Genomic DNA, 72,089 nt, shown 5'->3' with positions numbered 1-72,089 from the left:
CATATTAAACTAAAATCAATGTTCATTTTGGATAGCTAGAAATATATATATATATATATATATATATATTTCTGAGTTAATGGAATTCAAGCGTTTGAACATGTGTATTTCAGCACTCAATTCCTTGAGAATGGCTTCTATGTCGTCAAAAGTAACATTTTGACCTTGTACAAGTACAGCATGATATTCTTATAAATTTTTTGTTTTTTTTTTTTTTTTAGGGGAATCTTATAGTAATAAGTTCATTCGATCCATTTTCCTTGTTTCATTATGTATTATTATTGAGAATATTTCTTAGGTTGTTTTTGTTTTTTTTTTCAATAATGTCTAGTATGTGCTAATTGCTTATCATTCTTGTGCAGTATGGCTACTGCAAATGCTAGACAGATTAACCATGAGCAGCCTAGCCCTATTGACACGTCAGTGTTAAAGTTGCAGGCCAACCATCGATCAGAAGTTATTTTGAATGGGCAGGTAAAACACAGCACTAAAGATTTAACGAACGTACACGCATTTAATTCATACAATATACATGCACTTGCTGTCATATGTTAATCCATTGTTATGTTTTGTGCAGGATCCAAGGTCCCTTACCTGCCATAACCGTAGTGAAGAGTTCTCCAATCGAGAACCAATGGTGGATGACCGAGTCGTTGACATCATTAAGGCACTTGGTTTGGAGGGACTCCTCAGGACTTTGGGTAGAGAGATTGATCATGGCCTGATAACGGCCTTAGTGGAGCGATGGCGGGCCGAGACTCACACCTTCCACATGCCACATGGTGAGGTTACCATCACATTGCAGGATGTGGAGGTTCTTCTTAGGCTTCCTGTTGATGGTGACGCTATAACAGGGAGCACGCAAAAAGAATGGGAGAATGTGTGCCATGAGTACCTTGGCTTTCGACCTACAAATCAAGACCATATGCAACTTACTGGCTAGAGGATTCTCATCAAACAGCTTTTGGAGCAAGTTGTCGATCCATTGCCGCCTAATGTTGAAGAGGATCAACTGCATAAGTACGCATGATGCTACATCCTAGCGCTATTGGGGGACACAATCTTCATGGACAAATCTAGTGATAGGGTGCGTCTAATGTGGGTGCAGCAATTGGAAAACCTTTGCAACCCACGAAGGTACAGTTGGGGAAGTGCTTGCCTTGCATGGTTGTACCGAGAGTTATGCAGGGCAAGCGATAAGAAAGCCAGTTAGATTGGTGGGTGCTTACTGTTGGTCCAGTATTGGGCGTGGGCCAGGTTCCCCTATTTGTGCCCGGCAGTTGAGCGTGGCCCACCAATGGGTGCTTATGGTCCTCCAGTGCATGGTCCACTGTCCCTTAAGTAAGTCTCTACCTTAGTAACTTCATATACATTATGTGATCATTACCTAAGCCCACAATCATGTAACTTGAAATATAAATTTTTATTTTTATTTTAAAGGCTTCTACGAATTATTTATGTCAACATTTAAAAATTTTAAACAGAGTTTCAATATATATGATTACGTTAATATACTCTAATTTTGTGATTGTCATATGGCTTGTATGTGCTCTTTTTTTATAAGGACTTTCTTATTCTAGTGATATTATTAATTGAGTAAATTTCTATAAGATTCTCTTAGTAGTTATATGTGATTACATTATAGTTTTAATCATAATATTATCTTAGTAGGAAAGTTGTAGATATTGATCCCCTGTTCTTGATTGTAGGTGGGTGTGGGTCCCAAACAAGAAAAACAGGCCCGCCCAGGTCTTCAGGGACAGGTATCGGGAGCAAATAGCTTTAATGTTGTCAAGCCAGGTATGAAAATGCTTTGTTCAACATGTTCAAGAACAAGATATACATTTGGTGAACTTTGAAATATAAATATAGTTGCCTAATGTGTTGCATACTTGTTTTTGGGCTGTTGTAGGTGGTGTGGCAGCCGTATAAAGCTGAATACGAGAACCTTTCGCCGTGGTGCGTTGCAGGGAGGACAGTGTGGACGGCAATGGTGCCGCTTGTATGTTTCCATCTAGTAGAGATACATACACCGGATCGTGTCGTTCGTCAATTTGGGATAATCCAAGAAATTCCCTGCGATGTTGACACTGACATAGTACTTCATGCCATTGATTTAAAGGGGAAGGTCGGTGTTGATTGGATGCAGAAACATGCTATGCATATCACGGAGTGGGGTAATCGCCTTCAACGACGTTGTCAAGCAGTGCTTGGTGATATGCCTCCACAGCACGAGTACTTCGGTTGGTTCAAAAGGGTAACTCGAAGGTTCATCGAAATCCCTGGTGCTAGATTGATTCTAATGGTAACTTCTCCATGTGTTCTACGTCTTACCGTACTTGTTACTTAGTTTACCACTGTTTAGAGAACTCTTCTTATGTGGTCCAATGTCTGCTTAGCATCAAACCTCCCTTTTAAATTGTTGTCTGCTTAAGATTCCTTATAGACAATTTTGTTGATTTACCTTATAGAGAACTTTGTTCATATACAAATCTAATTTGAGATGCTCTAAGGTCATATCTTCTATTTCAGCCTTTAGAGTTATAGTATACATTCTTCTTTCCATTTTTATTATTTTTAATTTGCATTTTTTAGAACATGATATCCGCTAGCTACATCTTTAATACAAAATATAATTTCAATTTAGTCCAATGTAACACTTGGTATCCCTATAATTTGCAATTATTAGTTGCCGTATCAATTTGGAACCAACCTTTATTTTAGTATTGATTGGCTTTGTTGATTTTGGTATTGCATTACTAATATACTTGGTTTTTCCATGTGCAGATTTAAGGATATCTTTGTATGTTGACGCGTCACCCAGTGGGCACAGAGGACTACAAGGACATTATTGATGTGCTGGAGGCAGTGCATGAGATTGGCCGTGTACAACCTCCGGAACCTGAGGCCCCGAACGAGGAGGCAGCTACTCCTGTGGCAACACCTACTCAGAGGCCAAGCACTACTGAGAGCCCAAGCACAAGCACAGCTCCTGCCGGACGTTGCTCTCGTCCACCTGTTGCTACCCCTCAGGTTTTCCCTACCCTCGATCCCTCTCCATCCTCCTCACATCCATCCCTTAGCCCTACCATCCCTTCACCCACCCCACATCCATCCCTTAGCCCTACTATCCCTTCACCTACCTCACATCCATCCCCTAGCCCCACCATCCCTTTATCCACTCCACATGAGTCCCCTAGCCCCACCATCCGTCCACCCACCCCACATCCCTATCCTGGGTCTGGCATTTGTCCACCCACCCCACGGTCATTTCCTAAGCTGTCACCTATTCCATCCTTTGACCTAGGTATTGATCAAACCCCTCTTGATTTGCAACAGGACCCACCCTCCCACAGTACGTCTACTGGCCCTTCTTCAGCCATCAACCCACCCCATGTTCAGGCTGAGCAGGCTGTTGGGTTACCTGCAGCGGCAGAAGGTCGGCCAAAATGCATATCTAAGGCACCTCCTTATGGGACAGGGGAGCACAAACATGGACAGAAAGCTGGGCCCAAGGCATTTGACAAATGACATGCAAGACCTCCTCCTCATTATACGAGAAAGCTTAAGGTTCAAAAAAGGTAACTCAAATGATACCTTATTCCTTTAACTGGACATTTCAATTTGGTGTTGAAAAGTTCATGAAATTATTTTTGTGGCCAAAATGGTTTTAATGTACATTATTGGAACTAGGTGAATGATACAGTTGGGACATTAGCTGGAGGTAGATATTCATGTGTTTGTGAATGATACAATTGTCGCTGCTGTTATCTTGGAGGTAGATATTCATGTGTTTGTGGTTATCTATGGTTCTTTTGTTATTAAGGAATACAAGTTTAATTCCCGCTTCCTTGCTTATGCATTACTACAGCCAAGTCCTTGTGGAAATCAGTTTCTGGGTTTTCCTCTTCAAAATTGCTGGAAGTGCCAACTGGGTTTTCTTTCTCAACATTTAAAAAAACATCTTTTATTTGCCATACCAGCAATTTCTAGCTTATCTAACCACTGGGGCTGCTACCTATTTTCTTTGAGCACCAGCTTGTGAAGAATAAAGGTTTTGATTCCTGAAAAAATGGGTGATTTTCAGTGTGAATGGTAAAGTTGAAATCTTTAAGTTCAAAATATTTTCTTTATGCTTGTTGGTAGAGAAGATTTCTATCTTCAGTTTCTGATATATTGTTGGCTGCAGATCTGGTGAGTGGGCAGACCATATTACCTTACAAGCAGCAGCTGATAAGGTCTGCTATTTTTTCCTAAAGCATCATAAGCTGTAATTTTTTTATTTTATTTTATTTTATTTGGTAGAAGATTTAGGTAGTATTACTATTTCATGGCTGCATCATAATTCATGCCTTTCGTGGGGGGTAGTCATATTTAGTATGGAACAAAGGTAAACGAACCCATTATGTGTCATTTGGGAGTGCCATATTGAAAAATTGTGTGACCTCTCAGAGGCTATTTCCATACTTTCATCAAAGTGTCCTTATAGATTATGGCATACACCTAGGACTGCCCTTGGTTTCATGTACTTCAACATCAGTAGGTAATAAACAGTTGCCTATTAACATGCACTTTGCAGGAAAGATATGCCTTTTGACATCATTCAGAGATACTTGTTTTACAACCACTCCTTTCTTGTCTGACATGACTGGCAAGGAGGTAGTTGCATTCAAGGAGTTTCAGAAAATAATTCAGTTTCCACAGTTGAAAGTTGTCAAGGTAATCTCTAATCCCTTCTTTTAGGCCATCTCCAAAATGTGGAGGATTTGTACTATCTATCAGCTGCATGCCATAAAATCTCTCTCTCTCTCTCTCTCTCTCTCTCTCTCTCTCTCTGTCTCTCTCTTATTAAATATATCTATGTTTTGTATTTTCTTTATATTTCAATGTAGACAACAAATACAGCAAATAATGATTGATTTGAAGGAGCTTAAAATGTTACTGGATGCTCTCTAAAGTGAAGCTATATAATATTAGGTTCATAAATTTGGTTTTTAGAGTATTCTATGATTTTTCACTGAAAAGTTCTATACTTACATGGGGCAGGATTATTATTATTTAATATAATTTATAAATTGATCTATGTATGACTCAAAACCTTGCAATAAAATTCAGACCCTACTAAATTCAGTACTAGCATTTTTAATAAAAGTATGACTATGCGTATGCTTGTCTGGTTGTCAATCAGAAGATTTGGTGCTAGTAATACTGCTTATTGTTTCTGTTTCTATCTAAAGAATCTTCATGTGTTAAATAAAGGTATATGCAGCTGATCCTCTATTGTTCTTGTATGTTTTCAAAACATTCTTATTTTTCCCTCTTCCTGGAAAGGCTCAGAATGCCAAGAGATTGAGGCATGTCACTGATGAAATTGGTGTAGAAGTCATAAGCCTCCAAATGAGGTACATTTTTATTTCACAACTTCTGCTCGATAAGACTTAACGCTACCTGCCAACTCTTTGTTGTTTTTTATATGTCTTTTTGTGTGTATAGGTGTGTGGCACATGGCATATGTTTGTATGACTATACTGCAATCATACAATTTTCAAGGTTGAGGCATGCTTATCTGTAAAAGCTGGAAAGGGAGAAAACTGTCCTTTAAAAGGGATAACAATAAATAAAAGAAGCAAGAAGATAATAGTGCCCAAGGATGGGAGTTTGAAAATTAATGACCTTATTGGAGTTTAGTAGCTCAAGAAAGCGGATATCTCTGATTGTAAGAAACATAAAGGTGCTGACAGCTTGTAAGCCAATTCTTATTTTTACTCTTTTATTTTGTAAGTGGGCTTGTCCCTGTTGTCTATTGAGAGTGTTCTCGGGCTAGCAGGCCTTATGAGCACATAGCCTTAGTCTAGGCCAAAATCTTATCAGCACTGTTTTTTAAGCATGTCCCAGTTCGTACGTCCTAAAATGTGAGCCTATGCGCCCCTGGCAGATGAGCTCTACTAAGCCACGCAGGCTGCCCATTGCATTATCTGGTCTAGTACCAATTGCATGCAGTTTTCTGTTCCATGATTTTTTCGCATTCTAGTAGGAGCAATTTTTAGATAATTGGAATTGCAGTTTAGTCATCAAACCTGAAATGAATAAATTATTAGACTCGAAATATCTCGTACATATATCAGTACTGCATAATAATGCTGGTTCTCGTAACCTGTGACCAATGTTCCTATTGGCCTTTTTGTTTCAGTTACAATTATTTTGCTTCTCCTTTACTTTGTTCTATCTTAACTGTCAATCTGGGATTTAGAGATAATGATGTCTCCCTCAGAAGTTTTAATTTTTTCATTTTACTTTCAGGTCCTTGTACATGCTGTGTAGGCTGTGTGCATGCATTAACGAGAGCTAACTATCTTGCTTCAAGTTCTGTTTCAGCAGCAGCTGTAAACTTGTTGCATCAATGATTCTTTGTTGACAAGATTCTTCTTGCTTCCTCAGGTCTTCCATTTCTTTATAGTTTCTCCATTTCCTGAGGCAAGTGACTATGTTTTGAGCTTTTTTGGTTATTGGCAGTGTATAGAGATTTTCAACTTGTGATGCTAATGGTTAGTGAACTTTGTGCAGGTATTGAAGAAGTTGCTCAAGGATGATGCCATATCCAAAGCAAGGATTAATACTGAGGTTGGTTACTTGATACAATTAAATTTGTAAATGGCTGGTGGGTGTGTTGTTTTCCATGGCATGACTTATTTCTAATAGGTTTCTAATCTTTTTTTACTGAAAAGGCTTTTCGTCAAAATGGGCTTAAAGCTTCAGGTCGTGGGTTCACGTCATAACCCACACTGCCAGAAAATCAATAATTGGGTTCTCAAAGTTACTCACAAGTTCATCTTTTGGAGGTTCATATGGAGACACGTTTTCAAGGTCTGCTTCAGCAGCAGCAAGATTAACTTAGCTTTAATGATTCTATGTTTCCAAGATTCTTCTTGCTTCCTCAGTTCTTCCATTTCTTTATATTTTTTCCTAGGGGGTACTAGAAAGAAATATAAAGAAGTGGAACACTTGAGGTTGCAAGAAGAATCTCGGCGACAAAGAATCATTTCAGCTAAACAGAATCTTGCTGCTGCTGAAGCAGAACTTGAAAACGTGCCTCCATATTAGATTATTCATTTTGGTATGTGTCAATTCTTGCACCTGATCAGAGTAAGCTGTCAAAACGGCATGGTGCAACTTCTGTGGGTCAGGTAATTAATCTTTATTGCTTGAATTTGTACTTCATGCAGAAGCTGGGGTATCAGTTGTTCTTCTGCTCTCCTTTTTGGTCATTAGCCTTTTCTTGTTAGCCTATAATTTCTATAAGGATAAACATTTCCAGCTTTACTACCATCTTACAGATCAGGGAGATGGGGTATCTACCCCAAGCAATGGTGAACTAGTTGGCACTTTTAGGTTGGGGAGATGGCACCGAAATTGAATTTTTCACCCTTGAGCAACTTGGTTAGTGATTTTGAATCCTCTATCTATCTATCTCTCTCTCTCTCTCTCTCTCTCTCTCTCTCTAGAACCATGCTGATAGGCTCATGAGGATAAAAAAAATACTAAAATTTTAGCGTGTATTTGGATGAGCTTATTTTGCTTTTTATAAAATAAACAGTATAAGGATGCAATCTTACCTGAAAAAATCGGAGGCTTTAAAAGGCTGTGCATAAACCCGAGGTCTTATCTTATTGCTTCCTAAGGTCCCATAATATTCCTAAGGTAGCATCTTGGGACCACCCCCAAGGGATTCATCCTTAGAGAATTAATGTCTCCTACTGAGGTAAATGAAAATGGCCCTGTTGACAATTATAGTTACTCTGAGCAACGGTTGCAGCATGTCTCTGAGTCTGAACACATTCTGGAGAACGATGCTGCAGAGTCAAATGGTTTACTTCAGAATACAGTGAATGCTGTACAAGACCACCTGCCTCCCAATGCTGAGGAACCTATTGGAGAGCCTCAAAAGCACACTTATGCTTCAATTGTATGTGGTAAATCTTGCAATTAGCCATATTTATGAGGAATCCTTTAAAACATGAGACTGATTTTGTTTGTTCGATTATTTTGGAAGTTACGGGTAGCTATAGGACAACCCACAGAAGCAGTAGCTTCACAGCCTTCTGCTAACAAAAACTTGCCTCTTACCTCAGAGTGGGATCATGCTTCACAGCCCACTACTCAACAATCACATTTTTCATAAAATACATATGAAAGGTTTGTGGCGGAGACGGCAGAGGAGGTTCCTATAATGGAAGATGAAGGTATTCTTTCTAGGTCTCCTAATATTTGTTTCCACTACGGTATTAAGACAATAGATTTTCTTAAGATTGCATAGGATTTTTTTTTTTTGGCGGAGGGGGGACTTATATGTTTTTTCTCTTAGGGAAGATTTCATTAATTCGCAATTACTTTTAAAAGTGTCGTTTATGTTTCAGCATGTGTTTGATTTTATGTATGGATACTCGTAGGTGAAATTAGGTCTGTTTATGTGAGAAATTTGCCACCTACTGTGTCTGCTTCTGAAATTGAGGAGGAATTCAAGAATTTCGGTACACTCAGTGATGAGGGCGTCGTCGTTAGAAGTCGTAAGGTTCATACCCTTGATATCTCTATTAACTGTATTAATGCATTTTAGCTTCAAATTTTATGAAGCAAAAAATTTCTTATTGTGCAGGATGTTGGTGTTTGCTATGCATTTGTTGAATTTGAAGATATGACTGGTGTTCAGAATGCAATCAAGGTGAATATGCTTTGTGAATCCTTGATATAAAAGATCTATTAGTTGCCTTAATCAACCCAAGTATTTTATTCAAGATTGAAAAAAAAAAAGGCTTTTAACGTATTTTCTGACATAAGCCTTCTCGCTAATACTTTCTCAACTCGGTTTACCTCATTCCAAATTTCCAGTTTATGTGTCCCTTTTCTGGTGGCATTAAGCTATTTTTCAGCTTTCTTAAATTTTATAAATTTGATATGGTTAACCTTAGATTAAAATTTCTTTTTTGGGGGGGAATTTCTTTGATTTTTTAATGAATCCTATTAATTATTGAGAGGAAAAGGGTTTTTATATTAAAAAATTTCTTTGATTATATTTCTGTAGGCGGGTTCTCTTCAGATTGCTGGACGACAAGTATACATTGAAGAGCGGAGACCAAACAGGAACATTCCATCTCGGGGAGCAAGTATGTATTTTTTCTCTTTCAATTTTATTGAATTTCATGAAATGCCATAAAATTCCTTACATTTGAAGAATTAGCGCATTGATCTATATTACATTCTTCTTCAACGGTGAACTATATTTATAATAGGACCTGAGGTGGCCTATTAGTGTCATTGGAAGGGGCTCTAAGAATCCCATATATATATATTGCCGTGTTCATTTCCCCTTTTGATTAGTTTATTATTTGAACTTTAAATTGTAATTTTTTTGAGCGATTCTGTGTGCTGCTGCTTGAGTGTATAGATTTCTTTTTATTTTTATAAATTTTTAACTACTTAGAAAAAAGATGTAAATAAACTGTTTCAGCTTATGTACTGATGGTCTTTCTGTGTGACATATAGCCACTAGACAAGGATTTTTGGTTTGGCTTTTCCCACTCCATTATGCAATTATGGTATCCATAGCTTGAATTTCTTGATGATGATATCTTGTTATTAAGCTTGTGATATGGTGAGAACTTAGAGAGCGTTTGGATTGCGCTGAAAACCAGCGCGTTTACGCTTTTTAGCTTTTTTTTTTTTTTTTTTTTTTTTTTTTTTTTTTTTCACGCGTTTTTTAGCTTTTTAAGTGCTGCAGTTACTGTTCATGTACTGTTCAATAAACAGTAACCACAAATTTTGACTTTTCCAATTTGTTTTAGCCAATCACAGCACATCGTGTACTGTTTACGGACCCACAAATTTCACTTTTCAGCAACTTTTTCATTAAAAATGGGTCCCACGATACTATTCACACATTTAAAAATTATTTTGCTACAGTGTTTTTCAGTTTTCAGTTTCAGTTTTCAGCTGTATCCAAACGGACCCCTAGTGTAGAAGAAGGGTCTAAAAGAAACTCTAATGACAGACAATATTAATGCCAGGAAAAAGATAATAGGATTGAAGTTGGAACAATCAAATATCAATTTCTAGATTTAAAGAGTTCAAGAAATATTCAAATATGAGATTTCATGATGTAGATAAGAAAAAGATGTCTACAACTCAAAAGAGGCTTTTTATAATATCCTTTAGTAATCTTAGAATCCTAGCCATTCATCTTATAGAAATTAAATCATAACCCACTAACTTCTTTAAATGTCATGTGGACAGTCACATGACCTTTTAAAATATTAGAGACGTAATGATAAATTAAACATAACAGAGAGAAATAAAACATATTGGACATATGGGTTTCTTTCTGGGTTGGAGAAAATCATTCTTGAGTCTGGCTTCAAATTTCCATTATCTATTGGAGTTTTCGAATAATGTTTTTCATCCTTTCTTTCTTTGTCGTCTTAAGTACATCAAGAAATAGCCTTAATGTGCCAATAAAAATTTATGCATAACAAGTTGAAGAACCTTTCTTCAATTGTAACACGAATAAGTCATGTGTAATAAATTACCACCATCGAGCGCCATGCGACTTCTTTCTAAAACTCAGCTCAACCTCATCTTTGCATTTCTTGAATCTTGTTGAATTAAGTCTTGCTCCATAAAATCTTCCCAAACACAATCAAATCTGGTATCTTTATCTTCCTAAACTGCTTAGCCCGTTAGGGGTGAAAAGCCCCTGGATTACTCGGTAACTAGTTCTGGCCCCCAAGGGATTCATCCTTGGGATGCGATGGGGGGACTACACATACCCGAGGGAGTAGTCAAGTGTTCAAAGACGTATGGATACCCTCGTTTCTCACAAAAAAGAAGCTGTGCATAAGCTGATGGAGAAATTACGTTAGGATCTTTAACTAAAATCAAAGAGACCATGAGCTAGGCTAAAGCTAATTTTCTTGTTAATGAAATGCTTTGTCTAAGCTATAACATATTTAATAGTATATTCCTGATAAGGCTTTTTTGTTGATTTTTTTAGGTTGAAAAGCTTGGAAAAGATTGTCTAATTAACTGTGCTAAGACAAGCATGTCCTCAAAGTTGATATCTGTTGACAGTGACTTCTTTGCAAATCTGGTATGCTGATTTGTTGTACATGTGAATGTAATATGGATTTTTTGTTCCAAGAATCTAGATGTCATTGAAATTGATATGCTTTCTATACTTAAACAAGGCATCTGTGTATCGTTGGCTTCTGATGAGTGTTGAGTGTGTTTTATTGGTTTTTGTGGGTGTTTTGGAAAAGTTCAGAATTAATGCTATAAATTTTGGATGTGGACATGCATTATTGAACAAGTTAAAAAATGCAATTTCAGCTACTTATTATCAAATCGAGTACTATCCTATTCATGTTCTCATATAGGTGTAGTGGTATGCGTACACTTGAATATGTTTGTATCTCTTGTTGGGTGTTTTGTATTATTTTAAATTTCCTTTTGGACGTTAATTTAGTCCTTGCCTAATAAATTAAACCATATGTGCATCGGCACATACCAATTTCCAAGTCTTCCAGAATTCCCATATAATGACTGGAAGCAGTGAGGTCTATGATTTGAGTGAGGTCGCTTGGTTGAGGCTGTGTGCTCAATTTTGTCTTAGAGAATGCCTTGTTAGACTTGGACATGAGACCTTATTGCGCTTCTTGTCATGTTGGCATTTGATTGGTTTGAAGGCATGTGTTCCCAACTTAATTAATGGATATTGTAGAACATTGATCCTGAATTTCCAGAGTGATGAGGGAGGGAATTGTTGGAATCTATGTTTAGCTCTTTCTTTATTCAATTCAAGTTCACACATCGTTGATTCTCCGCTGCATGTTTATGATAATTTTACTGGATTTTGGACAGGTTAACCATTATTATTCTGGAAATGATTGTGTACTATTGATGGATGATGCAGGTATCAACATTTGTTGATATGGAAGGAGAGGAATCATTTGATTCTTCACTGTTAGGATATGCAGATGAAGTTGTTGAGGAGCGCATTGCTGATGATGATGTGATATTGATAAAGGGGACTAAAACTACAAGTGCGGTGAGTAATTTATTTTAGTTTGAATTTGGATTTAGTTTTGTGTTTGGGACCCAGTTGCTTGTAATCCTTGTGGAATTCCTATGGGCTTGACAATGAGTGCTATACCTCGGTTAAGTTTGATTATTGATATCCTATGCTAAATTATATTCAAAGAATGATTTTATTTATTATTTTATATTGGTAAGTTACACAGTATGTGAGGATGTGCCATTGAGCTATATTCAAAGAATGCTTGATATAAAATTTCACTTATTTATTTATTTAATGTATTGATTGTTACATATTAGTTACACATTGAGGAAGTGCCATTGATGTGTTCTTTTTACAGCAAACTTTCTCTAGGTTTCCTTGATCCTCCGAGGGGCAAATGACTATATGCTTGATGACATGGAGAGATCTCTGCATGATTCTCTTTCTATTGTTAAAAGGATCCTTGAATCCAATATGGTAAACTTTCTCTTTCTTTAATACATGATTATAATTTTGAACTCTTTAGTATGTTGTTTCTTAATGTTGCTCTTTGTGATTAGGTAAGATATTAGATTATGGTTGTATTGGTTTAATTCTTAAAATGATATGGGAAAATCAAATAAGATGGTTTTGTTATTTATTTATTTATTTTGAATGTGCTTTTGTTGTTCGGACATTAGGCAACTAAAGAAATTATATCACTAACTCTGTTAACCAAATTGTTTGGCAATTATGTCAAAATCTGCTTTGTGGGCATTAAGCTTTCTATTGTATTTGCCGTTAAGCTTTTTGTGGATCTTAGTGGCACAATTTTTTATTAGTTTAGAGTGTCTGTGTGGATGGATAGCAGAATTTTCTCAATGTTGGCTTCGTGGAATTTGGTTATGTACATTTGAATTTGGTTATGTACATTTGAATTCTACATAAATTTGGCCTTTTTTTTTGTTTAATTTTTCTAACTTTTTTTGTGAATGACATTGTTTATCTTCTCATGAATTTTCTTTTATTTTATTTTTTATGCAAATTGGATGGCTGGAAGGAAGTAGTCATAGAAGCTCTTAAATTATTCGAAGGAAATGAAGATCAGGCAACAGGGTTTCATGTGTTTGGGGGTTGAAGTTAACATTTATTTTTAGACTTCAATTTTTGTGGAATAATGTTTGGTTCAGTAATTTAATTGCAAATTAACAAATTGAAATTTGTGTACTTGATACTAATAGCATTCCTTTAAAGCTATTTTGAACTCGCTCAATCGGTGGTGTAACTTGCAATTCAAATGAGAGAAAGTAAACAAATTTCAAATTTGAGCTTTTAGACTTGGTGTGGTTCTCTTTAGTCTATAATTTCATTATTTTTTCCTTGCAATATATGGAGACAAATAACCTAATTCATTGAATTTGACTCTTGCAATTTCTACATTGTAGTTAGTTTTATGCACAAAATAGAAAAGTTTTCTTAATTGTTATATTTCTCGTGACTTTTTACATCTATCTGTTTCTATTTAAAGCAAGAAGCTATAAAAATATAATTTTTTACTTGCCTTTTGAAATTAGTTCTCAACTTGGAATTAAAAAAAAAAAAAAAAAAAATTCCGCAATAGAACTCAAGTATCTTATACTCGATTTCCTTAAATGGAAATCGAGTCTCTTCCACTGGGTTTTTTTTTTTTTTTTTGGCAGTTACTCCTGCAACAGTAAACCAGAATTGGTTTTCCCTTCCCTTGCAGTAGTAAACTAGATCCAGAACACATCACATGGGCAGCGGTAAACAAGTAGATACAAGTAGATGATAGTGGTTAAAGGAAGCGTACATCATATGCAAACAACTGGATTAAAACAATTACTATTCATGGGCATTATAGTTGCCCTGTTAGCACACAAAAACATTCAATAGTAGCTATCATCACTTCAAAGGAGGGCCCTGTGGTTGAACTTGCCAAAGTAGTAGCTACTAATGCCAAAGTAATATCATTGCTGGCATTATAGGCAAAAGCTGCACAATGCAACTAATGTAACCAGTACAATGGACAGTAAATAGTTAAATTACAACAACATTCGACAATAAACAAAATAACAACTAATAAATACAACATAGTCTACATATTCACCTAACACTTGTCCATACTAAACCATACTAATACAACATACTCTACATAGTCACCTAGCACTTGTCCATACTGATACAACATACTCTACATAGTCACCTAGCACTTGTCCATACAGAAGATAACCATAAGTCCCATGTACAATGTCACTTAGCAAAATTGAGTCTCTGCTCGCCTGACAAAAATTAAAATACGGTCATTAGTTTCCAAATGCAAAGAACAATAACAAAATGAAATTCTGAGTATATTATATAAAAACAGTGAGGGCACTTGCCTAGTTTATAACACTACCACTTGTCGAAGCCCCACAGGAATTGGGACAGCTTCTACGGTTATGCCCCTCTTGATGACACACTCCGCATCATTGCCACGGTTGAATCTCCCTCAAGTCCGGATCTTCCCTCTGGCTTCCCCGTTCTCGCCGTACCCCATCCATTTCATTCCTTATTCTTGACTTCACAGGATGACCTATGCCTCGTAACAGCTGTGGGTCAGGCACCCATCGTGGTCCACGAATGTCCTTCCACAATGACTCTGACTTTGGCACCACAAAATTATGTGAATATGTGAGAATGACGTTGTTCAAACTGTAACATAGGTCAATATAGCTGGTCGCATTGACATGCAGACCTTGAAGAACTTTAATTGCATGTGAACAAGGGATCTTCAAGTTTTACCACTTTCCGCAACCACATGTTCTAGCAAATATGCGCACTTCATGACTTTGGTTTCCCCCTCCACCACTATGGTCGTTGTACGGGGTAACCACTTGATATACACCATCTTCATGATTAAAATTCCTCACAGTGTGTCCTGCAATTTTCTGCTCATTTCTTTTATAGATCTCCATTGCATAATCACTCCACACCTTATGTCGAGAGAGATCAGAAGTAATTTGTTTATGTCGATCGTGGAAATATGCAACAAGTTTACACCAAGTGAACTCAACCATTGCAGCAATGGGCAAACCGCGGGCACCTTTAAGTACCCCATTAAAGCACTCAGAGATATTGGTTGTCATTGCCCCGTAACGTCTTCCACCATCATGTGACTGGGTCCATTTCTCCACATCCTTACTCACTAGATATGTGTATGGCATATAACGTTCAATCCGACAATCAATAGGGTCTACACCCCTTAGTAAATTAATCTCGGTCTCCTTAATGGTTTGCATTATGGACTCAAATTTAGCTTTATGAGTCACATATCCAGCTTTCAAGGCCAATGCCTTTAGAGTCGGGTTATCAAAGTGTCTGTTGAAGTTGCTAGCAACATGTCGAAGGTTATATCTGTGAAATACCTGTTCTATTCCATCCCGACCTCTAGGCCACTATCGAATGGCGCATTTGATACCTTTATGTCGGTAAGAAATAATGCAAATGCCCCTTTCAGGTATGACATGCTCTATCGAAGTCCTGAGACACTCTAAAAACCACCCCCAACTAGGCCCTGACTCCTTGTCCACAACAGCAAAGGCGGGAAGCAAAACCTTTTGGTTAGCATCAGTTGCCATTGCAATCATCAATACCCCTTTGTATTTACCATAAAGATGAGTCCCATTAATACTAATCACTGGCTTGCAATATTGGAATGCAGCAATGCATGGAGCAAATGCCCATATATACATAGTGCAGTAACGTAGTACCTTCGTATGGCCTAGGTATGGTGTGATAGCTGTACTGGGTACCTGAGTCCTGATCCAAGTATGCCAACAACAACTTTCGCAACCTTTGGTAAGACTCCTCCCAATCCCCAAATATCTTAGCAATTGCCTTTTGTTTTGCATCCCATACTTTATAGTAAGAAAGCTCATGATTATACTTTGTACATATGATCTCCCAGAGCTCATCAATACATGCAGTGTGATTTTTTTGTAATTTTCCCACAATTTCTGATGCAACAAAATTAGAATCCATCATTTTACCGTCTCTCTGTAGGCCAAAGGGTATACAAGTGTGTAGACCCACATAAGACGTGACCATCCACAGACTATTGAATTTAGCTTTTATGAATGCCCCAACATACTACTTGCAGTTGTCGTCAACACATGTGGCGCACAATTTTGTTTTGGTCGACCTCCGGATTATAAAATTTCTATTATCATTTGCTGCATAGATTATCAATGCACGCTTCACCGCCTCTTTATTTGCAAAAGTCAACCCTTTACAAAAATGCATCCCATCTTCCCAAGTAGAAACAAATGGTATCTGAAGACGTGAAGGATCAACCATATCTTCCCAAGTATTTGCGTAGAATGAGTCGGAAGGAGGTCTGTAGCCAATGGTCGTATTTCTATTATGCTGGACACCAATATCATCATCTACATCACCTTCATCATGGTACTCCATATTTCCTCTTCAAAATTGGGAACGACTTCATGGTCATCCACATCGTTCTCAAAGTTGCCTTGCTTAATACTCTTTTCGTACTCATCCACATCATCAACATTTTCACCATCATTTGCAGCATGATCTTCGTCTTCCTCCTCTAAATGTGTCTCCTGAGGATAGAGGGTTTCACTAGTATTGGCAACATGATCTTGAGATGGGAGCGGATAACCTCCCATTGTATACCCTCCCATTGTACACCCTCCCATTGTAGTGCATCCATTATCTAGGGTTGTAAATTGTAAAGCCGTAGTTGTTTGTTGCACCACCTCAGTAGTGTTGTCTGCAAGCGCCTCCAAACTTACATACAACTCAGCAGCATTTACTTGGGGCATTTTCTGGATCCTATTAAACATAATCTTTACATGTTTATCTTCTTTGATCGCCATATACCCGTAATTTATCCATTCATGAAGGACTTCTTTTGGGTAACGATAAATAATCTTGATGTCATACCAAGCAGGGTTCAAATTCAATTCCTCCATTATTTTCCTCTTCAAATCATTCAACGTCTTCAACTTACGTCGTATCATCATGCAGTAGCATTCGATACCCTCCCTTCTAAATGGTAATCCGTCAATCCCTCTAGGATTGTCAAGGGGTCCACCGAAGTATACATTTATATCAATATTCTTTAGAGATTATGAACCTATTAGAGAGTTAAGTATAATATGTTAGTGACAGATAACTTCGAAATCTAAAGCAATAATGATAAAGCCTAATTATGCACCACAAGATTTGGTAACTAAGTTAAAACTCTTGAAAGGAAAAACAATTCTACGAATTCAACTACTAAAGTTTTAAGGCTTAAGGTGTTGTCAAGAATTATAATAACTTCTTTTTTTGGATCACAGCACATAGATGAGTTTTTATTTTTATTTTTTGTTTCTATTTTAGGTAAGAGAAAGGCTTCAACATCTTCATTTCGTGACTGCCCTCTCTCACCAAAAAGTTGTTGTTATTGTGCCTTGTATAGTTTGTTTAGATTTTCTACAAATGAGAATTCACAACCTAAAAATTTACATAGTCAACAAGAACATTTTACTCAAGTGAAAATCTTGAAGATAATATAGCTATGCCAATTTCAAACGGTCGCATTTCACTTATTTAAAATCCAAATTGAATCAAATTATATTCGTTTTGAAGTCCTATATGCCTACTTTTCAATGAAATAATTTTCACTGCAAAATTCATTATATAAAGATGGTGAAAAAGCTATGAACAAAAAATCATCAACTTGTCATATTTTGATAGTTTTGTCATCTTTTAACAGCTTTCGAACTAGACTTAACCCTAACAAAATGATATTGATACAACACAAATTTGAACTGTTTAGGCACTAGGATTTGCCAAGATTGAATAAGAGAGAAAAAGAAGAAAATCTCTCTCCATATTTCTCTTCATGCATGTCTGTTCCATATTGAATACTGTTATAAAAACCATTTCAATTTAATTATTAGAACGGAATTTTCAATATTGTACTATTTCGACATACGAAATTCACAAGGACCCCTTAAAAATCCACAAATGATACGATGAGAAAAAGCCCCATAGAACAAACTTTTATGAATAGAAGAGATTCTAATGTATATGACACTTATGTATGGCATCATGTAGTTTTCTCTTAAAAACTCTCATAACTCCCAATTATCAACCAAAAAAAAAAAAAACTCTCATAACTCCCTCAAGTCACAAAATTTTCAATTAAGCTCATGGATTCACATTTCACACTAGCATGTGTATCACTAGTTGACCACTGGCATGTTTGTTAGACTATAATAGGCACTGTAATGTAATAGTTATTCCTATGGTTTAATTGTTCAATAATTTGGTTATATTTTTATTACGGAAAATAGTCATTTCTTTTGAATTGTTATTCTTTAAAATGAAGAATAACTATTCCTTTTTAAAAGGGTTGTAATAGCTACTTCTTAGTAGGTTTAATAATTTCTAGCATTAATATATCTCCATATAAACAAATTTTCCATATCCACTTAACAATTATGGAAATAATAAAAAAACCATAAAAAATAACTTCTCTCTCAAATTTAAAATATATTTTTTTCTAGGAAATATAATTGTTTTAGTGAGATATTTCCTAAAATAAATCTTAAATTTTATTCTAATGTTACAATTTACAACCAAACTAATGAATATGTTTAGTTATTCCATTATAACATATTTTATTCCTAGTAATAAAGATTACCATTCTTGTTGTTATCCATATTCAGTATACCAAACATACCTTAAGTACAATGCATTAAGTGTAACAAGATCAAGCATGTAGTGTGTGAAACAAATTAGAGAGAAAGTTACAAAAGCAAAAATATGTGAGGTAGGATTAGGAAATTGGACTCATTACCTCAAATATAACAGTTTGGCAGATGCTATTATCTAAAGAGTCACATTAATTATATAACTCCACATCTCCTATATGTTGTTTTAAAGGCATCAAAAGTGCATCTTATGATTCATATTTTTTTGACATTAGACCCTTTTTGTGTTTTGTGCACCACATTTTATTTAGTGAGATGGTTATATATGACATTCTCTAATAATTAATTTATTAGTGTATCATCAAAATAAGTAACGTGACATTTAGGTCACATGATCAATTACTCTCCAACACTCACACAATTCTACAACTTAACTAATTTGCTAGGGCACGAAAGTGCTCAAGTCAAGCTACACTAAGTAAAACAACACGAACAAAGTGTTCTATGGCCAACCAATGGGCATGACAAGAAATTGAAAAGTAAAAAATACTGTGTGAGGAATTTCTTATCAACTGATAATTCGCATGACAGAGCAAGGTTGTTTTTCAGGGGTGAAGTTGAATATATGAAAAAAATTTAAATCTAACTTGTATTATATACAAAGTATATTACTTGGTTCAACAATGGTGGATGGTTTGGCCATAATGTACATAACATTGAAACTTAGAAATTGAAATTCATAAACAAAGTATATAGCAATATGTAGAATCTTTGAATGATTTCTCTCAAATTATAACAACGATAAAGTTTTCTGTAATCCTATATAAATGGCCAGAGTGCCTTAATGTAATTCAGTTAGTCTTTTTGCAATAACATAATTCCATATAGTTTGAAAAATTCGTTCATGAAGCACATTTTTACACGCACTTCTGTTGCATTTCATCATTCGTACTGCTTAATTTCTTGTCTTCTTTCCTCGTGTTGAATTGAAAATTTATCCAGTTATATATCTAGGAGAGGGGATTCAACGCTACATTCGAGCCGGTCTCTTTGAAGAACTTCGAGTACCATGCTATACCTAACCTCTCTTTTGCCACTTTTCTTAGTCCAAGATCTCAGTTTCCATAATCAATCCAAATCAATTATCTAGTTTACAATGTGGAACTAAATACAATACAAATAATTTGTACTATTTTTTATATTTTACTTTATACTCTACAAATTACAATTATTTACCTTGTATTTATTTTACTTTTTACATAAAATAATTAAAGTTTAAATGAACAAAAAAAAAAAAAAAAAAAAAAAGACACAGGGCAAGTTGTTATTTACCATATGTTTTCAATTTTCACGGTTTCAAGGCACAAAAGGTGTTGTTGCTCATAATTGGCCCAAAGCCATATGTGTATAGTACTAGCCGTTGGGTTAAATTCAGGGATTAAATGATCATGCGGTTCTCATCAAAAAAAAAAAAAAAAAAAAAATGATCATGCGGTGTGTCTGCCCAAGTAAACCATGAGTCAGTTGGGTCTAAGCTAAATCCAGGCCGTCCACGTGCAAGAAACACACAATTTTGAACTAATTATACTTAGGGATGGCAATCCAAGCCCGACCTGCAGTACCTGGCTCGACCCGACCCGCCCTAATGGGTCGGATTTTACCTAGCCCGATAAAGAATAGGGTCAGGTATGGGTTTAAAAAAACCAAAGTGCATTTAGAAAGGTTAAAAATGCTAGAAGTAAAGAATCTAAATCTTCTGTCTCACTCTTTATCTCACTCTATACTCCACAAATAAAAACTTGACATATGTACATCTATTTTATTAATTGCTAATTTTCAGCCTTTGTTATTTCAGTTACCTTAATTAATTGAAAATTAAAAAAGACACAATAGCCAACACATCCCCACCATCGGCACCACCACCATCTTTATATGAGCCACATTCCCCACAACTACCAACAACAACCATCGCCAACCCCATTAGCAATTGCAGATGTGGTCAATGCCGCCAAACACAACCATCCACTGTTGCCATTACTGGGTATTGGTATTTGTTATCATTGGCGGATGCCATCATCTAAGCTATTAAAACTTTTTTTTCACATATCTAAAGAAGATAAGGTAGCAGTAGGTACCCATCATAGATTTGAAGAAGAAACTTGTTTCTTAGAATATGATGTCAATATTTTCTGCTCCAATGTTTTTTCCGTTGGTAGTGGATGGTATACAAACTATTGGTTAAGAACGGCTAAAGACTTAGGAAAGAAAGAATAAAGAAGAAACAAAAGAACAAAGGAAGAAAAATGTTGCTGGTGACCTGTTGTTGGTGATAAGTGGCATCGGAGAAGGATGGTAGTGGTGCCGGTGGTGGTGATGTGTTGGCTATTGGGTCTTTTTTAATTTTCAATTAATTAAGGTAAATGAAATAACAAAGGCTGAAAATTAGCAATTAGTAAAATAGATGTACATGTGTCAAGTTCTTATTTGTGGAGTATAGAGTGAGACAGAAGATTTGAACTCAGAAGGAAATGTATTGGAAAGATTATTGTAAGAGAAGTCGAGATAGGTGAGTTTAGAAAGGTCTCCAATACTATCGGGAATAGTTCCATAAAGCGCATTTTGTAAAAGACAGAGTATGGAGGTTGGGAAAGGAAGAGAAGTTAAGGTTGTAAAGCGTACCTTTCATACCAAAACTGGAAAGGTTTAGGCGAGTGACACCCAATTCCAAGACATCGCAAGTAATTTCAACCCAATTAATGCATGGGTGATCTCCAACCCACGAAGACAGGAGAGATTTGTTTTGGTTGTCAAGACTGGCTTTCCAGTTTAGAAAGAGCTTCTGCTTCCTTATAAAATGCTTTACCTACTTCAGCTGTAGCAGTCACAGAAGAAGTTGTGGAGGAAGCGAAGGTAGCAAAATGGAGCAAGGAAACCAACAGAACTACAAGGCTACAGAACAAGACTTTGAATGCCATGTCTTTGGTAGCTGTTTGTGTTACGGAGGGTGTGTATCGAGAGGGGATATTGGCGTGTCTGCAAACTTTGCGTGCGTGGGTTGATGAAGAATTTGGCTACTGGCTTTATAGATAGAATAATCCAGTGCAACTTCTATTTTTGTTTACTGGTTCTGAATTTTTTTTTTCTTTTTTCTTTTTTTGAATTCTACTGGTTCAGATTTTGGTCCTTTGGGAATTGTGGTTGTTATTGGTTAATGAAATACAATTGGAAATAGGAAAGAACGCAATTACAGTGTTTCTCCATTAAACGATGAAACCCGAGTAGTCCGTAACTACCTATCATTTTATAAATGCACTTTTTTCCCCTAACTAAATAAATGCACCATTTTTTTTTTAACAATGTGGTAGTTACAATTTACAACAATTGGAGAGGGGGACTGGAATCAGGGTGTCTTAATGCATTTGGAGGCCTAAGGTGAAAACTATTTTTTAAATGACTTTTTTTAAAAATAAATTTAAATATTACTTAAATGCTATTCTTTTCCTTTTAGATGCAAAACTACTAAATAAACTTTTGCATTTTTGTTCTATTAAACATGTAGAATCATGTAGATTTTTTTTTTTTTTTTTTTTTTGGGAAAAAGTTTATAGAAAAAAAAAATTTGACAAAACTTTTCACTCTTGTTGATATGACAAATTGATATAATAGTAAGTAAAAAAAATGATGTTATTGGTGACAATCAATATAAGCTTGTCAACTCAACTGTTGTGAATTTTTTTTGGGTATGTAGCCTTTTTTTTTTTTTTTTTTTTTTAAGAAATGCTATATCCACAATATTTTCATAACAAATTTTAGAAGTTAAGTTGTTACTAATTTTAATTTGAACCTATCAGTGAAATTATTATTTTTGCCACCAATAACAACTATTAATAATCTGTCACTTAAGATTTGTTAAGAAAATATTATGGACGTACCATTTCTCTCTTCTTCTTCTTTTCTTATTTTTTATTTGATAAAAAATTATTATTTTATTTATTGACTAATATTTGATGAGATTAATTGATACTATTATAATAAAAGAAATAACTCTATTGGTTAAAATTTGAGGGTATTTTTTTACTTGGAGGCCTTAGATGACCACCTTATTTGTCTATATTATAATGTGAGCATTGACCGGCATCTTGTGACTTGTGTGTTTCTCTTATAATTAAAGAATAAAAACCAGAAAGTCAGTCTAGTGACAAGATTCTGATTAATTTTTCAAATCTAAATCATTATAGCCCACTTAAATCTTGATTCCGCAAGGAAAGAGAATGGAGGCAAGAGATGGTGTCGGTGTAATTATAGCCCACTTAATTCTTAATGGCATGCATACGTTCATTTTAATTCATTGGACGAATAAGCAGATATTATTAACGCAAAGAAAATAGCAATCAATAGCAAGCTTCCTCCTAATTACAGAAACAAAATAGGGACAAAGGAATGAATAAAAATTACAAGATAAAGAGCACTTAGCTAAAAAAAAAATTTAAGTTTGTGCAGTCATATTTTAATTCATTGGTGGTAATATTTGTCTTTAACTTAATGATTGGAAACAGTGTCTTTAAGAACTTAAAGTCAAGTCTAGATTCAATAATTAAGTCTAAGTCTACGGTTTATAATACATTACATAACTAGAGTACAACTACAAAAGAGTCTAACCTTTATAGTTGTAGTCGTACTCTGTTTATTATAAATCCAGTTTAAAACACTAATATTACTATTTTCATGTGTGTTCTAATAAGTATTATGGTTTACTAAAAAAAAAAAAGGTCTAAGTCTACGGGAACTCTAAGTCAAGTCTAGATTCAATCATTGAGATTTGAAGAATCAACACGGGCATTTGTTCAGGCAATATAAAAAATAAAATAAGGGTAAATTCCATTAGCGTGTTTGAACAAATGCCGACCAGGTCCAAAACTTTTCAAAACTAACAAATTTTGTTCTTAAAACCAATTTAGTCTCTAAAAAGTTGAGAAAAAAAATAACTAACCGTTTAGAGACTAAGTATGCTTTAGGGACCAATTTGACTAGTTTTGAAAAGTTTTGGACCTGTTTTTGACATTAGTCCAAACCTCGAAATATGTTAGTGGAATTTACCCTAAAAAAAATAAAAAATAAAAAATACCAATAACAACAAGAAGTCGGTTATAAAAAGAAGGGTAAGAAGGGTCTGATGAGGGAGTAACTCTAGAACATTTATTAATGATTTTTTTTTTTTTTTTTAAATTGACATCACTTTTGTAGAAAATAGAAAAAATTGTCAAAAGATAAAAATTTTCTTTTAACTTTTTCCATAAAAACTTTTTAAATATGATTCACTAATAAATACCCTTGAAGCATTTGTTAACAAAATTCTAAAAAGATGGGGACTATTTTCAATTTGGAACAAGGGAAGAAAGTGTCAAGTTCAATAATTTTATTAGCACTTCTTTCCGATTCTAATTGTGTTTTTTTTAACTAATTACTATCACAAATGACCAAATATGAACCATCACTAATAACAAAAGTCTTAATATTAAAATTTGGGGTTGATTCTTGATTCTCGATGAACAGATTAGTTAGGGTTAGTCACATGTTGAATTAAAAAAAATAAAAAATAAAAAAAGGTTGGCCATATGTATTCTTTTCCTCTATTTATTCTATTTGAAATTACACTATATTTTACTTCCTTAATTGACATGTCCTTTCATATATATAGAGTTTCAACTTATAGCGTCGGCTTCTGATGACTGTGCTATTTATTATTAGACCAAGACACCAATTGATTTTTGGTGTATAGATGGATATTGAACCTCAAATATCTTATTCAATCATCAAATACATCATTTTTTTTTATTACTTCTACTAATATTATTTTTGTCTCCCTCTACCTTTGTCATTTCGTTAACTTCAATCAAGTCATTTTTTCCTACTGGTACGTTAACCACTCTCTCTTCTTTTCATCAATAGGAGCTACCCCAATCTTTAATCGAATTTCTTCATTTTGAATTCTATCTTTCTATGCATTTCCATATATGCCTCTTACCATTCTCATTTCAATTACACTTATTTTATGGATATGTTACTTCTTAATAGCCAAACATTCAGTACCAAGGAGTATAGCTAATCATATAATAGTCTTACAAAATTTTCCCTATAACTTGTATTATGCAATCTATTAAGTATGTAGGAATAGATAGAAAATTGTGATATTTTGTAACACTTAGAATCCTAGTTAGTCTAGTATTGAATGCGTGTTAAAGTACATGACGAGTCAAGATTCAAGCTATGAAAGACACAAGAAACTCAGATGATGTTAATGATGGACCTATATGAGAACCAATATAAGCTTGTCAACTCAACTGTTGTGAATTTTTTGGGGGTATGTAGCTTTTTTTTTTTTTTTTTTAAGAAATGCTATATCCACAACATTTTCACAACAAATTCTAGGAGTTAAGTTGTTACTAGGGATGGCCACACCCATTGGGTAATGGATATCCAACCCTGCCCGATCCAAATATTTCGGGTAATACCTAGTTCTTCATGGGTAGAGCTTAACTGGGTAGGGTATGGATATTACCCGAATTGTTCGGATAGGGTATGGATATTATCCAAACCCGACCCGTATTTAATAAAAAACACCCTAAACCTCTCTCGCCGTCACTCACACTCTCTTTGCCTCTCCAGACCAGAGCTATTGACCTACTCTCTTCTCTTCCCAACCCATCCAAGCACGTCTCTTGGTCAGTCATAGTAGCATTGATCCACCATGTCTGTGAATCACTGATCTTGGCCTCCATCAACACCTGCTGTCCTTGGCCCACCTCTATCTCCACCACCCTCTATCTATGAATCGCTGACACTCAGAAGTTATCCAATAGTAGAATGTATTGAGGAAAGCCAGAGAGTAGAGCAGAGCATGCACAAAAGGGTAGGCTAGCGAGAGAGCAACCCTGTTTCATATTATTCAAGCTATGAGGAGGAGTTGGTTGAGAGATAGTTTCTTTAGAATTAGTAAGAAAGATCAGGAAAGAGAGGAAAGAGAAAAAGCGTCTGCTAAGAAATTTTTTTTATTGATTAGTTTTTTCTTTTTTAAGATTGGTTAGTTTTTACGTAAAAATGTTTTGGATTAAAAAAAAAAATTAAATGGGTTTTGAGTTTTAGGTAGGGTATGGATATACATGGATAATACATTCGGGTAAGATTCGAGTATGTATATTAATGGATATTGATAATCGAGTATCCATGGGCAAACTTTTCGGGTAGGGTATGGGTATACCCAATCCATACCCTACCCATGGCCATCCCTAGTTGTTACTGGTTTTAATTTGAGCCCATCGGTAAAATTACTTTTTTGCCACCAATAACAACCAGTAACAATATTCTGTTTAAGATTTGTTGAGAAAATTTTATGGATGTAACATTTCTCTTTTCTTCTTTTTTTCTTGTTTTTCATTTGATAAAAAATTATTATTTTATTTATTGGCTAATATATGAGCTTAATTAATACTATTGCAATAAAAGAAACAACTCTATTGGTTAAAATTTGAGGGCATTTTTTTACTTAGAGGCCTTAGGTGACTGCCTCATTTGCCTATACTATAATGCTGGCATTGACCGGAAACTTGTGACTTGTGTGTCTCTTATGAAAAAAAGAAATACTAGAAAGTGTCAGTTTAGTGACAAAACTCTAGTTAATTTTTCAAATCTAAATGTTAATAGTCCCTATCATCTTATTTAAATTTATTTTGTTGATTTAATTTTACAATAAAGTTATAAGAAATTAAAAATAATTTATATAATTTCATTTATTTTTCAACGAAAATGTACATATTTCTTGTTATCTAGTCATTTATCTATTAGGAAAACAGGATCCTTGTAAACATGCATTGTGTTTGACTGGTTAACTTGACTGGCTATAACTGCAAGTTTACAGCTAAATTTTGTCCATTAATTCATACATATCTCCTTTACTTAAAATGGCACAAACTTTGCATGCCTCGGATCATCTCCCTATTCTTCTTCAAACAAAGGGTTATTCAAAGCATAGAGCAAATGGGGGTGGAGGTTTTAAATTTGAGGAAGCTTGGCTTATGTGGGAAGAGTGTGATGTCGTGGTGGAGAATGCATGGACTATGCATGGGAATTAGGGGTTCGGGTTATCACAAGTAAAACAGAAAATTGATGCATGTGGGATGGAACTAAAGACGTGGGGTGCTGGAAAAACAAACCCGGACAAGGAAGCTATCAAACAGCTACAAAAAAGACTTGATATTTTGAATTCAGGGGAGATCACAGAAGCTTCTAGAGATGAGTACTTGGCTGTTTCAAAAACTTTGGATGATCTATTACTCAAACAGGAAATATTTTGGGCTCAAAGATCAAGAATATCATGGCTCAAGCATGGGGATAAAAACACAAAATTTTTTCATGCCAAGGCATCACAAAGGAAGCGAAGGAACCACATCCAAAAAATTACAAAATCTGATGGTGGATGGGTCGAGGAGGAGGAGGATATAGCTAGTGTGGCAATTGATTATTTTAACAATTTCTTTGCTGCAGGTAACTGTGACCAAATGGAGGAGTGCCTAAGCAAGGTGACTAACAAAGTGACCCCCAGTATGATACAGACTCTGTCCAGTGACTTTAGTGCAGATGAAATAAAGGCGGCAGTGTTCCAGATGGCACCAACAAAGGCACCTGGACCTGATGGTATGAATGCTCTTTTCTACCAAAAGTTTTGGCATATTGTGGGTGATAATATTGTTAGTGCGGTGTTGGATTTCTTTAGCTCAAGCTGTATGGCATCTGGACTTAATCATACTAATATTGTGTTAATTCCTAAAGTGAAACAACCTGAGAAAATGTCTGATTTTCGCCCTATCAGCCTTTGCAATGTCATGTATAAAATTATTTCTAAAGTCTTGGCTAACCGTTTGAAGCAGATTCTCCCCCATGTTATTTCCCCTACCCAAAGTGCTTTTGTTCCAGGGAGGCTTATCACAGACAATGTTCTGTTAGCATATGAAACACTCCATGCCATGCACATTCAGAAAAAAGGGAAGAAGGGTTCATTGGCCTTGAAGCTAGACATCAGCAAGGCTTATGATAGGGTGGAGTGGCCATTCCTGAAAGGCATTATGGTGAAATTGGGATTTCCAGAAAGGTGGATCAGTTGGGTGATGGAATGTGTGACTTCCCCATCCTACTCTATTCTCATTAATGGGAAGCCGTATGGTAACTTGCTACCCTCTAGAGGGCTCCGTCAAGGTGATCCTCTATCACCATATTTGTTTCTCTTGTGTGCTGAGGGCTTTACTACTCTGCTGGAGAAAGCTGTACAGGAGAGACGAATTAATGGAGTTTCTATTTGTAGAAGGGCGCCTAAACTTACCAACCTGATGTTTGCAGATGACTCATTGCTTTTTTGCCAGGCCACTCTTTCTGAAGTTAGTGTGATAATGGAGATTCTCCAAGTTTATGCAGGTGCTTCAGGCCAGTCTATTAATTTGGAAAAATCCTCTGTGTATTTTAGTGGCAACACTCCGTTGGAACAAAAACAAGCAATTGGATCTACACTGGGAGTGAAGGAGGTGGTAAGATTTGAATCGTACTTAGGCTTGCCTACATTGATTGGTCGTGGAAAATACCAAACTTTCTCCTATATTAAGGATAGAGTTTCGAAAAAATTGCAAGGGTGGAAGGGGGCGATGTTGTCTAGGGCGGGAAAGGAAGTACTTATAAAGGCGGTAGCCCAATCTTTACCCACATACACGATGGGGGTCTTTCAATTGCCATTGAGAGTATGTGATGAACTCAATGCCTTATGTGCAAAATTCTGATGGGGCCAAAATGGAAGTGAGAGGAAAATCCATTGGAAGAGTTGGAGCTACTTATCTAGGCCTAAGAAAGAGGGTGGTATGGGATTTCGTGACTTGCGGAGCTTTAACCTTGCTATGCTTGCCAAGCAAGGTTGGAGATTATTACAGGACCAAGACTCATTATTGTTCCAATGCCTTAAAGCCCGTTACTTCCCACGGTGCCATTTTCTTGATGCCTTGGAATCACAAAACTGCTCTTATACTTGGAAAAGTATAATGGCAGCTATGCCGATCTTGAAGCAAGGATGCTGTTGGAGGGTGGGTAATGGCTCATCAATTAGAGTTAAATTGGATAAATGGATACCCAACCAACCTACTAACAAAGTGCTATATCCTAGTCTTGTGGAGGAAGAGGATTGGATGGTAGAAGATCTTATTGACTCGGACCTTAATTGGTGGAACAAAGAGCTAATCATGTCAAACTTCCATAGAGAAGATGCTGAGGCAATTTGCAGGATTCCATTGAGCCATAGACAGGTTCCGAACTCTTTATACTGGTTGCACACTAAGGATGGAGTGTATTCTTGTAAATCTGGGTATCAGGTGGCAAGACGGTTGTTGAGAGAGGATGGCTGGACAGAGTGTTCGTCTGGTCCAAGTGGTATGCGGGTTTGGTCGAAATTATGGCATCTTAGAGTCCCTAATAAGATCAAGGTGTTTGGGTGGCGAGCTTGTCAGGAAATCCTCCCAACCCGGGTGAATCTAGCCAAAAGAAGAATTATCCCTGATAACTTATGTCACTGCTGTAGAAGCTGTCCTGAAACAAGAGTGCATGCACTATGGGAGTGTGGTGCTGCCCAAAACGTGTGGGCGAGGTGCTTGGCTAGAATTCAAAAAATTCCTAATGACCAACGTGACACCTTGCAGCTGTTTGAAGAGCTTATGGATAGACTTTCACGGCTGGAGTTTGAGCTATTTCTCGTACAGGCTTGGTTTATATGGAATCAAAGAAATACAGTGGTTCATGGTGGGGCTTTTAAGGAACCGGGTTGGCTTAACAAAAGAGCAACTGAGTTCTTGGACGAGTTTCATAACTCTCAAGTGCAGCTGTCTACTTCAACTCCCACGGTGTCAAGAAATAGTTGGCAACCTCCTCCAGTTTCTGTCTATAAAGTAAACTTTGATGTCGCCATTTTTTCAGAGTTGAACTGTTCAGGTTTTGGTGCAATTATCCGGAACGATAAAGGGGAGGTGATGGCAGCTATGTCTGTCAAAGGACCACCTGTTACCTGTAGCGAAGAGGCAGAAGTCCTTGCTTGCAGGAAGGCGCTGAAGTTCACAGTGGATGCAGGCTTCTCAAACGTGATGCTTGAAGGGGACAATGAAACTGTTATGCGGACTATTTCTTCTTCGTCTAAGAACCACTCCTGGCTGGGTAATATTTATGATGATATTAAATGGCTTATGCGTGGGTTGCAAGTGCTTTCTGTTAACAGTGTAAAGAGGGGGGGTAATGAGGTAGCGAATATACTAGCTAGACATGCTAAGAATACTGTTGATGGGATGTTTTGGTTAGAAGACTCCCCTCCCCCAGCTGTAGCTGCTTTGTACTTTGACTCTATTCATATTAATGCATAATACATCACTGAGGTGGCTTTCAAAAAAAAAAAAAAATGGCACAAACTTGTGACTAGTATTGATGGAAATAACCTTTATTGGTGTGTGGATTTGAAATGGTTAGGACTTAGATGTAAGACATTATTCAAATTACATAATATCACAAGTATTATTGTTTGAGAAAAGTAGAAAACTTCTTGAAGTTCAAAGCACATTATGCGTCAATTCATATCATATGATTATACTAACAATTGTTTCTTAAATCCCCCCCCCCCCTTTTTTTTTGCTAAGAAATTTAAATCTATCAAATATATACAAATAAATAAATCCCTTGATATTATTTTAAAGCCTCAAAATCTCATTATGAGCATTAGGTGTCGTTGTGGAATGATTGAATGACTTTTCATTTTATAAGTGCTATTACACTATAGGTTTTATAACTGTTTGAATTGTTAGCTTCACTTATATCACTTTGGAAGGTGGTGGAGACCACAGACCTTCGAGGTTATTGATTCTTTTATAATAAATTTTAAAGGGTCAATGTGGTGGGCCTTTTTGTGATTGTGGATTGGGCTGCCTCCTGCCACACTACGGCCCAAAAGTTCTGGGTAAGAGAGTCAGGACCAGTCTAATTGCAACTCACCTCAAACTGGCTTGTGCGCAAACTAAAACTCCTTTGTTGAAACTTTGGTCACATGCCCATGACAGATGAAGTTGTTACAAAAGAGTTATGGTAGGCAAATACAATATAACAATAATAAGGGAAATACGCTTGCTGTTAGACAAAATAAGTAAAGGGTTCCTAATTAAAATAAAGAACAAGACAACACAACAACAAGAAACACATTATAAATGAAATGGAAAAAATAAAAGATAAGTAATATTGATGCTTAATCAATAAAATCAAGGAAGAAATGGTTAGTTTGCTATGCTTAGTCACATTATGAGACTAAGACCAATGAGGGAACCACTTCCTCAATGTGGGTAACCTCACAGGAGGATCCAGTTGTAGAAATTATCCACTTTGAGAGAATGGGCTTGAATGGCTTATGCCCAAATGGATCCTTTATCTTTAACAGATGGCAGGCTTTTAGAGGGAGAGAAGGGATTAGCCTATTGGTGCATGTATGACATCCTATTCTCTCTATTTCTTCTATTTCTAACTCTCTTTCTTTTTCTTGGCTTCGTTACTCTGCTTTTGTGATACTGTGACTCTCTTGTTGTGATTGTTGCTATGTTGATGGTATTTTGCATGGCAGAGGCTCCTTATAAACTGCCTGTCGTGACAGTTTTTTTACCATTTCACCCTTAAACCACTTTTGTCTGGGTGTAGGTGTCCTTCCAGACCATCCATTGGTTTGTTAGCTACCTAGCCACCACCTTTTACCTGTGCTGGTTGTGCCACATCCCATTACTAGACAAATAATTCTATTTTGTTTGCTTGTTCACCGTGGCATTCCTATCTGTAACAGGGTGGACATTCTCTTTCACTATCCCTTATGGCATGCACCTAGTGGTTCTAACTCATCCTTCCCTCTTTTGGGTGGTATGTCGTCCCGAAGAACATTTCCCCCAAAAGAGTTTGAGCGAGAACCCAAGAATAGGCTCCCCCTTTCTCCCCACCACCAGACCATACCCTCTCTTACCTCTAGGTCTTGTGCGTGCTCCACTTTCATGTGTGTCCAAAGCTTGTCTGCTGCTCATGCATTTGCCATGGCTTGGAGGCTCGTTTGTGCGTTCTGCCGCTCATTATTGACTTCTTATGACATGAACTGGTTTTTGATCCTTCATTCTTTATGGCTTGCTTCCTTCAAGGGCTAGTCCTTGCTTGATTGTGGGCTTTTCTTAACCCACTCTTTGCTCCTTCCGTAGGCTTGCTAGTATTCTTGCCATGCCATCCTATTATTCCTGTTATGGTGTTATTTGACCTGTGCTTGCTGGGCCTGCTGTATGCTTTTCTTTTGGGCCTGCTATATGCTTTTCTTTCACTTAATTACGGTGACCCAGTATTGTCATTGGGCCTATATTCATGCTACTTTGGGCTTTCTTAACCCATTCAATTGCTTACGGGCTTCTTCGACCCATTTCTCCCTCCTTGGGCATCCTTGGCTCTTTTTCTTTCCTTGGGTATCCTCGGCCCATTCCAATTTTGCATTTCTATAGGCTTTTGCTAACTCTTTTGGGCTTCCCTATCCCAATTACCATATCCTTTACCTTTGGGCTTCATAGGCTTTCTATCAACCCCTTACTCACTTATTTCATTCCTTCGGGTTTGGTTTGGCCCATTCTTGCTTTCTACTTCACATAATGCCCATGAGTTTACTAATTTTTTCTCTAGGCGCCTTTAGGCCCGCTTGCTTCTTTCGAGGCCCATTTATTATTTTATGGGCCTATGATCCATTATTCATGCCATTCGGGTTTAATGGTTTTTTCTCCCAATTTACTAACTCTTTTCTACCCATATTGTTGGGCTTCTTCCTGCTATTGGGCCTTCCTCCCAAAATGAGCATCAACAGCCAGTAAGCTTTAAAAGATAAAAAGTTTTTTTTTTTTAATCTTTTTAACCTTTTCATATAGAAAATTATATTATAATTGGTATTATTAGCCAACTGATTTGAAATGTCTCTTGCAAAATCAATCATCATGCGAAATTTGAGTCACCTTTATCTAATCTGCCACTAGGGGTGTCAATGTTCGACCTAACCCACAAACATGACACGAACCCGACACGGGTTTTTGTGGGTTAGGGTTGGGCCTTAATGGGTTTGGGTCATAAACGGGTCGACCTGAAAGCGATACAATAATAAATGTGTCATAAGCAGGTCAACTCGCATAACTTGCAATAGACACGTTTGACACGCCAATTTATTTGTGTTAAACCAAAATGACCTACGTAACACAACCTGTTTAACTTGTATAACAGATAAATATTTATTTTATTTTAGATTTGTCAAATGCCTTTTATATCCAACATATATTTTAAATTTAAAAAGAAAAGTGAGTAATTACAAAAACTTATAAGGAATATAATTGAAAATTGAAACTTTACAAATCCTAGATCTCTAAACCCTACAAACCCTAAATCTCTAAACCTTCTTATAAATATCTAATTTTTTTTTTTTTTTAATTTCAGCTGTACTACTTACTCTACCATCTTATAGACTCATGCTCAATTCTTAAATTCAGAGTCTCAAACCGATTATTGCTCTCTCTCTCTCTCTCTCTCATGTGTTTAGTGAGTTTTAGAACTATAAAAAACCGTTTTCTTTGTGTTTCAAAATTTTGTAGTAATTTTTTCTACATAATGTTTTTGTTTTATAAACTTCGAACCCATGTGCTGTTATTAATATATGAGATATATTAATTGTTGATTAAGGCCACAGTTGTAGCTTTTGTCTTGTGTCGTGTGTTTTTTTTTTTTTTTTTGTATTAGTGTTGGACATCGTCTGCATATCTTGCAAGTGGGTTTATTGAGATAGTTTTAAACTAGATTTGATAGGTATTGCTTTTAAAACTGTTGAGGCATGATCATATTTTGTAACTACTAATACTTATATATATATATATATATATATATATATATATTTGGCATAGAACTTGCACAAATGAAATTGGATGTGCTTGTGGAAGCTTTTATGAATTTGGACATCAACAAAGAATCTATGGATGATAATCGTAGTCATAGTTAGGATTAGTCTACTATTTGCACCGATTCTTTCAATATTGATACTTAGCATTTGGCAAGTTCCAAGGATATTATATTTTTGTTAAACTATGTTATTTCATTTTTGTTAAACTATGTTATTTTGAATTTGGGTTGAAGTGTATGCACTTCTTTTAGAATGTAAAGAACTTATTTCTAGATGAATGTTATATTTTTGTTGAACTATATTATTTTGAATGTGGGTTGAAGACTTGAAGTGTATGCACTGCTTTTGGGGTGTAAAAAAAAGTTTCTAGATGGATGTTATATTTAATATTATGTAAGTTGAAATGGGTTGTGTTATATTAATGTCAACCTAACACGACTCATTTATTAAGCGTGTCAAATGGTTGGGTCAGGTCAACCTGCCTTATTAACAAGTCGAGATAAAGTTGAAGGATTATGACACGATTATTAAATGGGTCGGGTTAGGGTTGAGCCATTTAGTCGAATTCCCCTACCTCAATATGACATGAACCCGACACACTAATCCAAATTGACACCCCTATCTGCCAGTAATTGAACTAGTAGAAAAATCATTTATTTTCCACTGCTTTGCTTGATTTGGTCTTTGTTATTGTGACCTAGACTTGTTAAATTGGACTAAGTAATAACTTGACTAATTAACTAGGTTAAATCAATTGTTTTTAAGGGGTCTAAAAACCAACAAGTGGTATCAAAGCATGTAGCTCTTTTGTTTTAGATCTTTTTATCTAAGAGCTGATCCTTGACCCTTGTTGTCATGGATAATTTGAAGTGTCTTTTTGATCATGTTTCTGCTCATGCTTCTGTTGATTTTATTGATGCCTATGAAACTCTTCGTAAAGAATTATTGAAATCTATGAAAATTGCTAAGAAATTAAAGGAAGAGTTAAAATTGGCTAATCTTGAAAAAGAGGAATTGATTGTTAGATTAGATGAATCCAATAAAAAGAATGAATTTTTGAGAAATCAAATTTCCTCTCAAGATGAGAAGATGAAAAGCTTGGAACAAGAGTTAGTTGAATCTAAAGCTAAAATTGAAAATTTGACTTGTACCAAGTCTGCTGTTGATAACAGAAGTGTTTCTGTTTCTCTTAAGCCTAAAACTGAGAAAGTTTATATCCCTCCTTTCAAGAGGAATAATAAAGAAAAGGCTTATTTTGCTAGGTTAGATAAAGGTAAAAGTTCTGATGTTGACGCCGATATTTCTAAACCTATGTCTAAACCTATTGTTAGAGAGCATAATAAATCTGTTTTTGTGCCTACCTATCACCTTTGTGGTGTAGTTGGTCATATTAGACCAAATTGTTCTTTGCTAAGGCAAAAACCAAAATCTGAGACTAGATTTGTTGTTAGGAATACTAATGTTCCTAAATTTGTTCCTATTTGTCACTTTTGTGGTATCCATGATCACATTCGTCCTAATTGTCATAAACTAAAATTTAAGCATTCTATGTTTCAATCTAGGATTTGTGATGATATTTCTCCTACCATAAGTCCATATAAATTGTTTCATATTCTTTTGAAAAATTTGAGCTTGTTGGCTTGTGAAAGGAATTTGCAGGATTTCAGTCTCTCTCAGAAGATTGGTGTAATTCCTCAAATACACTCTGCTTCTCATGGATCTTCCCTTACAAAGCCGAAGACTCGTGCTATATGGGTGAGAAAAAATTCTCTAAAGTGAGTGTTGCTGACTTGTCCCTGATTTAATTCTTTCAATTGTTTGTGGACATGTCTTGTTAATGTTTTTGGTTGTTTTGTTTCTTTTAGAATTTTTTTTTATTTAATAAAAAAAAATCCAAAAACATTGAAAAATTTTCAAAAAGAAAAAAATATTTTATTTTGAGTCTTGTTTTATTTTTCTTGAGGATTACATGAATTATGATATCTCTCTCTTGATTTAGAACATGCTTGACATTGTGGAGAAACTTAAATAGTATGTGTTCTATAAGTGCTAAGCTATTTCTAATTCTGTGTAAGTATGTACTAGTTTGTATATGTACTCATGGGTTAATTAAGAAATTGATATTTCTTGTTTGTGTACTCTCTATAGCTTAGTTAAGCACTGTCATGCATTGCATTTGCATTGTTCATTTAGCATAATGTGTGCTTTTTGTTTTGGTCATAAATTTTTTAAAACCAAAAAGATTTTTGTGTTTTGTATTTCACATCTTGGATTTATAATCAAGGATTGGCCATATTATCTTTACATAACAAGTTTATGTACCTTGTTTAGCTTGGATGAGCTTCTTGTATTGCACTTTACTAGTTTGAGCTTTGTAGTGCATGTTGTGTGGGAGACGTTTATAGTTTTTGATCACTTTGTCTTGATCTTGAAGTCACATGTCTTTGACTGTCGGACTTGAACCTTTTGAGAATGGCATAAATAACCATCTCACCACTGTTCACTAGCCAATCATGAATACCTTAGTGCATATCATAAGATTTTGTGCTCGAGAAAGTGTAGCACATGCACAAAAAAGAACATAAGGTGAAGTCTCAGTTTAAATTGCTTAATACTTAAAATTGGTGTGTACTATTAGGCTTGATGCCAAAATCACATGACTTAAAATTGGTGTATATTATGAGGCATAAAATCAAGAAACTTACATGATTGCAAGCTTGTTTTCTAGGAGATTTGGGAGTTATATGATGTAACTCTTTAGGTGATAGTCTCTTTCAAATTCTATTTGATGAATTTTGTAGACTTTGTGATTGATTTCTATTTACATATCATCTCATAGTTTTTGCTAGTTGCACACACTACACAAGTTACTCTTTGATAAACTTGGTACATTATATTGTGTGTGATCTTGTTGTGGCCATCCAAGATTAAAGTTCCTTGATTTTGATGCAAAATGTGCTTAATGTTTGAGTTTTTGAGGACAATTGGTTGAAAAATTTGTTTTTGAAAGATCTGGGTTGAATTCAAGTGTTTTTTAAAAAAACTTTTAATCTCATACTCATGCATTTCATTCATGAAATATTATGCTTTGAGGAGTTTCTGCATTAAATTGCTCTGTTTTTTCAAAAATTTAATTTTTCCATGCATCATTTATGTTTAGGATTCACATGCATTCCATTGTTTTCTGTATCCATCTTGTAGTTTTGCAGTCATATCTCTCATTGTTTTCACACATAACATGCATACACTTTGCTAAATTGGGTACTCAACTTGATTTAAAAATTGAATGATCAATTTTTGAGTTATGTACTTTCTAGTATATGCTATTTTTATGTGTGAATTGTAGAAAATTATTTTCTTAAGAGATATAATGGATAATCAATGAGCAAATATTTTTTCTACTTATGCAACTGTTTATGGGTCACATAGTGCCATGTTTGCATTTTATTGAAAGAGAGAATATTTTTTGTGTATCCTCAACTTAGTTTTTTTTTAAAACTTGGTTTGTGTCTTTTTATTTATCCCCAACCCCTTTATTTTTCCCCAAAACTGTTTTTCCCAACATTTGTTTTGTGTTTCCTATTTTTATAGGGGGAGAAGCTTGTTTTTAACCTGTGTTGTTCATAGGGGGAGTTGTCTCTATTTTCTATAGAGTTGAATTGCTTTGTGTTCCTGTATTTCTCTATTTTCTCTTATTCTCTGTTGCGTATGTTTTCTGTCGACCTTCTGATTGGGTTGTCTTTGTCAATACGTGACAAAAAGGGGGAGATGAAATGTGAGAACATGTGGGAATCCTGTTTGTTTTGTTTAGGGGGAGATAAAATTGTTTTTCAAAGGGGGAGAATATAAAAACTTATTAATGTATCTAACTTAGGGGGAGAGTTAGTTTATTTTTTTAATGTTCTGTTTCATATTATTGTATATATGTCTTTCTTTCCACACATGCGGTGATATGTTTGTTGAGTGTTTCAAGAAAGACAGGTGCATTCTGATCAAGAACTTCTACCTTTTCTTGCAACTTCTAGGTTAGGAGTCTTAGATTGGGATTTGTGATGTAATTGGGCATTTTATTGTATTGGGTTGTTCTTGTATTTGAGCATTTCATTTTGTATGAAAGTTTTGTCACAAATTGCCAAAGGGGGAGTTTGTTAGGTTCTAAATGTTTAGAACAATTGGCAAATCATGAACACAAACTTGTCTAGATATAGATCTTAGAGTCTATAGGTTTTATTAGATAATGCTCAATGTGATTCAAGTCAAGATTCAAGAACATACAAGCTGCAGGAAGAAGATTTCATAATCTGTCTGGTTCGATCGATCGAAAGACAGGCTCGATCGATCGAAGTCGTATCTGCAGAATTTTAATTAAGTCCAAACAGCAGTTCAAGCCCATTTAGGATTAGGATTTCTAATCTACTTCTCCCAGTATATAAAGGAAACCCTAAGCACGTTTTTATGTAGCTTTTTAGAGAGAAAAGAGTGTGCCTCTTTTGTATTTAGGGTTTTGTTCCTAAAAAGCTCTCTTATGTCTTCTACCAGTGCTATTCCTTGAAGAATCTCAAGATCCGGTATTGTAGAAGTTGCTGCCTTCTCTAGTCATCAAAGTTGCTGTCTTGGAGTCACAAACAGGAGAGTTTGTGTTGCTAAACCTTTGAGTGGGATCTCAAAGTCACAAACGGGGGTGTTTGTGTTTTGCAAAGGCCAAAGAAAGAAGGAGTCCGTGGATTCGGAGCTTGCACGTGATCGTGTCAGTAAGTTCTATTGGTTGGTAGCAATAAGAAGTCGAGCGTGGAAGCTAGTAAGTCTTATTGTATGAACTTCGATTCTTTCAAGTTAGTGGATTCAAGTTTACCTTGAGGATAGCTAGGTCAAATCCTCCCCAGGTTTTTACCGATTTGGTTTCCTGGGTGATCATATCTTGTGTTATTTATTTTTCGCTGCTTTGCTTGATTTGATCTTTGTTATTGTGATAACCTAGACTTGTTAAATTGGACTAAGTAACAACTTGGTTAATTAACTAGGTTAAATCAATTGTTTTTAAGGGGTCTAAAAACCAAAATCTTCAAATGAAAACATGCCAAAAGCCAATGTAAAAAATAATGACTATGTAAGGCCTAAGAAAAGGAACTTCAAACGTAGGCCAAATGGAAATCAACCTTAACATAAGACCCACTCTAATCAAAGAAAGAACCAAGCACACCATCCTAAGCATTCTCCAAATAATGGCATCCACCCTAATAATAGCAATTATGCATGTTTTGTATGTGGAAAGCCTGGACATTTGGCTAGAAATTGTCGTTTTCGAAAACATGGGCCTATGGCTCAAGCCAATGTCATTGAAGAGCCTCTTGTGGCTATGGTTACTGAGATTAATATTCTCGAAGGCTTAGGAGGGTGCTGGATTGATTCTGGGGCAATCAGACATGTTTGTTATGATAAAACTTAGTTCAAGACCTACACCATCTTGGATGAGAAAAAGAAAATTATGCTTGGTGATTCTCATACCATTGAAGTTGTGGGCATTGGAGAGGTGCTTCTCAAATTTACTTCTAGAAGATAAGTCACTTTCAAAGATGTCTTTCATGTTCCTGACAGTAGAAAGAATCTAGTTTCTAGTTTTTTGTTGAATAAGGCTGGTTTCAAACAAGTCTTTGAGGCTAATCATTATGTACTCTCTAAAAAGGGCATGTTTGTTGGCAAAGGCTATGCTTGTGATGACATGTTTAAACTTAATGTTGAGATGAATGAAAATTCAATTTTTGCTTATTTGTTTCTTGTGTGAATGTTTGGCATGATAGATTATGTCATATTAATAATAAATATATGAAAAATATGAGTGGTTTAGGTTTAATTCCTAAACTTGAAAATGAACTTGAAAAATGTGAAATTTGTAGCATGACTAAAATTACTCAAAAGCCTCATAAATCAATTGAAAGAAATACTGAATTACTAGAGCTTATCCATAGTGATATTTGTGAATTTGAAGGACATTTGACACGTGGAGGTAATCAGTATTTTATAACCTTTATAGATGATTTTTCAAAATATTCATATGTCTATCTTATGAAAAATAAAAATGATGCTTTTGAAAAATTATCAATTTTCTTAAAAGAAGTTGAGAATACTTTTGATATAAAGGTTAAAAGGTTTAGAACTGATAGAGGAAAAGAATATGATAATCTTGGTCTTAATAATTATATTTAATCTTTTGGTGTTGTTCATGAGACTACTGCCCCTTATTCTCCATCTTCAAATGGAGTAGCTGAACGTAAAAATAGGACTCTTATAAATTTAACTAATGCTATGCTTGATAGTTCTGGGGCTCCTAAATATTTTTGGGGTGAAGCTATTTTAATTGCAAAGTTTGTTTTGAATAGTGTACCTCATAAAAAGACTTTTTTAACTCCCTTTGAAATATGGAAAAAATATGAACCAAATCTGAATTTTTTCAAAGTTTGGGGTTGCTTAGCATATGTGAGGCTACCTGACCCTAAAAGACCTAAACTTGGGGTAAAGGCTTCTACATGTGTATTTTTGGGTTATTCTTTATATAGCACAACTTATAGATTTTTTTTATATTGATAATAATACAATAATTGAATCTAGAGATGCAATATTTCATGAAAATAAATTTCATTTAAATATAAAAATAGTGGGGGTTTTGAACAACAAGGGAATTTTGAATGTTCAACATCTAAGTCAAAAGATGTTAATGAATATGAGATTGAACCTAGGAGGAGTAAAAGACCTAGAATTGAGAAGGTTTTTGGTCCTGAATATTATATGTATAATTTACAAGGTGACCCTACTTCTTTAGAAGAAGCTTTATCTTCTCTTGATTCAGGTTTCTGGAAAGAAGCCATCAATGATGAGATGGATTCTATTATCTCTAATAATACTTGGAAACTTGTAGATTTACCTCCAAGTTGTAAAACAATTGGATGTAAATGGGTACTTAGAAGAAAATTAAAACCTGATGGATCTATTGAAAAATTCAAAGCAAGGCTTGTAGCTAAAGGTTTTAAACGAAAAGAAGATATTGATTTTTTTTAATACTTTTTCTCCTGTTACTAAAGTTACGTTTATTAGATTATTGATTGCTGTAGCAGCTATTCATAATTTGATGATACATCAAATGGACGTAAAGACGGCATTTCTAAATGGAGATTTAGAAGAAGAAATTTACATGGACCAACTAGAAGGTTTTACAATGCCAGGTAATGAGCACAAAGTATGTAAATTATTAAAATCTTTTTATGGTTTAAAACAAGCACCTAGACAGTGGCATGAGAAATTTGATCAATGTTTGCTTTCTAATGGTTTTAAAACAAATGAAAGTGACAAATGTATATATTATAAAACTTTTGATGATGTTCATGTTATAATTTGTTTATTTGTTGATGATCTTCTAATTTTTGGTCCTAATATGGATATTATAAATGCTGCCAAAATGCTTCTTAAGAATAACTTTGATATGAAAGACTTAGGAGAAGCTAATGTGATTCTTGGCATGAAAATTTCTAGAACTTCAAATGAAATATTTGTAGATCAATCTCATTATATAGAAAAAATTTTGAAAAAATATAATTACTTTGATTGTAAACCTGCAAGTATTCCTTTTGACTCTAGTGTGCATCTTTGTCCTACCAAAGATGAAAATGATATTTAAAATCAAAAGGAATATGCTAGTATTATTGGTAGTTTTAGATATGCGATTGATTGTACTAGACCTAATATTGCTTATGCCATTGGAGTTTAGCAAGATTTACTAGCAAACCTAATTTTGAGCATTGGAATGCCATGACTCAATTAATGAGATATTTAAAAAGAACTGTGCACTATGGTTTGCTATATCAAAGATATCTTGCTGTTCTTAAAGGATATAGTGATAGTGCTGCCCCTATTGGTAGAGTGCACAATAAATACTATAATGGTAAATCTAGATCTATTAGAAGAAAACACAGTACTGTGAGATCATACATAAACAATGGTACCATAAATGTTGATCATATTAGTACAAATGATAATATTGTAGATCCATTAACTAAAGTTCTTGCTAGTGAAAAGATCTGGATAGCATCGAAGGGGATGGGACTTAAGCCCAAAGAAGAATAAACTACCTATGAGGATACCCTACCTAGGGATTAGAGATCTCAAGAACTAGGTTCAAAAGGGAAAACTAATCATAGAGTAGTTTGATTAACATGCACTAAATATATGTATGAGTAATAATACTCATGTCCCTCCCTATGGTGTGCGTGCATGTATCTTGTAACGTTATATAGGATGAGTTTTTATTTATTTAAAAAAAAAAAAAAAAAAACTCTTAATGTGGACTATAGCTCTTATGAGCGGGATGTTAGAGTTACAAGAACATCCTTGATAGCCACACCTAAGTAAGCATGGAAGTGAGGCCGCTTCCTTTAAGAATAGGGCTAGTTCTCTAAGTAGCTCATGGATGCTGGGATTAAGCACACAGTTGTAATGTGCTGGCTTAGAAGCTCTAAGTAGAGTACTAGTATATTATGTGTGTGATGTAATGTTTTGTATCCATAGAAAAAGTTATAGTTCAAGACTTAGATCACTATTAACTTTGGAACAATGTTGCTGAAACACTAAATGAGGGTTCAAGCCATTGGCACTCTCATTATGCATAATGTTCTACTTAACCCAGAAAAAATTGTTCTTATATATATATATATATATATTTACCTATTTATTTTTTATAAAAATAAATGGGGTATTGTTGGATATTTTTATAAAAAATATCATATTTATTTTAACACTCATTTATGTGAATTGAAGAAATCAATTATCCCTTAATGTTAGATATGTTGATTGCTAAATTTTGAAATTCAAATATAATTCAAAATTTGAATAGCTATTGTCAATGGTTTTAATTAGGAAATTTCTGAACATTAACGTGATATTAATACCATAATTGCCAGCATATTTGTTTTTATTACATATATATACTTTCCATTCTAAACGTTTTATATTCAAACGTTCTTATTTAAATATGACATAATAACATCATATATGGAAGATTTTCAGCACTTAAATGTATAGCTATTGCTGATTAATTTATGTTATAATAAGTTACCATATATACACAAATGTTTACTATTTGGTTTAATGGAAAGTGGTCAAATAGCTAGCAATTTTTTGTAACATATATTCAGAAAAAAAAACTTTTGAAAAGGTATTGTAATAATGGGCCATTAAATGCTTGGCATTATGATCCTTTCTTTTTTTTGTTCTCAACGTACAAAAGGTTTTGACCAATTTATATAATATATATATATATATATATATATATATATATATAAAGAAAGCTATTGATCACACATTGATTTCAATAATTTTATGACCATTTAAAGTTTTAAAAATAGCAAACGTTTTTATCTTTTGGCTAGGGACAAGCAACATGTCTGGCCCTATATATATGGAAAGAAATAAAAGTTTCAAATACACACATTTTATTTTTGAATTACAAAGCTGTAGACTTTTCAAAAACAATTTTTTATTGTCCTAAACATTTACCATCTATTGCTTCTTACTACTCACAAAAGTATTCTATCTTTTACAAAATTTTCTGGGAAAAGAAATTACTATAGAGAGCTTATATCCTAAAAGCAGTGTAGGCTCGCAAGGATAATCAGCAAAGGTGGCTGGGTTGTTGTATCCTGGGAACAACGTGCAGAAACTATTTGTCTAACTACATCGGCTATACCGTAGACGGTACAATTTGTCTCAAGACAGTGACATGGTCCATGCCTCATTTCCGCTACCTCTTTTTGGTAAAATCAAATTGTAATTTCTAAGGAAAATTCAGGTGTTATCTCTCCTTTATTTCCAACAGTAACTTTAGTGGGTCTTAACTTTTAAGGATACAGAAATGTGTTCATCCATCATGAAAAAACTATATCTAAGATTTGTTCTCACTCACATGTTCATGCATTTCAATATGATTTTGTGGAGATCCACACATCTTAGAATAGGTTGCATTGCATGTTATCAACTTATTTGGTTCATGATTAACCCTTTTGTGTCTTAGCTTGCTATTTTTAATTATGCGAACATTATGTGAATATATGGAGTTTATTTATATATATATATATATATATATATGTTGATGGCTTTATTTGAGATTTTATGATAGAATAAGTGAGCTTGGTTAGATTTTAGTTTCGGCAGGGTGAGTGCCTACCACATTAACTTAAACCCTTAACTTAATTTATACTATCTAGAGTAAGTTTGTAATATTTCCCTTTACTTCTTTTTAGGATGTAACTCAGAAATGAAACCATTTAATTCTTTTCGTCAATTTTATTTAATAACAAAGTGTTGTAATTTGTTTTCTTTTGACAAGTTATGTTAATTATCATTATTGATTAAATAAAATTTATCTTATAAGTTTTTCTAATCTTTCTGTAAGAGCTTCCACATTGGTGGAGCTATTTTTTAGCTATTTGGCACAACCAAGCTACTATATCTATTTTACCTTCTTACTTTATAAAACTTCCAACATCAGTGGTTTTATTTTAGTTTTCAACACAATAAAATAATATAAATAATACAATAAAATGACAAATATTTACTACAATAAAAAAATTCATTTATTTATTATTTCTTTATCTATTCTTCTATATCTCTCTTTTTCTCTCTTTTCAATCCACATCCAATCCTTACATTAGATCGGAAAACATTGCCCACAACAGCCACATCGAAAAACACCGCCCACAACAACCGCAAACAAAAGTATTGGATACATATGATTACTCGGCCACAACAGCCACAAACACTACCCATAACCACTAAGCTCAAGAACAGAGAAAGCATCAATGGGCTTGACAAACAAAATCCATCATGAACACAACCATTCCCAACCAATACTTCACTTAAATGCCATAACCACACACATAAAACACCAAAGACACAAGAACCCACAGCTCTTGAAGTAACCTTGTAAACAAAATACCCCCGAAAATTTCATCAATTTTGCCAAAATGCCTATAGATTGGAAAACACAAGCCCATTGCCACAAGCACAAACATAAGCCCACTGCCCACTACAGATCGAAAAACACAAACACAAACCCACATCAACACTGGACATGAGATAGCAGAGAAAGGGTGGAGCTCGAAGGTTTGGCCTTTAAGGTGGAGATCTAGAGAGGGAAAATGCGAGATAGAGACCCATGTTGGCACTGGGCATGAGATAGTAGAAAGAAAGGGGGGTGGGGTCGTGGAGGATGAAGAGAGCGGTCGCATTGGGCTAAGGCTTCGGTTGGCACTGCGCAGGGGCTTGGTCGATGGCAATGGGTAGAAACGAAGAGTGTGAGGACTGAGTAGAGAGGAGCAACGGGTAGAAATGGAAAAAAGGAGAGAAAAAGAAAAGAAAAGAAAAAAATAATATTAAAATATTTTGATCAGTGTGAACGCAACATAAAATAGCGTGTATATATATATATACCTTTAAGTTACAGTGCACAACTATCTTTGGCTATGCATTGTAGCTAAGAAGCCAAAATTTTTGGTTTTAGCTCCACCAATGCAGCCTTATTGTTGCAGTTGGTGGTGCTAAAAATAGAAATATAGTTTTTTAGCACCACCAATGTAAATGCTCTAAATCAATAAATTAATCAAGTGACTAATATATTGTAAATCTCTTAAATTAGGGTAATCATTATCAATAATAGAGTATTCTTCTTGAGATCAATGGCGGAGCCAAGGGGAAGAGGCAAGGTAGTCAATACCGTACCAGTACCGGCCGTACCGGCCGTACCGGTATGTATACCAATATTGAAACATCAACATTTCGTATCGGTTTAAATACCGGCCGTACCGGTCATGTATCAAACATATTGGACAATTTCGGATAATACCGGCCGGTACTAAAAAAAAGTTTTTTATTTTTTATTTTTTTTAAGTTTTGTAATTTTTGAATTTTTATTTGGGCAGAATGATAACTTATTTGCATTAACTTATTAGTATTATTTGTTTTCTTAGTATGCAATGGTAACTTTTAAGCTTTCTATTTTTTATATTGTGTGTGTGTGTGTGTGTTTTTTTTTTTCTTTTTCTTTTAATTGATACTAAAGTCTAAAACCATGAATAATTACTTATGAATTGAGGAAATGTTTTATGGTAAACTTTTATATTTATTATAATATATATATATATATATATATATAGACACACACACGCACACACACATACACACACACACACACACATACATACATATATATATATATATATATTTATAAATATAAAAAATAGCGTTAAACCTGAAACGGTATACCGATATTGACCGGTATCCGAAATATATCGTAACGCTGGCCAAACCAGTACAGCCTCCGGTTCAATATTGACTCCCTTGGGAAGAGGGCACACTACAAAAAAATAAAATAAAATCAAGCTATATTGAATTTTCTAGCTAAATTGCCATTGTTGGTCTCTGAAGCACTGAAAAAAACCTTCTTCTTTTCTTTTTTTTTTTTTTTTTTTTTTTTTTTTTTTGGTAGTGGCAGTTCCCTCCTTCACCCCCAACTCCCCAAAATATTGATCTATTCTATTATATTAGAAGCATTTTGCACTCTATGACACAAATCAATTTACTTCCCATTACGCAACCACATATTTCATCTTTTCCTAGACAAAAGATGGTGATTAGTGGGTCTCACAAAATAATTAAAAAAAAAATACATCAATATCTTTCATAGATATAACTTTTTTCATAAAAATGTTCACAATGGTTGAAGTAGTTGATTGTGTATGGTGGATACAAATAACACTCATGGACCCATAAGGCCACCATTCACAATCGACCACTTCAATAGTCTATAACATTATTGTGTCCAAAAGTCTAAAAACTCTTGAGTCTCCACTAACCTTTTTTTTTTCTTCCTACTCTTAACTTTTTTACAATTTCAAAAAATAAAAAATAAAAAATCTATAAACCCAGATTTTAACTACTTGGAATAATAGACAAATTATGAAATGATGAATTCTACATTTACAAGAAAAGTGTAGTGACAAGAGCTGGATTACAGTCAAAACCTCACAAAGTGGGATGGCATTCTCTCACTTGTTCTTTGCGGATGATTTGATCCTTTTCGCGAAGGCGAATCATGTGAATTGTTCCACAATAAGGGATGTGCTTGATAGCTTTTGTGCTCAATCGGGACAATCCATTAGCGAAAGTAAGTCAAGAGTTTATTTCTCTCCAAACATAGATGCGGATACAAGAGAATCGTTGTGTGACATTTTGGGGTTCCGGTCAACCCCAAACTTTGGAAAGTACCTTGGCTTTCCTATAAAGCATCGTGGAGGTAACAACTAGGACCTAAACTTCATTTTGGAAAGGGTCAAGCAGAAGTTGGCAGGGTGGAAAGCCAACCTATTATCCCTTGCTGGCAGAACGATACTCATTCAAGTCTCTACATCCGCCATTCCTGCTTATGTCATACAGTGCATGGCCTTGCCAAAGAAGTTGTTGGATGATATTGATAGATTTAATCGCAACTTCCTTTGGTGATCGTCAGAATCTTCAAGAAGAACTCACTGGGTGGGTTGGCAAAAAGTGACAAAATCTAAAGAGAAAAGGGGCTTTGGAATTCAATCCACTAGGGGAAGGAATCTAGCTCTTCTTGCTAAGCTTAATTGGAGATTTCAGACAGAAAAGGATGCCTTGTGGGAAAAGGTGTTAAGAAGCAAATATTGCACTAGCCGGAGGTTAAATGCTAGAAACAAGGACAAGCTCCCTTGTTCAAGAGTTTGGCAAGCTATTCAAAAGGGCAGTGAGGTCTTCAACAAGGGCATACTTTGGATTCCGGGGCGGAATAGCAATCTAAGGGTCTGTTTGGATATAGCTGAAAACTGAAAACACTGTAGCAAAATAATTTTTAAATGTGTGAATAGTACCGTGGGACTCATTTTTAATGAAAAAGTTGCTGAAAAGTAAGGTTTATAGATCCCGTGAACAGTGCATGGGACCCACTGGTGTGCCCTGTTCACACGGAAAAGTCAACAATCACAGCTCCAAAAAAAAAAAAGGCAAACGCAGGACTTGGGAAGTGCAAAATGCACTTCCCAAACATTTTGCACTTCCCAAATGCTCACTAAGTCTTTGGTATGATAAATGGGCTACAAAGGTCCCTTCAAGGGCTTTAATCCAAGGTCCTCTTGTTGAAGAAGAAGAGAAGCTAAGAGTAAAAGATGTATTTGGACTGCACGAATGGGATTGGTAAAAAAATCTCCTTCCAAATTCCTTGTGATATTCTCATGAAAGTTAATGCCATGCCTTGTTCTACGAGATCATCACTTGAGGAAGATAGGCTGATTTGGAATGGAGATAATCGAGGTGATTTTGAGCTTAAATCAGCTTATACAATTGCCACAAGGTGCAGCGAGGAGGAAGAGGATTTTATGGGTTATTGGGTTTGGAAGGTGGATTCTTTACCACGGATTAAGGCATTCATGTGGCAATGCTTGCATAATAGCATTGGTGTGGGGGATTGCCTTGTGACAAGGCACCTTAGTGAGTCTGATAGTTGCCCTCTTTGCCAAGGGGAAGCCGAGATAATCATACATAGGCTTAGGGATTGTGAGATAGCAAAAACTACTTGGAATAGGTTGGGAGTGCTGTCAAATAGCAGGTTCTTTGAGGATAATCTCCACATTTGGCTTGAAAAAAATTGTAAAGACAATAATTATAGAGGGGCCAATCAGCCACCATGGAGATTGTTTTTCCTTTTGTCATTTGGTTGCTGTGGAAACAAAGGAATAATGCTATGTTTAGAGGCCAACACATACGGGATGATGTTCACAGTGAAGCTGTATTCCTTGCTTTTGAATTTCTGCATTGTGCTTTAAATCCCAGTCTCTCAGGTAGCAAAAAAATTATATAGGTCAGATGGGAGAAGCCCTCGCCTAGCTGGGTTCGTCTAAACACCGATGGTTCAGCCTTAGGGAATCCGAGATGAGCTGGTTGCAGGAGAATCATTCGGAATGAGCATGGAGATTGGCTTGGAGGGTTCTCTAGGAGCATCGGGATTACTACTAGTTTTATTGCGGAGTTTTGGGCGCTTCGCGATGGCCTTAACATGTGTCTTAATATGCATTTTCTTGCTATTGATGTTCAGATTGATGCGAGAGCTATTGTTGATGCTGTTTGTAATTCTTCTTATGCTAATCGGGTGGTTATGCCTATTGTTGATGACTGCAGGCAACTGATTTCCCAACTACCCCAAGTCCGGATCGGGCATTGCTATCGTGAAGCAAATTATTGTGCTGATTTTTTAGCTAGAACAGGTGCCATGCAAGCTAGTAGTTTTATTATGTATCAAGACCCGCCTGTGGGTCTGATTGAGCTTATAAGATTGGACAAAGATGGAATGTGTTGTAACAGGGTTATCCTTGAACTTGCTGCTCTTCTTTAGTTTTCTTTAATGAATTTCCTCTTTACCAAAAAGAATTCTACATTATTTTTTAAAAGCATTCAAGGCAATGATGCACATATACAACTTTGCAAGTATATTTCTATATTCTTTAACATTTTTATATTGTGTCCGTTTTGGATTGAGCTTATTTTTGCTGAAACTGAAAACATTGTAGCAAAATAATTTTTAAATGTATGAATAGTGTCGTGGGACCTATTTTTAATGAAAAAGTTGCTGAAAAGTGAAATTTATGGGTCCATGAACAGTGCACGAGTGCACTGTTCACAATTGACTTGGTCAAATAGTGCAGATGGGAAAAAAAAAATCAGAAAACGCAACCCAAGATTCAGCGGAAAACGCTGAATCCAAACGGGCACATTGATTTACTTTCTCATTCTATCTTAAGGAATCAAATTACATTTTTAAATTTTATGTGTTTAAATTATTCTCTTAATTTTATTGTTATTAACTACGAATCAATTTATTTGTATTATTTATTTTAATTACATGAAATATTATTTTAGTTAATTGAGATTTTAGATACAATTACATTAATATATAATTCTTTATTTATTTTGTTATCAATATTTTTTAGAGTAATTTTACTTTCAATTTTATTTTATAATCTTTTCCTCTAACAGGGGATTAGAAATTCTAGCCCTACCATTATGTGAAATTCACGACCAATTGACCGAGGAACTCTTTTTCTCTATCCATTAAAGAGGAGAATCAAAAGAGGGCCCCTCAGGTCGCGATTCTCACCCCTACACCATTCGAATTACGCCAAGTCGTTCTTAGAGGGTTGACTTAACTAATAGTCCCTATCATTTTCTGTCATTTTATTTGAAGTGTCTCTTCCTTGAACTATGACAAGGCTAGGGCCGCTTCCTTGACAACCTGGACAACTTGTCTCAATCTGGAGCCCATCCAACGGGCTTAATAATTTGTCCAGCTAGTTGGAAAAGTCTAATCCAGCTTCTATTTGGGTTTAGTAAGTACTATTTTAGAATCAGTCTGAAATTCTGAATAGCATTACTGTTTAATTTAGCAAATAGCAACTTCTCGGCTTTCTTTGCAGGATAAGAACTTTGTTAGTATTATTAATTAGGGTTTTAAAAACGTTTGCCCTTATATGCTAGTAAACCATTTTAGAAATTATTTTTGTGAAAAAGTGATTAACTTTTATTTATTTATTTATAATTTTTTAATTTTTCATAAAAAATTTTCTAAAATTGAGGATTAATGTATGCCTTAATAGCATTAACCCAATCCACTTATTAATTAATAATAGCCACCGAGACTTCCTTAAATTTATGTGGAAAGCATGCGAAACTAAGAAAGAGTTTATGTGGAAAGCACGCGAAACTATGAAAGAGTAAATTGTATTGGTTAATAAAATACATTGGGAATTGGGAAGGAATGTTATGAAAACAACAAAACTCGATACAAACTTCTTTGGAGCAGGCTAGATAAGGTTTTAGTCTAATTTTGACCCAAAAAAAAACTATGTTAACCAAATTATTTCTAAAGAGTAAAGACTCTTATATCAAATTCAATACTTTATTTTTAAATTATTTTTTATGTATATATTTCTTATCTGCCTCTCCCCACTTATTATTTTTTCCTCTCTCTCTCTTTCTTAACTCAGAATCAAACCACTCAATGGGTTTGTCGTCGCTAATCTGGGTAGATTTAAGAGTTTGCTGCTGATTCTAAATCGTGTGAGAAACACACACAAACAGAGAGAGAGAGAGAGAGAGAGAGAGAGAGAGAGAGAGAGAGACTCAATGGAAAAGGAGAGAGTGAGTCAGATGTCAAATAAAAAATATAAAAAAAATTTTAAAAAAATTTCTTTTTACTCCGGTGATGAACAAGGGTTCGATAATTGTAGCATAGTACTATTAATTTTTTTTTTTTCTAATTTTTTGAGCCTAATGTAGGTGTTATATGCTCAGTTATGTATATAAATTTTTGGACAAAGTTAAGCTATAAAATTTGTTGTAGCCTAAAGTTACGACGGTACTCAATAAAATAAATATTACTACATATTTTGAAAATCTAACCGTTGAATTGTATATTTTTTATACTTTTAATACACATGTCAAATTTTATGTCAATTGGATATTATATACTATATGATCTATAAACTTATATTTTATGCAAAATTTTAAACTACAAAACTAGAAATTTAAACAATTTTTTATGGCATAGCTATTGATCTTTAATTTTCTAGAAATTTTGCAAACATAGAGGATATAAGAAGAAGATGTAATCAAATGATGAAATTCTCAAAATTCACCTCCAATAAAAAAATATTGAGTAAAATTGTAGCCTTAGGCTACAACCAATTTTGTAACTAAATTTTATCATAAATTTTTTGTTAAATTTAGCATCTAGTAAGCCAAATAAATTTAAGGCGTAAATGCACTTTTAGTCCCTATATTTTTCACTTTTTTCATTTTAGTCCCTACATTTTATTTTTATCACTTTTAGTCCCTAAACCAATTAATGCGTGACATTTAAGTCCTTACCATCAGCCAACTAACAGGAAAAGCTGAGGTGGCAGACGGAACACCCTATTAGCTAACAAGGAGTTGATGTAGCCCTGATGTGGCGATTAAAATATGCCACAATAGCATTTTAATTTTTTTTAAAAAAAGCCATGTCAAATAATTTAAACCAAAAAAGAAAATAAATTAAAAAACAAAACTTAAAATTATTTTTTTAATAAGAAAATAAGAACTTGTTCTTCGTTCTTCATGTTCTTCCCAAATCCAAGAAATAAACCCAGCACCCATAACCCAACCACCACGGGACTACCACAACCCAACCACCATCACAATCAATCCCACCCAATCAACCCACAAAATAAAAACCAGAAAAATAAAACCTAGAAAACCAGAAAAATGAAACGTAGAAGACCTAGAAACCTAGAAAAATAAAACTCAGAAAACCCAGAAAAATGAAACCCAGAAAACCCAGAAAAATAAAACCTAGAAAACCAGAAAATTAAACCCAGAAAACCAGAAAAATAAAACCCAAAAAACGCAGAAAAATGAAACCCAAAAAACCAGAAAAATAAAACCTAGAAATCCAAAAAAATAAAACCCAGAAAACCAATCAATCCCACCGTTGTTGGTGACGACGAAGGGTGAAAAATAAGGCTGATCAGTGGCAACGCATGTGGAGGAGAGGTCGGTGATTTCTGGGTTTTGTTTGTGTGATCTACAGCCCGATGAGGTGGCGGCAAGGTGGAGGAGAGGCCGGTGGTTTGGAGGTTAGCCGCATATTCTAGAGAGAGGAAGAGAGGCTAGAGTGAAAGTGAGAGTGAGAGTGAATGATGAAGGGAGGAGAGGCGGCTAGGTTAGAGAGGAAGAACTTAAAATTATTTTTTTAATTTATAGTTCTAAAGGAATAGCTATGTTAGAGCTGCTGGGTTTATTTCTTAGATTTGGGAAGAACATGAAGATCATGTTCTTATTTTCTTATTAAAAAAATAATTTTAAGTTTTGTTTTTTAATTTATTTTCTTTTTTGGTTTAAATTATCTGACATGGCTTTTAAAAAAAAAAAAAATTAAAATGTTGGCATATTTTAATTGCCACATCAGTGCCACATCAACGCCACGTTAGCTAATAGGGTGTTCCGTCTACCACCTCAGTTTTTCCTATTAATTGACTGACGGTAAAGACTTAGATGTCACGCGTTAATTGGTTTAGGGACTAAAAGTGATAAAAATAAAATGTATGGATTAAAATGGAAAAAGTGCAAAATATAAGAACTAAAAGTGCATTTACGCCTAAATTAAAATGCTCCAAAGCCCAACCTCTATGAACTTTTTTTTTTTTTTTGGGAGAAACAACCTCTATTAACTAAAATGCCCTACTCGGTATCATTTTATAAATACTTTTTTTTTCTCTATTATTTTATGGGGTTCTTTTTATTTTATCTTATATTTTTTGCCTGCCTGAATAAGTGCCATCAATAATTGTCGTAATAGCAATGTTAAGGATATACAAATTTTTCTCTGCAAAAAAAAAGGACATACAAATTTTTGCACTTTTTTTTCTACAACTTGTTGAAATGTTTTTATCTTCTCTTTTTAGTTAGACCGATCGAAAGAGCTTGTTGAAGCATAATTATATTATAATTGATTTAACATCAGTTTTACATAAGCCTACCGCTTATTTCTCACTAAAAAAAAAAAAAAAAAGCCTACCACTCACATCTCTTTTACTATACATTAATCACAATATGTTGTGAAATTTTTCAGGTCGAAGATCTAGGTTTTTGTACTCATAGTCATAGTAAACTCAACATTTCTAGTAGTCACCCTTGGTGATCATCCAAACTCTGCGATGACATAAAAACATTAAGAAAAAAAAATAAAGTTAGCACATTTCTTTTACAACTTATTGAAGTGTGTATTTTTTTTTTTTTTAGTAATAGAATTTGTTGAAGAATTAAGTTGTAATTGATGTAATATTACTTTCACATAAATTTACCGTTCACATTTTTTTTTTTTACTAATCACAATAGGCTATTAAATTTTGGACAAAGTTTAGTGACAAAATTAGTTGTAGTCTTAGACTACAATCTTACTTAATATATTTTTATTAGTAGTGAATTTTGACAAATCCATCATTAAATTACATCTTCTTCTTATATGCTCCATGCTTGCAAAAGTTTTAGAAAATTAAAAATTAATAACTATGTCATCGATAAATTATTTTAATTGCAAGTTTTTGTAGTTTAAAATTATGCATAAAATATAAGTTTATAAATTATATAGTAAATAATATCTGATTGACACAAATTTTGATGTGTACTAAGAGTACAAAGAATATGCAATTCAATGGTTAGATTTTCAAAATATGTAATAATGTTTATATTATTAAATAAGGTTGTAGCCTTATTGAGTAAGGTTGTAGCCTAAGGCTACAACCAATTTTGTAGCTAAACTTTATTCTTAAATTTTGGAATTAAAAATAAAAATTTTTGAACTCAAAGTTCATGTAAACATGGTCTCAAAAAAATAGTTCTTGTAAACTCAACTTTTCCTAAAGTGACACTTGGTGATTGGCCAAAATGGCCAAATATCATTGTTGGCCAAAATATGTAGTGAGCTACCACCGTTTTAGAACTATATAGTAATCTACCACTATTTTGAAACTCGAATTCCTCACACTCAAGTTTTCCATGAAACCCGAGTTCCATTAAAAATTGCCTCCTTGCACTACAAAAAAATGGGGCTATCCCAGCGTTTTCAAAACCGCTGGGATAGCCCTAAAAAGCGCTGGGATAGGGTCAAAATTCCTATCCCGGCGTTTTTTTTCCCGGCGCTTCAAACCGCTGGCTTTTGAGTGTGGGGATAGGGTCACGCGGACCTGTACCAGCGCTTTTCGAAAGCGCTGGGATAGGTCCCGGCGCTTTCAAACCCTGTTCCGGCGTTTTTACTTGTGTTGGGACAGCCTTTTATGAAAATGTGAATATAACCTATATCAGCGTTTTTACTACTTGTGCCAGCGCTTTTGAAAGCGCTGGCATAGGTTGTACCTATGCCAGCGCTTTTGAAAGCGCTGGCATAGGTTGTACCTATGCCAGCGCTTCTAAAAGCGCTGGTATAGGTCATGGATGAATAAAATTTAAAAGGCCTATACCAGCGCTTTCAAAAGCGCTGGCATAGGCGGTACCTATTCCAGCGCTCTCAAAAGCGCTGGGATAGGTCATTTTTAATAAAAAAAAATTCCAAACCCTATTCCAGCGGTTTTCAAAGCGCTGGGATAGGTCTTTTTTTTTTTTTTTTTAATTTTATATTTTTTGAGCACCTGTAATGTACCTACAATACATATTTTCCAATACCTATTTTATAGCAACGGTAATGAACTACAATTCATATTTTCCAATAGCAAATACAATAACACATTAAACCAAGAAACTAAATATATTTAATTACACCATATCTATAATTACATCCCAAATGTCTAGAATGTTATATATACACAAAATGAAACATCCCAAGTGTCTAGGATGTTATGAGGCGCACCTACACTACAATTTCACCATTGCACATTGAGTTTCAAAAATATAAGTCACAAAACAAACAATACTCCTAATAGAAAATACTCCACCTTGTCTCTCCAACAACCACCCACCACAGCATACTATATGTATTTACTTAGACAAAATACAAGAAATTGACAACAATATGTTAACATTCACAAAACAAACAACACTCCCAATATATTCCACCTTTTCTCTCCATGCAAGCCACCTGCTTGCTCCTAAACAACAACCCACCACATTATTTTACAATTTAAGGGAATTAAGAAGTAGATCTTACTCACCCTTTAGCAATCCCAGTGTTTGCCCATGGAAAGAAGAATGTAAACTTCAAACAAGCTGCCACTCCTGCAAAAGAGAAATGACCATTGCTCACTACTATGATAACTTAAATGACGTAAATTAATCCAACTAGCTTTTAACCTGCGTAATGCGCAAGATCATTTTATGTATTAATGAGCTTACTTTCAATATAAACTTAGTTCTCATGCTTCCACTACATGCATTCAAACCTAAATAATGGTAGCATATTTAAACATATAGTATCCAATATCCCCTAAAATTTTTAAACATCTCTTCAAATCACTTCATGTGTACTTCCCTCATTCCAAATGCACCACATCAAACACAGTGGGACAATTGTGCAACAAAGCTACCCTTTCCTTTTCCAACCCACCCCTTTCCAACATTCCATAAGGCACAACATGGTTTTGGGCATGAAACAAAACGTGCAAAACAAAGCAAACACCAATAATCTCTATAATTTCAATAGAGAAATAAAAGCAAATCACTAATTTTAAGAAATAGAGAGAAATAAATTGTAATTTATTAAAAAACCTACCCAACCTAGGGTAAAGTTTCTATATGTCACACACAATTAATAGAACTTCAAACACACAAATTCATAATTATCAAATAATTGATGCTAAGATGAACACATGTCATTCCAATAATCCAAACTCATAGGGAATCCTAAAAACAAATGTGGATAAACATAAACTCACTTATGTATTTTCACCTTAATTAAATTGTAGTTCAAGCTTTCCAAATTTTTGTGATGGAAGAAGGGAAATTTATCATACAATTTCATAACACAAAAACCATTATATGAGACTTCTGTGTCTAACTTATAAGCAAAGACTAAAGAGTCCTAGGTTTAGTAGTAAAAAGTTTAATGTTTTGTTTAGTTCAAATGATTTTAAATACTTAAGTGAATATAATTCCAATAATATCATAGAAATAGAAGAAGTCCAATAATATTCTTCAAGAGATAGTTAATTTAAAATTTTGAACACATATAGTAATTTGAAATTTTGAACACATATAGTATAAGCGTTCATTCATAAATTCTAAATAATTTAAACTATAAGCTTCAGCAATTCCTAATTGGAAAATATAATGGATCAAGTATTGTCATTATAAAAAAAAATTAAACTAAAATAACACAATGATGATAGTACAAGAGTGCTAAACTTTATTCAAGACGTATTATGCTGGCCATTATTGGTTTATAACTTTTATAAGTCACATGGCATTTATGTGACACACCTCTATTAATTATTGTTAATAGCATATGGATTAAAAAAAAAGGTTTGTAATTAAACCAATCTTCTTCTTTTTGGTTAAATAATTTAACCAATCTTAAAGCACAAGGTATGTGATTAAAACAATAGAGGTGAGAGAGTAGTTGTTGAATTATAGTTCATGCAAGTTGAGTAGTGAAGATTTCAATGTAGGGGATTTGCTACTCACAGTCACTTTTGGGCTCCCCGAACCTCTATCTGAGGATTGTGCAAGACTCTCAATATCCAACACAACCGTTACTGTTTTATCTATGGCTGTAATGTCAGTCTGCAGAGTTAATCAAATATATGTATGTATTAGAGGTAAAAATAAATTGTCAATAAGAACTAGCTAGTAATCTGATACTCATACTGTCATGATTTATTCTATTCAACAACCAGTAGGTTACAAGTTCTCTTTCTAAATCTTTATCTATATCTTAAGAGAATAGCATATCAATTTTAACAAATTAAAAAACATAAAAACAAAATTTAAATCATTGTGGGAAAGGGAAGCTTTAGCCTGAACCCTCAACAGCTCATTATGAATCCAAAAGACAAGATAAGGCCACAACACACAAACACACATGCTAAAAAATTTCACCCCTTAATTTGAACCACCTCTGAAGTATAGGGTTTAAAATGTAATTTGCTCTAAGATTTATTGATATTTGTTGCCTATTTATTTCTCAATATGATAGACCACTTTTCTATAGTCTTTAGAAGTGACTGCAGTCACTTCTAAAGACTGCTTTAAACTATACTAATAATGGCTGTAATCACAAGAAATTCATTAATCTGAAACAATTTGGTGAAATAATTATTATGTATCATTAAAGGTAATGTATGAAACACAACCAACTTAACTAAACTAAGTCTTATACCAATTAATTAATTTAGGATAATCCTTTAATTAAAATGAAAGAAAATAGTATATTCTAAATGACATTTAATCATTAAAAAAAAAAAGTGGAGTGGCATTTCAAGTATATGCTTTTCTTTTTATCTTAATCAAAGAAGTATCTTAAATAAATGTTATGTTCACTCCACTTTGAATGATATTTAATACCCCTTAAGCATACTAGATTTTTAAGGCTGCAGCAAGAAAAGCGAATGACAAAGAGAAAGATTAGTGACTTGTGATTTATCCACTAAAATTGGGGGGGGGGGGAAGAGAGAGAGAGAAATACGTCAGAAAAAAGAATGATAATTTAAAATAGCTAGGTTGCCATTAATAGATCGGTAAGAGTTCGTGAAGTAAAGCATTTCAAGCATCTACACAATTTATAGACATGAAAAATTATAGTACTAGAACCAAAACAACCACCACCACAACATAACAATAATTTTATTTTTTTTGGATAGGTAACAACTTGACAATCAAAATTTAGATCTGATATGAAATCAAAAATCAGCATGAGTACCAAAGAGATTACAATAGATTCAGTAATATCACCCAATCAGACAGAAGGGCATACGGCAAATTTTCTAAGAAGAATGCCCGTGGTACAAAAAAGAAGCTTTGTTTTTTCACTCCTGAGATCACAAAATTAAAGCAAATATAAGTGATACAGTTGACATATATATATATATATATATATATAACGTGAAAGGTACATTTTAATTGGCACTGCTAACATGATTACTACTTCAGTTTAGTCCTAAGTATACTGATGGTGATCAGTAACTCTCTCTGCTAGTTTATATACCCACACCAAACAAAACATCAAACACTTGATTCTATATACTATAAAGAACATCTCAACCTAACACGTCAACATCAGATTACTAACAAAAGAAAAACCCAAAAAGAAAGACACATAAGGCAGGATTTGAAATTACAACTGAACTCCAAAACTGTATGTCTTTGAAAAAGATTTAAGATAAGTGAAATGGATTGTGTCAAACTATAGAATATTGAGAAAATAACAATAAAATGCAGTCAAAGCAATATAAGATGATGCCTCTGATATTATAAGCACCATTAAAAAACAATTAGTGGAGCAGGCATATAAACACCTTGCACTATCAAGACGGACTTGATAACCAACCAAAGAACCATCCTAACCTGGTGAAGGTTCACAACACTCATCAGCAACTCTTTCAGCCACAGAAATAGCCTACAATACAACATAGCAAATATAAACTACAGTTGCCAAGTAAGAAATAAAAGCCTGCCCTGTGTTTCAGTATAAAGCAATCTCAAAATTAAAATTATTTGCAGAAAATTATGCAACAATCTATCTCCTAATGATTAACATAGCAGTCTTATAACATAGTATCAACCAGTCCAGATTAAATATGTTTTTCGAGGATTAATAACAATAATCACACAAAGGATGGTTAACAAACAATGAGGATAATAAGTTAAATAGAGATAATATGTTTCCACCAGTGCATTTGCAGCTGTCATATTGCCTCATAATGCCCCTAAACAAGGCTCAAATAGATCTGCAAGGTAGAGCCAAGCAACCAAAGCCACCATCAAGACAATATTTGCAAGGGAAAATGACTACCAACTACACGATTTCAAGCAACAGGGTAATGATTTTAAGTGTAATAATCAGATAGATGAAATATTTTAAGTTATACCAATTTCCTTATATCAGAGAATCGAAATTAAAAAAAAAAAAAAATGTACAGAGGCAGATTAACGATTTTTGATGTAAACCTTAGAGAAAATTTTTGTTAGCACTACTGCCACCTACAGTTCCTCCAAAATAGAGCAAACTTTAACCAAAATAAAAAATAAAAAGCCACAAAATGAACTAAACTTTAACCAAAACCAAAACTAAAACCCACACAATCAACCAATAGTTACACAAAAATATACACATAATCCAAACCAAACTTCAACCAAAATCAAAAATAAAAAACCAGAAATTTAACAACAAATATATATACAAATATTGCTACAAAATAGAAATGAGAGCTAGAGAGACTTACCTTGCTTTGTACAGAGGTAGATTAACGATTTCTAATGTAAACCTTAGAGAAAATTTTTGTTAGCACTACTGCCACCTACAGTTCCTCCAAAATAAAGCAAACTTTAACCAAAATCAAAAATAAAAAGCCACAAAATGAACTAAACTTTAACCAAAACCAAAATTAAAACCCATACAATCAACCAACAGTTACACAAAAATATACACATAACCCAAACCAAACTTCAACCAAAATCAAAAATAAAAAACCAGAAATTTAACAACAAATATATATACAAATATTGCTACAAAATAGAAATGAGAGCTAGAGAGACTTACCTTGCTTTGTACAGAGGCAGATTAACGATTTCTGATGTAAACCTTAGAGAAAATTTTTGTTAGCACTACTGCCACCTACATTTCCTCCAAAATAAAGCAAACTTTAACCAAAATCAAAAATGAAAAGCCACAAAATGAACTAAACTTTAACCAAAACCAAAATTAAAACCCATACAATCAACCAACAGTTACACAAAAATATACACATAACCCAAACCAAACTTCAACCAAAATCAAAAATAAAAAACCAGAAATTTAACAAAAATATATATATACAAATATTGCTACAAAATAGAAATGAGAGCTAGAGAGACTTACCTTGCTTTGGGTAGGGTTTGTGGTTTTGGGTAATATTTTTGTGTTTGAAATTTTGGAAAAAAAATGGTGGGTTTTGAGTAAAGAAGAAGAGAGGAGGAGGGGAAATGGGTTAAGGAAGAGAGAGAGGGAGAGGAAGAGGGAGAGAAAATGTGGTGAGAGGAAAACATCTGAAGCAAAGAAGAGGGAGACCAAAAACGAGAGGCCAAAGTTGTGGTGGGAAGGTGAAAAAAATAAGTGGGAAGTCTGAAAATTTTTAAGTGGTACGAGGGACCTGTCCCAGCGTTTTGGAGAGGCCTGTCCCAGCGTTTTTAAAAGCGCTGGGACAGGCCTCTTTTCATAAGGGAACGGAGAGCCCTGTCCCAGCGCTTTTAAAAGCACTGGGACAGCTCATTCTCCGTACGAAAATGGAGAGACCTGTCCCAGCGCTTTTAAAAGCGCTGGGACAGCTCAATCTTATAAGGGAATGAGAAAGACCTATCCCAGCGCTTTTAAAAGCGCTGGGACAGCTCATTCTCCATACGGAAATGGAGAGACCTGTCCCAGCGCTTTTAAAAGCGCTGGGACAGGTCATTCTTATAGGATATGAGAAAGACCTGTCCCAGCGCTTTTATAAGCGCTGGGACAGGTCTCTCCATTTCCGTATGGAGAATGAGCTGTCCTAGCGCTTTTAAAAGCGCTGGGACAGGTCTTTCTCATTCTCCATAATGGAAATCAGTAACCCTATCCCAGCGCTTTTGGGCTTCCTATACCAGCGTTTTTGAAAAACGCCGCTATAGTCCTCCTATGGCAGCGCTTTGTAAAGCGCCGACAAAAAGCGCTGGTATAGGCTTATCTATTACGGCGGTTTGTAAAAACGCCGGGAAAAAAACGCTGGGACAGGACGATTTTTTTGTAGTGTTGGCAATGGCTGAGCTGGACTTTTTTAATTTTGAAATACCTATCAGATAGCATACGCAACATCTTCCACAACAGCAGCCTTTAATCCTAGGACGCTTGCTCTAAAGACTACTTAACCTTAACCTTAATTCTCTCGTAACTTTAGAATCTTCAAGTCCCCTCATGCTTCCTCTAAAGAGTCTTTTGAGGAAGACTGTGTAGCTCGGTTTCCACAATAACCTCCATCGCAATCTCCTCCTTAATTTTATCAATAATAATTTTGTGTGCAATTTTACATAAAATATTTTCTCCATTACACATTAATATTATTAGAACACTCAATTCAACACCGTCATTGGTCTAAGCATAAAGATTGGTCTCGCTAACTTGGATCCAACGTCAAACAAAACCGAATGCTAGTCTATGATAAAGATTGTCCATCTTCTGTATAATTGCTTTGCGTGTATGAAGGTTTGCTTTGCATGTTCGTACCGTTGGTGGACTAAGAATTTTCTATGACAATTTTTGGTTTGTAAGACGCTCCCCATTGGTCAATGAATACTCGAAAAACTGCTTCAAATTAAGCATGGTCAAGTGCCTGTGCTCTGCATGACAGGGGTAGGGCAAGGCCAACTCAATGAATTTGGGGCCCCTAGGCGAAAGCTTTAAACAGGGCCTTTTATTATATCTAATTATAAATTCATATATTTTTTTCAATTAAAATTTATTTTTCTTGCTTTTTGAGAGGCAAAATTACTAATTAAATTTTTGCATTCAAGTTCCGCTAACATTTCCTTCTCAATTGATAATATTGCTAATCCACTTAATTTTTCTTGTGACATAGTTGATCTTAAATAAGATTTTTTTTTATTTTAATTTTGAAAAACTTCTTTCTGCGAAAGCAACTGTAATAGGTATAGTTAGTAATATTCTGACAGCAATACATGCATTTGGAAAAAATTCTAGCCTCTTTATATAATTTAGTACATTAATTAGAGAGTTTTCATTTATTTGCAAAACTTCTTTTAAAACTTTGATGTGTGAGAAAACATTCAAGATTAAGACAATTTTTTTTCAAACTATCCTCATCTAGTGATTTTAGTTTTTCAAAATTAAATAAAAGACCAAAAATATTTTCATATATTTGAAATTGTTCAAACCTACTTTCAATTGAAGAAATAGCTTGATCTACTATATATAAAAAATAATTAATTCTAAAATATTCTTTAGCGGATTGTGTTGTCTCATCATTGACATTCTCATCAAACTGTTTCTTCCTACGAATTATATGTTTTTCACGAAATAGAGGCTCTATTTCCATTTTGGTTGCAATTTTCATAGCAGATGTAAATCCATCTTCTCTATTTTTTTTTTAAAAAGACATGAGACCTTTTAATTGATCTATAGCAACATCAATATGCATGTTTTTCGATTGTAAATTTTTACTAACAGAGTTAACAGCAAATAATATGTCATAACAAATAGTCATTGCTAGCAAAAACTCAAAACTTTCAATCTCATATGTTGCTAAACAATCAGCTTCACTTTTTGTTTTAGGATCTTCACTTGTTTTTGCCAACTGTAACAAAGCATCTCTTATTTCCAGAACTTGAAATTTTATTGCTTTCACACTTTCAATTCGACTTTCCCAACGTGTTTGTGACAATGGCTTAAGAGTTAAACCTGTCAAATTATCTTGTAAAATTTTCCATCGCTTTGTAGAAGAAGAAAATAGTGTGTATATACATTGTACTACTCCAAAAAAAGATATAGCTTTAGGACAAGAATTAGCCATATCACATAAGACAAGGTTGAGATTATGACAACCACATGGTGTGTAAAATGATTTAGGATTTATATCAAGAATTCTTTTTTGTACCCCTTGTTTTTTCCCTTTCATATTAGACCCATTATCATATCCTTGTCCACGTACATCATTAATATCAAGTTCAAGATTTTTTATTGCATTTATAATTTCATTGAAAAGACCTTTTCCAGAAGTATCATCTACCTTTGTATCATTTGTAACTTAGATGAGCATCTCTATGCACAACTAAGCAAGTGAGATTTGTGGCTCGTGTTTGTGATGAGTATGATTAAGTTGTCTCTTAAACTTAACACTCATATCACTCTTTTTGACAGGAAGAACTAAAAAATCCTAAGAGAAAAGCATAAATAATCATCTCACCACTGTTGCCTGCCAATCATAATATGACACTTGTATGCTTCGGCATAGCAAAAGCGCAGTGTCAATGACATTTGTGTGCTTAGGCATAGCAAAATTTGAATGTCAAATATCATTAGGTAATTCTTTTCTCTCTCTAATAAGCCCATGCATGATATGTTTAAAAGAAAAATATGCAAAGAAAAATCAAAAGCAAAAAGATCAAAAATACTTTAAATATGATTGCAAGCGTGTATTCTAGGAGATGTGGGAGTTATAGGATGTACCTCAAAGGTGATAGTCCCCATCAAGCAGTTATGATTGTGTGTGAGTTAAAGATTTTCTCACATCTCAAATCGTCATAACATGCATACACTTATGCAATCTTGCAATATTTTTTTCACACACAACACACAATATTCTTTGCTATTCTTGATACATGTGCAAGTAACAATGTGATTTGGCCATCACGAGGTTTTACATGTATTAATGTATGTTCACTAAACTGTCTTGACTTGTTTTTTGAAATATAAAATTGGTTAGACTTGTTTAGTGCGTGTGTGTGTGTTTTTGAAGATCCATGTGCTTAAATTTTCATTTGAGAGATAATTTTGAAAGCTTAATATGTTGATTGGATCATTCGTTGAGTTGCATGTTGGATTGCATTCATGTCTATGTTTTTCACATCTCGAAAAACTATTTTTTTTAAAGCTGGCTCAACACCTCCTCAATACCTCCTCGATAGCTGCCTATCTGTCGAGCTTCCTAAAGCTTTTTCTTATCGTAATCTCACCTGCACCTTGATACCTGGTGGATCGATTGAGATTGGGTCTGTATGCTCGATAGCTTTAAGACACCTGGTGGATTAATCGAGCTTCTGCTCTTAATTCTGATGAGTTGATCCTCGATACCTCCTCAACACCTTAGCTGTCGACGAGCATTTCCTCAACACCTCCTTGACAGATCGCTCGATACCTGCATCTGTCGAGATTTATTGGCTTTCCTATATAAGGCCTCTGCGCGATCCAGTTTTCATTTCCATCGATCTCTCTCTCAATACTTCTCTGTTTCTCTCCTAAAAACATTCCAATCTCACTCCAATCTTGGTTCTCAAGGATTTTACAAGGTTTTTCAAGTTTTTCTTTACTTGATAAGCTTCTAATCCTTTCTCATTCATGCATTTCATGTTTTGAAACCTAGGATTTGGGGTTTTTGAAAATTTTTGGGGTTTTTCAAAATTGATGAGCTTTCATTGAAATTTTGGGTTGTGTTTTCACTTAAATGTGTTTAAAACCTCATACATTGCATCACATTAGCATTATAATGGTATTGCCATGCATTTAGATGTGTATTATATGTTTGTGTGCTGATAGGTTTGGATTGGGCTGAGCCCATGATGCAATTTCCTTTGCATGTCACATGTTCATGCATTTCTCATGCATACGTACTTCTTTTCAATATATTTGATATATTTAAAACTATTTGGGACTTTTATGATTGTCATTCTTTCTCTCCCTCTCTATTAGTTTACGTTAGTCGTTTCTATGGCACCTAAACGTAAATCCACTCCAGCCCGGAACCCTCTACGTTCCGGTGCTTCTTCTTCGTCTGATCCTACCCTATCTCATATCCGGTTCCATGATGATGATGCCTTTAAGGCATTTTCGAAGAACTTTTCTAGATAAGGCATTCATTCGGAACGCCAAGTCACCTTGACGAATTTTGCAGACACCGACCTTCCCTCTGTCATTCACAATAGGGGATGGGAGTCACTGTGTGACGTCCCAGTCACCTGTCCTCTCGTGCTTATCCAGGAGTTTTACTCCAACATGCAGGGGATTGATCGGTCAGTACCTCTTTTCTTCACTTGCGCTTGAGGTACGCGCATTCCTATCACACCGCAGTTGGTTGCAGATGTACTTCGGGTCCCTAGGATAGAGTTTCCTGACTATCCTAGTTGTGAGCATCTGAGGACTGTGTCCAGGGATGAGCTCATGTCTGCTTTCTGTGAGCGCCCTACTACTTGGGGTGAGCGTCTTTTTACACCATGTCAACCTTTTGCTAAAGGTCCTAGATTCATGAACATGGTGATGAATTTTGTTTTGCACCCTCTTTTTCACTATAACTCCATCACAGAGCCTCGTGCTCAATTTTTGTTGTCTCTTCTTGAGCATCTTACCATAGACTTTCCTTCTCATTTCATTTTGTCTATTATAGATGTTCATCTAGATTTGGCGTCCTGTGATAAGCTCATCTTTCCTTCCGCTATCACGAGGATTCTAAGCCATTTTTCCATTCCTTTTCCCTCTTCCAACCATTTTACCGTCATGTGTGCCATAGATTACTCTACCGTTAAACGTAGCGAGGCCCAGCTTCAATTGCGACAGTCAGATTTAGCAGCTCCTTCCTCCCGTTCTGCTCCATCCCGTTCGGCTCCATCCACATCGGCTCCTCCTTCTTCTTCGGGCGATCTGTCTTTAGGAGATATCATGGCACAGCTGCAGCGCATGGATGCTCGCCTCGATACACTCTCTACGAAGTTGTATCAGGTGAACGTTCGTGTCGGTCGTATTGCACGATGACAAGCGTCCATAGGTGGTTTTGCTCTTGAGGCTACTCCTTCACCACCTTCTCCCATGGCTTCTGCTTCAGAGGATGAGGATAATGATGATGGTGATGACGATGATGCTTCGGATGATGCTGATGGATATGCTAGCTCTACTGATGAGATGTCTACTTAACACTCTTACCCTTTGTCATTCGTGACAAAAAGGGGAAGTAGTTTTGGTATGAGAGTAGTCCATCTTAGGGGGAGAGTTAGTATAGGACCATTTTGTTAGGAGGAGTGTTAATACTTTTGAGGGATGTAGTGAAAATAGTATGTATCTTTTCTTTTCTTTCTTTTTAGATATATTACTCTTGTACATGAGGTCTTGTGACCATTTATAGACATACATTGTACTTATCTCTTTCTTTATATTGATGTATGTTTTTCTTTCACCTACCCCTTCATGTGTTGTTTCTTTTCTTCCTTTATAGACATGTTTCTTATACTTGTATGCAATCTATTATTTCTGTTTCACACAAAGATATCTTGATGAGTTTTGTTTAAAGTGTATCAGAAATACAGGTCGTCAAAGTCTACTTGCCATAAACTCTCTTCTTGCAAAGTTTTTCAAGAGTTTGTGTTAGGATAGATTTTATTGTATTCAACAAGTGAATATGAGTTGAGTGATTTATGACTTCTCTCATATGTTCATTTGTTTGTTGTAGTTTTGTCATGGATCGCCAAAGGGGGAGATTGTTAGGACATATGTGTTTCATGTGTTAAGAACATATGTCATAATTTTATGTAATTGGCTTATCCTTTGACAAAACGCACTTTACTTGTATTTTGGTAGATTTAGGATGTTTTAAATACTTCAAGAAACCTTATTTCAAGATCAAGTATTAAAGTTTTCAAGTCTTTTCAAGAAAACAAGTTCAGAATGCAAAATCATTAAAGCTCGACAGCTGGCTCGACAGTTGCATCTATCGAGCTTAAGGAAGCTGTTCTTCATTCGGTGTGCTCGACACCTGCTCGACAACTGCTCGCCACCTACTATTTGTTGAGATTTAAGATTGTCAGAATTCCAATATGATTTTCTTGGGATCCGTGAATGTGTCTTTGGGCTTTCTTTTCTCCTAACCCTAGACATATAAAAGGATCAGTTTAAGGGCCGTCAAAGTGTTCACAAGTTGCACAAGTTTTCAGCAAACTTTGTTCAAGCAAATTGTGATAGGAGATAAAGTTCTTGCCCTAGTTCATCTCTTTCTCTTGAAGAAGTTGTTGTGTATATGCACCGTAGGGTTTTGTGACCAAGCATCCTCTTGATCTTCATCATATGGATGAACTGAAGAATTTTGCAACCAACAACCTTCTTAGTTGGTGATTGAAGTCGCATACTAGGATCCGTGCAATTGGTTAGTCACGTACTGGGAGTCGTGCATCTGAAAGGGGAACTGTCACTACAGAACAAGTCCAATTAGGTATTGGGGTAAGGGTTCAACTATAGGTTGGTATGGTTCTTGGATTCCTTTACTTGTAACCGCTTGTTGTGATAATAGTAGAGTTTCGGGAGTGGTGACCTGAAAATCACCCGGTGGGGTTTTTGCCGTTAGGTTTTCCACATTCGTAAACAAACCACCAGTGTTATTTATTTTCTGCTGCATATTTAGTTTATTGGTGATTTGTTTGTGCTACCACGCGTTTGCATGATAAATTGATTAATTAATAACTTAGCTAATTAATTAATTTCTATCACAAGGGTTCATTTAGTTTGTGGCCTATCACAAAGAAAAGAAGAAGGGGACAAACGTCACGAAAAAAATGTCACAGTTTACCACTTATAGCGGTAGATTTAAAAAACGTCACTAAAAATAAAGGCCGCCTAAACCCAGATTTCTTGTAGTGGGGGGTCAACCAATTAGTGCTATTGTTCCCATTCAGCGACAACCCTCTTGAAATTTAGCAACAACAATCCTACAGATTGGTGTCCAACTGCAATCAAGGAATCAATCACGAGCAAATTAAAAAATATTACTAGTGTCCGTTTGGCAACAACTTATTTAGCTAAGCTAAAAACTTTTTGCTGAAAAGTGTAGAATAAAAGTTGAATAATAAGCTGAATGGAACAATGAGACCCATGAATAATATCAAAAATTGCAGTGGGGCCTATAAATAGTTGAATTAGGATTCCTATACATATTTTGACTTTTATTTAGGTTTTTTTTTTTTTTTTCCTTTGTAATTCTCTATCATTATTTTTTTTTTCTTCTTTTATGCATTGATAATTGGGAGTGGGAGTATTGAACTGAATGTTTTCGTTGGAAACACCTGTGAGATGTCAACCAATTGAACTACAATATTTTTAACCATTAGCGGCTCCACATGCAAGCTAGGATGGTCACAGGACCACCTTGACTTGCACCTGACTTGCAAAAAAATGTATATATACAATTGCTAAAAAAATATTATATGTTAAACTAACTTATTGAGACTACCCTAATAAAAATGTTGAACACTCTAACTTGAGAATTATAAAAATTTGGTTTCAACAAAAATAAGAGTAATGTTACATTTACAACATTTTTACAATAATTTCACTACAAATTCAATGTAGTAAGTTGTTACTAATTCTAATTTGACCCAAATACCAATATTATTTTTTTACCCACCAATAACAGTTTTTTGCATAAAATTTATTTTAAAAATGTTGTAGATGTAGCATTACTCCAAAATTAATTCTACCCCCCAAACATAATCCTTAATCCCTTTTATAAATTAAAAAAAAAATTCTTAAATAACAACAATAAATTTTAGCCCAAATAACAACAAACATAAACCAAACAAAAACAATACAAGACCAAACAACAAGTATTTTTCAACCTATTCAATAAAATAATCTCTAATTTCATTTTTCTTTAAAAAATGTTACTAAGAAAAATTTTGTGGTTGTGAGTTCTCTTTGATGGTGATGACAATTATACTCTTTTTGGCTTTGCAATCGCAACAATTTTGCTCTCTTCAATGACTTGACTCACAATTGTAACAAATATTCAAGTTATCGCTTCATTAGATTTTGTATGATTTAAATTTCTTAGTAACCACCCTAAACAAAATTCCTAAAACCGCCACTGTTCTTAACTATCATTATGTTTCTTAGTTTGATTAAAGTTTCTCAATGTATATTATATACCATGTAATAAAAGTTAGGCCTAAAAAATATAGCTATGTGAAGTTAAATTCTTATTAAATATGATACTTTACTTTTAAAAAAAAAAGAGAAAAAAAAAAAAAAAAAAAGGTCTTTTCAAGGGTTACAAAAGTATAAAAAGCTCTAAAAAAAGATTAGTAGTGAACCCTCAATAAAAGTGGGTTGAAACAAGTCAAGATTTTTTGTAGTGGGTAAAAGCATTTTAGCCAAGTTTCAAGAAATTTGAACATCTACTCTAACCATAGTTCTAATGGAAAAATACATGTTTGTATCGTATACAAAACATACGTAGCGGAAAATTAACGAATTTACTTCATTCGCAATTGATAACATGTACTATGTAAATTTCAAAATACAAGAACAGGAGAGTGTACCTTGGTGTGGTGAATTTCAAAAACAAAGATTAGAAGTACTTGGGAACACTTTTAATCTTCACTCCAATTCCACTAACGCCCAAGAAGTGTGGCTTCTCAATCAGTTATATGTGTTTGTTCAAGAGAGAATTAGAGAGTGTCCAATACTTGCATACAAACCATTTCATGTTCCTTCAAAATTCTGAATATTTCTCTCCTTATAACTGATTATCTAAGTGGGCTAGCCTTTTAGGCCTTTCCAATTGGGCTTTAGTATGTGGCTTGGAGTGGGACCAAAAGGGATCAAATAAGACACTAGCTCCAATAGGTGTTGGGCTTTTCTGTCAACTCTTGACAAGTCCAAAGTTACCATTAATTATATTTAATACCACTATACAAATATAATTGCACTCTAGGCCTTATTAATAAATTATATCCTAAGACTTTATTGTACATGCAACCCCTTCATAAAATATTCGTAGTAATACAAAGTTATGAAAGTAGACTGCCACTTTGTAAATTACTACATCTTAATCCTTGAGTACCCAATTTTATCCTTTAAGTTATTCATCATATATTTATGAAATCCAATTTCATAAATATATACTTTAGTAACTATTTACTAAAATAGTTAGGCCTAATATTCTGAATAACAAAACTTATTAAACTTATTTCAAGGGAATATTTTGTATCTCCGTTAAGAGACTATGAATTCCATCTTGAGAATATATGTTCCATCAACACTAAATGTGGTTGCCCAACATACTGAGATTTTGACCGTTACTTTAGATCTCACTCCTAATATATCAAAGCAACCTACACTTCACATAAATCACATATTATGCATCTCATGGACTATATGATAATGTCTGAATATTCATGATACTATTATTTTTAGATAATAATAAAACAACTTTATTAATTACAACATTAAGTCATACATAATGTCATACATAGCATCATACAATAAGATTTAAGGGCACTAATTCTAACAATCTCCCACTTGCCCTAAAGACTATTGCGCACTAATCTAACTCCCATTCCCTCCAAATGTGACTCGAAAGTCTTTTGAGGCAAGGCTTTGGTAAAGGGATCTGCTAGATTATTTGCACTTTCTATCCTTGCAACTACTACATCTCCACGAGCAACAATGTCTCGAATGATGTGGTACTTTCTCTTAATGTGTTTTCCTTTCTTATGATTCCTTGGATCTTTGGATTGTGCACCCGCTCCACTATTGTTGCAAAACAATGTGATAGGAACTTGCTCCATTCTCACAACACCAAGATCAGAAAGGGATTTCTTAAGCTAAACAACTTCCTTTGCCGCTTTACAAGCAGCAACATATTCAGCTTCCATGGTGGAGTCCGCAATACAAGATTGCTTAACACACAACCTGAAGTGGACTTTCTGAAATCTGGATCTAATTAAAAATCTGAATCTGTATAGCCAATAAGAATCAAATCCTCACACCGATAAATAGGCATATAATCTCTTGTTCTCTGTAGATACTTCAGAATATGCTTTACAGCTTGCCAATGTTTTGGTCCTGGATTTGATTGATATCGGCTGACCATGCCAACTGAATAACAAATATCTGGTCTAGTACAAAGCATGGCATACATGAGACTTCCCACTAGAGAAGCATAAGGAACTTGTCTTATCATATCTTCTTCCTTTTGAGTCTTAGGCCTTTGGTCATCAGACAAAGGAACTCCATGTCTGAAAGGAAGTAATCCTTTCTTGGAGTTTTGCATGCTAAACCGTTCTAGAACCTTATCTATATATCTAGCTTGTGATAAGCCTAACATCTTATTATTGTGATCTCGCCAAACCTTGATCCCTAGAATAAAGTTAGCCTCACCCAAGTCCTTCATATCAAATTGGCTTGACAACCAAACCTTTACTGATGACATTACCCCTACACCATTTCCAATGAATAGAATATCATCAACATGAAGCACTAGGAACATTACTACTTTATCTAGATGTCTTTTGTACACACATGGTTCATCAAGATTTTGTTCAAAACCAAATGACTTGATTGCTTGATCAAATATGATGTTCCATGATCTAGATGCTTGCTTAAGTCCATAAATGGACCTTTTCAACTTGCATATCATATGCTCTTGGTTCTTTGCTATGAAACCTTCCGATTGCCTCATATAGATTTCTTTTCAAGATTGCCATTGAAAAATGCAGCCTTGACATCCATTTTCCAAATCTCATAATCATAATGAGCAGCAATGAATAAGAGAATTCTGATAGATTTAAGCATTGCAAATGGTGAAAAGGTTTCTTCATAATCAATACCTTCTTTTTTTAGTATACCCTTTCACTACTAGGCTTGCTTTAAAGGTTTCAACATTTCCACCTATCCCTCTCTTCCTCTTGTAAACCCATTTGCAACCAACTAGTTTAGTGTCATTAGGCGCCTTTACTAGATCCCAAACTTGATTGGAATACATAGAATCTAATTTAGATTTCATAGCTTTGACCCAATGATGTG

General features: G+C 34.7%; 1 protein-coding gene and 1 long non-coding RNA gene across 6 annotated transcripts; one reads left to right on the top strand and one right to left on the bottom strand.

Moving 5' to 3' along the window:
* Positions 1-8,129: 8,129 nt before the first annotated feature.
* On the top strand, positions 8,130-13,244 carry LOC115994269 (T-complex protein 1 subunit alpha-like). Of its 5 annotated transcripts, none has more exons than XM_031118338.1 (7): positions 8,472-8,564; positions 8,654-8,719; positions 9,080-9,161; positions 11,045-11,140; positions 11,963-12,097; positions 12,440-12,544; positions 13,107-13,244. In XM_031118338.1, the coding sequence occupies exons 2-7, from the start codon at positions 8,709-8,711 to the stop codon at positions 13,182-13,184; spliced, it is 507 nt and encodes a 168-aa protein (XP_030974198.1). In that variant the 5' UTR covers positions 8,472-8,564; positions 8,654-8,708; the 3' UTR covers positions 13,185-13,244. The 5 variants fall into 5 exon arrangements, 4 of the variants coding, with proteins under 4 accessions (XP_030974202.1, XP_030974198.1, XP_030974200.1 ...); XM_031118339.1 differs by having other exon boundaries at positions 8,541-8,569; XR_004093165.1 differs by lacking the exons at positions 11,045-11,140; positions 13,107-13,244 and adding an exon at positions 8,130-8,240 and having other exon boundaries at positions 8,448-8,569; positions 12,426-12,517.
* Positions 13,245-55,466: 42,222 nt separating this feature from the next.
* Positions 55,467-59,646, bottom strand: LOC115993573. The gene is made up of 3 exons (XR_004093027.1): positions 58,919-59,646; positions 57,041-57,086; positions 55,467-55,636 (listed from the first exon to the last, which is right to left on the bottom strand). It is a non-coding gene; the product is annotated as an uncharacterized LOC115993573 (long non-coding RNA).
* Between the last annotated feature and the right edge of the window lie 12,443 nt (positions 59,647-72,089).

This window comes from Quercus lobata, chromosome 6 (genome assembly GCF_001633185.2).
Source record: "Quercus lobata isolate SW786 chromosome 6, ValleyOak3.0 Primary Assembly, whole genome shotgun sequence".
NCBI classification, from domain to species: Eukaryota; Viridiplantae; Streptophyta; class Magnoliopsida; order Fagales; family Fagaceae; genus Quercus; species Quercus lobata.
Note: the sequence above shows the minus strand (reverse complement) of the source record. Positions and strands in the feature narration are given on the sequence as shown.

Coding starts and splice junctions, on each gene's coding strand:
- LOC115994269 (XM_031118338.1), top strand. Junction 9,162..11,044: donor CATTCCATCTCGGGGAGCAA/GTATGTATTTTT, acceptor TGATTTTTTTAG/GTTGAAAAGCTTGGAAAAGA. Junction 12,545..13,106: donor GGATCCTTGAATCCAATATG/GTAAACTTTCTC, acceptor GATGGCTGGAAG/GAAGTAGTCATAGAAGCTCT.